Source organism: Nicotiana tabacum, chromosome 4, assembly GCF_000715075.1.
Source record: "Nicotiana tabacum cultivar K326 chromosome 4, ASM71507v2, whole genome shotgun sequence".
Taxonomy (NCBI): domain Eukaryota; kingdom Viridiplantae; phylum Streptophyta; class Magnoliopsida; order Solanales; family Solanaceae; genus Nicotiana; species Nicotiana tabacum.
In genome coordinates, this window is record NC_134083.1 from 1892536 (window position 1) to 1964624 (window position 72089).

Sequence of the window (72089 nt, forward strand, 5' to 3'; positions counted from 1 at the left end):
ATGTTTAGGGTGCACTCTTCAACCCCAACTTAATAGTCATCAATCTATCATTCACCTATCTAACCTCAACCACCGACTCTCTAAGTTCCCTATCCACCAAGATACCCGCTCCATTCTTAACCTTCCGGACTCCGGAGTACCAAATATTATACCCGTCCGCATCCCTCGCCCTAGACCCTATCCACCTAGTCTCCTGGACACACGCTATATTAACCCTCTTCTTCTTGAGGATCTTTGCCAACTCTATAGACTTACCCGTCAATGTACCTACGTTCCATGACCCAATTCTCAACCTATAGGCACCCTTGTTCCCCTTACCTCTCTTACCTACTGTTACAACCCAAATTCACGTACCTTAGATCACGCCGTAAGTTAGTCGACGTAAATCCAAGAAGAAATTATCTTTGAGATGATAAGAAGTTAATCCTATTGGTCTTAAACGATACAAAGGTGTATAGGAGTGGTTAACAAGTATTAGAAGTTAAACAAATCAAGGATGTTTTAACCCGTATTTTCGGGTAAAAACTAGAGGTGCTTAATTGTGCCAGGAGGTCATGTTTTAATGTATTTGAATCATATAGTATCCATATCATATGTCTTGAAGTCAAGCGAGTTATGAAACAAAAGTCGACAAAAGTTGTTGCAACTTACGTTTATAATTTTACTTAAACTTTAGGTCAAATGTTACTACGTTTTTCTCCCAATGTACTTGGAATTACGGGGTGATCTATCCATAAAATTGAATATCTATGAATCTAGTTTCCAACGCATTAAACTGTTTATCGATACGATCTCAGAATAGAGAGATATTCGTATTTTTGCGAGGTTGCGCCAAGCAGCTCTCTATGGGGCCCATATAGGCGGTTTAAGACATATGGATATATATAAGATGCCTTAACCCCGTTTTAAGTCATTATATTTTAGTATATTCAGACCTTATAACCCTAAAATACTCTCTCAAGGTTCTCTCATGATCCAATACCCAAACAAAGGGCAAACAACGTCAGGAATCCCGTGGCGCTAGTAAGTTTCTTGTTCTTCTCGTTGTTGCTGATTTTTGTGTTGTTCCAGCTCGTGTGGGAGGTTGTTTTAAGTGTTTTATGTTCTGTAAATACTCCCTCAAGTTTTTAATATCAACACTAGGTGATTTCAAGTCTTCTAAAGTAATTTTAGTACCGAAAAACCCGAATTGATTGCTAGTTTCGCTTCCTTGTTCTAGTGGCAGAATTGGAGAGATATTTCATGGACAAGTAAGGTCAAATTGGAGTTGTTATTTCCATTTAAAGGTAAGAAACCTCTTACTCTACATGTATTTAAGATTATCCAAATTGCGGCTAAGTCGTTGAAGCTAGAACATGTGAAATATATATCGAAAGGCTTGGTAGTAATGTTGTTGGTTGGTGGACTGTTTTGGGAGGCTCAATATGATTATTGTTGATGTTGTTTGGTCTGTTTGGTGATTGTATTGATTTGTGGGAAGTCATATAAATAGGGGAGGTGTTGTCCGTTTCATCGTAAAATAGGTTGCGGTCGATACATAATAGTTACGACGCTTAAACGATAATGATAGTGTCATTTCTCTTATTGTAGACTAAGGAGTCGTGACATTTTCATAATTTGAGGTTGGGAAGTATATACAAGGTATGTGAGGCTATCCTCTTCATTCTTTTGCACGACTCTGATTGTACATAATGTAATGAACGAGCTTCCAAAGATACTCTACTCTTAGAAGCTAGCAGTACTTACATTGCTGCCCTTCTTATGGAACAATTAATGTTGATGTTACTTCTCTTATTCTTATGTTATCAATGTTGTTGGTACTTCCTGATTCTTATAAGATTCTTGATGAATAGTTAATCCTAATAACGTGTACGAAGGATACCGACCTTACGTCACTCCGAAAGGTTCAAAATGTGATTCCAATGAGTCCAGCATACATCATATATATGTATCTATTTTACTCTACCGAGCCGCGATATAGTTGGCTGGGTACGTCACCTATTGTGCAACCACTGATCAGTTGGGTTTTACCGAGCTCTACGTGGCCGGGTACGATTCTACCGAGCCCTATGATGGCCGGGTACTTTTTACCGAGCCTATTATGGCCGGGTATGATATAATGATGGTGATGCCCACAGAGGCGTATGTTTTAAAAGTTTATGTATATATATGTATGTATCATGTATTTCATGTCAATAGCCCTCAGAGGTACCCAGATGTCACGGGTTGTATCTTTTCTGCCTTACATACTCAGTACTTTATTCGTACTGACGTCCTTTTTATTTATGGACGCTGCATGTCATGCTGCAGGTCCTGATAGATAGGTAGACGCAGCTCCCCCACCACAGTAGGCTGTCCAGTTCAGCGGTTATTGGCGAGATCCCTTCTCCGGACTTGCCGTGGTCTTGGTATGCATTTTTGTTATAGACATTATGGGTATGTCAGGGCCCTGTTCCGGCAATGTTGTAGCACTTATGTTCCTTTAGAGGCTCATAGACAGGTGTCGACTCATGTATGGTTTGGAATGCCTTGTCGGCTGATTTTTGTTGTATAGTCTTTCATGGCAGCATGGTAGCTCGTACCTTATATACAGTTTCTTGACAGTCTTGTCATCCCATGTTATGTATGTTCATGACATTATCTTTCATTGTTGGATGTTCATGATCCATGTCTACCATTTATATTGATCTTGTCGGCCCTTAAAGATAATAAGGAAGGTTAGATAAAATGTACGTTGGTGCTCAGCAAGTATGGCCTGGGTGCTAGTCATGACCCTCCAGTTGGGTCGTGACACCTGCCTTCCCACCCCTAACCCCTGCCCCACCTCCCACCCCACCCCCACCCCTGAGGACATGACCTTACTAGGCCATCCCAGACCACAGTCACTATACCTACGATAGACTAAAGGAAATCACTAACACATACTATAACATACATAATGTGTGTGTATATATATATATATATATATATATATATATATATAATATACAAATTTTATATATTTTTCTGCTATTATTTTTACAGCGGCTATACAGTGTCATTTTTCCTATAAGCTTATTAGATACGAGATCGAGAGACTGTAAAAGAACGCATGTATTTCACATTGTAGCCAAATTGAATGTAAAAAATGCACGAGGTTCCCCCATTTAACATGTACCCACTTTTAAAAAATTTCTTAACTAGTACCTAAAGTCTAAACAACTTTAGGCTTTTTTCTCCTCTTTCTTCTTCTTCTTCTTCTTCTTCTTCTTCCTCTTCTTCTTCTTCTTCTTCGACGACGACGAGTGACAATGATTTTATATGATGTTTGTGAATATATTTTAAGGTAGTTTATAATATTTTACAGTGGTGAGCTGTTGTGGCGCTTTATTTTTTATTATTGCGTAGGGTTTCTTCTTCTTCTTTTTCTTAATTGTAAAATGGGCTCGTTAGATTTATTGTTGTTTTGAAAAATTGATGATTGATGTTTGTTCTTGATGATATTTAGAGGTTATCTTTTAAATTTGAGCTCATTTGGAGTAGGTTTATGTGTTAAATCGTATATTGGATTGTTAAAATTCGAAGAACAAATTTCTATTTCTAGGCAATTTGCACTTCACGCCTATTTGGCCTTAAGTTCATAAAAATGTTGGTTGCACTTCAGACCTATTTGGCCTTAACTGCATCTGAAGTATATTTTTTTCGCTTCAGACTTATTGGCCTTAAGTGCATGAAATCATTAGCTGCACTTCAGACCTATTTGGCCTTAAGTGCATCTGAAGTGTAAATTTTCACTTCTGACTTTTTGGCCTTAAGTGAATGAAACCATTGGTTGCACTTCAAACCTATTTGGCCTTAAGTGCATCTGAAATGCTTCTTCTTCTTTTTTCACTTTAGGCCTCTCTGACCTTAAGTTCATGAAAATATTTATTGCACTTCAGACCTATTTGGCCTTAAGTGCATCTTAAGTTCAATTTTTGCACTTTAGAGTTAATTGGCCTTGAGTGCATTGCACTTCAGACTAATTGTTTTAACTTCAGAACTGATAAGTCTGAAGTTGATCGTAAATTGGGTTGATTTGGGAATTTATTTTTCTAAGTAGGTATAGCTTCAACTGTGACCCCAAAATCGGATATAGATGCAAAATCCCCGAATGTAAAAATTACACGGGGCACCCTATTTGGTCGTCCCCATTTAACATGTACCCATTTTATTTAAAAATAATTAACTAATACCTAAAGTTTAAACAACTTCATGCCTTTTCTTTTTCTCCTTCTCCTCATTCTTCTCCTCCTCCTCCTCCTCCTCCTCCTCCTCCTCCTCCTCCTTCTTCTTCTTCTTCTTCTTCTTCTTCGACTTCTTCGAGTGACAGTGATGGTGTTTGTGAATATATTTTAAGGTAGTTTATAATATTTTACAGTGGTGAGCTGTTGTGGTACTTTGCTTTTTATTATTGCTTAGTGTTTCTTCTTCTTCCTTTTCTTAGTTGCAAAATGGATTCGTTAAATTTATTGTTGTTTTGACAAATTGATGATTGGGGTTTGTTCTTGATGATATTGGAGGTTATGTTTCAAATTTGAGCTCATTTGGAGTAGATTTAGGTGTTAAATCGTATATTGAATTGTTAAAATTCGAAGAACAAATTTCTGTTTCTCGGCAATTTGCACTTCAGGCCTATTTGGCCTTAAGTGTATGAAAACGTTGGTTGCACTTCACACCTATTTGGCCTTAAGTACATCTGAAGTGCAATTTTTTTGCTTCACACGTATTGGCCTTAAGTGCATGAAATCATTAATTGCACTTCAGACCTATTTGGTCTTAAGTGCATCTGAAATGCAATTTTTCACTTCAGACTTTTTGGCCTTAAGTGCACGAAACCATTGGTTGCACTTCAAACCTATCTGGCTTTAAGTGTATCTGAAATGCATTTTTTTCACTTTAGGCTTCTTTGACCTTAAGTGCATGAAAATATTTATTGCACTTCAGACCTATTTGGCCTTAAGTGCATCTTAAGTGCAAGTTTTGCACTTTAAACTTAATTGGCCTTGAGTGCATTGCACTTCAGACTAATTTTTTTTTAACTTCAGAACTGATAAGTCTGAAGTTGATCATAAATTAGGGTGGCTTGGGAAATTTTTTGCTAAGTGGGTATAGCTTCAATTGTGACCCCAAAATCGGGTATAGATGCAAAAGCCCCAAATTGAATGATCCTTAATGCACCTCAGGGGGACTTGGGAAAGCCTAATTAGGATGGGCACATTGGGTGTTGGGAAATAGGAATGACCATTAAATTCAAGGTTAGTAATAAAAAAAACAAGCAGATTTAAGCAACGAAATAGGACAATTAACCTAAATAGTTGTCTTCCCGACCACTTATACAAAAAAAACGCACATGGATATATAGTATGTATAATATGTGTATAATTATGTATAATCAATATATAATCTATATATATCGGCTAGAAAAAATAAAAGTGAATTCGACTGACTATTCGTGTAAAGATCTCATTCATCAATCGGGCATGAGGAGATATTTACAATACTAATACTTTTCATCCACTGATTTACTCGTTAGCTTAGTTCTTTGATTTTCTTGGTCGCTTCTTTAGATGTCTTTACTAGTTTGCTACATTAATATTTAATAGTCTAATCACATCTCACTTAGTGTTAGACTTTAGTACCAAATAGCTAAGTTCTCATTAGTCAATTCAATTATCCTAATAGTAATCGCTTTCCTTGGGATTCCGACCTCCAAATCACGTTCAGAGGAATATATTTGTGTGAAATTTACATACCTTAAATTATAAGGTGGTCGAGTAATATCAATCCCTAACTATTCACGGCATTTCAGCCCATCACAACCTTGTTAATATAGAACAATAAATAAACTGTGATCAGTTAGTTGTCTACTGTAAATAAACTTACAAAATAATTTGTTGTTTCTAATGTGTATTGGAATTAAATTGGTTGGAATAGTAAATTCGACAAGATCTAAATTGGTTGGAGTTATCAGCTAATCATTTTAAGATTACAACACAATACATTAGGCACTGAAAAATTGAGGAAAAAATATGGTATATAAAGAGTTCCTTCACCTATCTCAGGAGCATCTGTGAGGATAGGGTATCAAAATCAGCAACTCTTCCATGTAAATTAGGGGCATGCTTAATTTGAACTCTTTCTCTTCTTTCTTGATTTAGTGGGCTTTTCTGCGCTGTCCTTGTTAAGCAAATGTTCATAGTCTTCAAGGCTAGCAAATGGGGATTTTCCGTCACGCTTGTCTGACTTCCTTTTCTTTTTTCTTTGATGTACAACATCATCTTCATCTGCCTTTTCTGCATCATTTTCGTCATCACTGCCCGAATTAATGTCAGCTCCATCATGTTCCAGAAGAGCATTCATCTCATCATCGCTGTTATCGCCAAGCAACTCGTCATCATCTTCATTAGCAACCTCGTCCAAATCACTGTAATCATATTCACCGTTAGCTTCCAAGGGAGTCCCACCGGACTCTAACATGCTGTCGATTTCCTCATTTTCACTCTCATCAGCAGCCTCTTCATCAATCTCATCTTCGACATCGCTATCATCCGCAGTCAAAAACTCCTCAGCAGCCTCATCCTCTGGTGTCTTCTTCTTTTTCTTCTTAGGTTTCTTCGAAGACTTCATCTTATTCACGTAGAATTTGTGGAAGACAAGATCCTCAGGGGGTACATCTGTTTCAGCCAAGGAGAGAATTTCTGACCCAATCAACTGCCCTTGCATGTCAAGCTGCAAGAAAAATAAGATAAATGTGATGAAACAAGAGATATTAAATAATCACGTCAAACTTACGTGCAAGCAATGATGGAGTAAATCAATTAACGCCTGAATCAAAGTGGTATTGGTAAATATTCTTTGTTATCTATAACAACTAACCTTCTTAGCCGGTTCAATCTGGGAGGCACCGTGCCAAGTGCTTTGTTTTGGTTTCTTTTCCATGAACTTGTCAAGGAAGGCATTCAGCGAAAGATCATTCAGGGGGTTACCATTATACACAATGGTTGCTCCTGAAAGAAGGGTTCTAGCCATGGTAGCAACTGATGGGTGCGCATGCAATGCCAGTACCATCAGCTCCCACCAGCTAACACGATCTGCATTGCTGTTTATTTGTACAAGTCAACAAAGAAAAATTACATTTTCTGTTTACTCAGAGAAGAAATTGATAAAATATTCTATTACTTGCAGTAGAGAGGTTCGCGTGCTGGCAACAAGAGTGCAATAATTAGGATATCCCCATTTACACAAGGTCAGATATACCAACTACCAATGACTTCGCATTTCTAAGGTGTATTCTACACATACTCCCTCCATTATATTTAATATGACACTTTCGTTTTTTATCCATTCCTCCCTTTCTAGATTTCTACATCTAGAAACTCTTTAATTTTAGTATATCTTTTTACCCTAAATGATGTCCTATTTTTTGGAACAACAGTGGTTTCTTGGCCAGCTTGCGAACCTAAATGAGAATCTCTTACAGGAATGACATGGCATGTTGTAGACCAAAAGACACAAAGGGTACTTTTGGTATGTTTCCAAACAAACACTGTCATATAAAAGGAAAAAGAGGAAGTAACAGAACTTATATTTTTATGGACAGTGTCTTTTTCATGTAAAAAAAAATTATCTACCTTTGGGAAGCCAGAAGCCAAAAAGGAATCATAGCCAATTCAAATGAAAGCAGCACGATAAGCAAGATAGAGTCTTTGATCTTTGCTCGTGACATTTCACAGGCTTAATAAATATTTAAGGCCAGAAAGAGGGCAATAACAGTACCTGAATGAAGGTTCTCTGTGTCGTGGATCATATCCTCCGGGCAATAAGTGCTTTTCATTTGAACCTTCAGGTAGAAGTTTGTTAAATCCGGAAAGCAATCTAGAATCCTTTGGTTCATCTAAACCACCTCTAGCAGGCGACACATTAGCTTGGAGTGAATCATCCTCGGACTCGGAAGTAGAACTACCATCTTCCTGCAGGGAATGATTGCGAATTTGCAAGTGGTTAGGTTTTTGAGCAACTTCACTTGCATTATCTGTTCGCTTTGGTGGATTGGGTCGATTTTCATCCTCTTCTGTAATATCTTCAAAATGCTCAAGATCTTCATCGGCAGACTCACTCTGAAGCATCATGTTCCTGCATGAAAAAGGTAAGACATTTCATGTTGCAAGAAAGATCCTTTAGCCATGTCATAAACTTCGTCAATGGCAACATACTATTCCTACAACCCTACCAGAGAGTTGGTCTTGACTTAAGGACCTCAGACAGAAGAAACAGACACCCACATGCGTATTGAGGCTGCTGCTGAATTGCAACCTGTTAATACCAGACACTCGATAGTAAGGTGTAAGAACAAAAACAAATTCTCAAGAGGGCAAAACTAGTATGTGGGTTTTTAAAATCAAATAAAATGGAAATTCAAGCACAGGACCAAAAGAGTACAGCTCCTTGATGGGAAAAAAATAAAAAATAAGAAAGAATATATTATACAGCTTTGAGTAACTTCTTTTTCCCTAAACTATGTTTGAATCAGCATGGTTCTTCAGTGAATTCGGAATAGCTATTTGACAGTCTATCACACAAATTTATATAAAACCAATGGAAGCCTAAACTTGATATACTTGCAGGAGAATACTTGACAAACATCTGCCTCAAATTAAATACACCTAGTGTACTTGCTCTTTCTATATTGCTAACATTGCAAGATTTCACATAATAACAAATTTACACCTTGAACAAACCTGCAACAATCGCTTTGAGAATGCAGCAACTCGCTTCACATTTACATCATTTTTCATAGCCCTTAGTAGCAGGCCAATAAACATTTCCTCCTGCAGATAAAACCAGAACATGCTCAGACATAATCAGGTAAAGATTAAGGTAGCAAGAAAAAAAAACAGCCATTTCACTTAGGTTAGATCCTAACTGAAGCGCAATTGGTCATCAATTGAATGAATACAGGTCATAATCAGCATTGCCAAGAAGTGATGCATTATGACAAAATTTAGTTCAAGACAACAAGAACTCTTCCATATGTTTTCCATTGTCAGCAGGAGGGGGTTGCAGCAGAAGTACAACTAAGGCTGGAAGTAGAAGAAATAATGTCTGAAGTTCCAGGTCTGATAAAACTTCTTTTAAGAAAGCAAATGGGAACTTTATCATGTAACCAGGTAAAAGTAGTAGCAAACTTCAGAAAGGAGGACGACCTAATTCCTCACAACTTAACCTTCTCAAGATCTGTGACAGAAACAGCAGCATGATGCAGCTACTAAATACAGGGAAGGCCAACTTTTACAGCTCACTTACTTTATACATCAATAATATTAGCTTCATAACCATATGGCATATGACATCCATATAAGTTGCTTTGGATATTCATTCCCTATGACTTCGATTTTCTGGTGTTGGGGCTTATTTCCTCTATAAATCGAAGCATGTGTGCTGCAATGACTACCTTTGTTCTTAACTATGAATGTTTATGGCTTTCTTCAGAGAACATTGCAAACAAAATATGGATGCTTCACCAGAACTTTAGTTCCTTTGACTCTTGGAATTTTCAGTTTTTCTAATCTCATTTACCTTCTCTGCTTGATATTGTTTTCAAAATGAAGGTATCTAAACCATGGCATTTTTGCAAAAGTTACCTAGTAATGACCAAGCATGTTACAGTTAGATATTTAAGTCTAAATTGTGGATAAACGTGATACTCGATGTAAGAGCTTCATCAATATGTCACCACTATGGTAGTCCACTATCCTACCATCAAAAGTTAGAGAAAAAATTTGAATAATGGGTCACCGGAACAAGAGCCATGCTATCCGTCAAGTTTTCAACAAAGAAACTAACATAACATAAAAGCAGGAAGTGAGAAAAGGGTTGTATCCAAGACTCTAATACAGATCTCAACAGCCAGCCATCAATTATTTGGTTTTCACTGCCCCCTTCATGCGCAAGAACCCATAATTCATACCAGCCTCAGCCAACAATGAAAAAAGCAAGAGGTTAGCTCAAGCAACTGCCTCCTCACTTTCTTGCAAATTCTGCAGGCCATAACATAGACGACTGTTTCTTAGCTTTCTCCGAAGTTGGGAATGGAAAAATGGATACCACCAAGATAACTATCATTTAATCTTCAAACTTGCTGAATCTAACTATCAACCTTGAAAAACCAATCCATAATCCTAATTATAATCATCAGTCACATCAAATCTCTAAGTACACTATATGCCTTTGATCCCATAAGATTGCAAATCAAGTGTGCATCTAAAGCTTACAACAGACAAGATCAGACACCAAAAATTACAAAAGAAAAGGAACTAGAAGCAAGAGCAGGACCACACAGATCTTGACCTCAGCAATGCCAATACAGAGGTTAATCTACCACTCTTTCTTTCCCTACCCACCCACCCCCACCCCCACCCAAAACCTAAACAACAGATGTTTTAATTGAAGACAGTTCATACTACTATCACCCTGCACTTTTTACAAAGACTTCCTAAAACAGAAAAGTAATTAAACAACGAACCTTCTTTTTTTGGTTCGAGAGGGGGAAGGGAATTCTTGCAGTGTATATGTTTGTCCTATCAAAAAAGCTTAAGCTGAACCAGAAAGCACAAGAATATAATTATGAAGGTTTCCACATACTTTGGAAGAATTCATTGCAGCTGGTAGCAGGAGCTTAGCATACAAGGCACGATAAAATCGATCACTAACAATGTGATTTTTTGCTGAGATCTTATCTAGGAGCATGAGAGCTTGAACTCCAACATTAAAGTTACTTGAATGAACCTGCACATTCCAAGCAAATTATAAAAATGATAAATCTATTCAACAACATCAGATACTTATCCAACAATCGAGCGAGCAGTCATCCACAAGAACTTCATGACCAATATCATAAATCAGAGCTTACCAGCTGAAACAAGATGGGTGTATGTGCCTGAATTAGATCATCAGCTTCATCACTTGAAACAAAAGGGAATGCTCTATTCACACCCTGCAAAGGAGAAAGTTGAGCAAATGGAGCAGATCACTATTTTTTCCAAACCAGCAGAAACGTGAAGCATAACAAGCACTAGTGCAAGAAGCTGCCAAGATTGAGCAAGCTCGAGGAATCATAAAGCGAAGTTGTTGGACATAGAACGTAAAAAAATGTGGTTGTATGTGGAAGAAGAAAAAGAAACGGGGAAAGGAAATTTTTTGAAAATGATATCTTTAAAATATAAAAACTGTCATATTATTTATTTTAAAAAATTATAATAGAACTATGAACTTTGAAAATGTATATATTTTGATTTCAGTTCAATCCATTTACTACTATTTTAATCCAAATAGATTATCTAATCTTAACACAAAATTGTAAATTCTGAAAGATTATATTTAAAGTCAATTTAATTAACCCTTTCAAAGTCTAGTTTAATTCTATTGTGCTGCTCTAAAATATCGAATTTCTAGATGTGTAGTTCCTAAACTGTAATTAAATGAAACTACTGGTAGAAAAAGAGTATTAAAGTAGGGTTGGAGAAAGGAGCAATATAAGGGTATTTGGGTCGTTTACACTACATGCACTCCATTCCAAATACATAAAATGGTATAGCAAGCTAATTATTAGAATGATTTGGTGCATCCCTACGTTCATTCAAGCATGTACCAAGCTCTAGAATGAATCCAGATTTGTGATCCCAACCACCCATTAGACTTCACTTCGGTGTACCAGATGGGTCATCACTAATATAATTGAACTCTTATAACCTTGAATATAAATGTACAAGCTTAGTTCCTTGCAACCATGTACCCTAGGACTCCGCGGAAAAAAAGTTTACTCTAGGGTTTCCCAAAAGGCTTGGCCTAGTGGTCAAAGTTATCAGTTATCTGCATAGGAGAAAGGTGGAAGGTAACCAGTGGATTACTCGTGGTACATACAAACTGGGCCGAGCACCACTGTTACAGTTGCGCTCATCTTTCAACAATAAACCTTGTTTTTTATCTTAAAAGAAAGAATCCAGTAAATTATGTGAATTACCAAACATCTGCATTGCTGACTAGAGACTAAATGAGCTACCTCAATGAAACAGTTCCTAGACAGATTTTTATATTTTAACCACCACAAACCATGCAAATCCAGAAACCAAGTCGACAAATGCAAATGCTCCTTTGAGAAATAGAAGTGTTACTCTTTGTGCAATCCAGAAGAATTAACAAAAAAGAAATAGAACTAGACTAGTCAACACAAACCGTAAGAAGTGCTGATAGTAAGCGTGAATCCATTTCAATATGAGATTCTGATGAATCTTTTTCTTTCTTCTCTTTCGAAGTGCCAGAAACCTCTTTATGTCCCTCGCTCTTTTTATTCATCATCCGTCCATCCCCTGCTTCAGATATTAAGACCTGAAATGTTGATTCAGGATAAAAGGAGGTAAAGAAAGATGTTGCATGAAGTTATGCAAAACACTTGATGAGCTTCAATCATAAAAATATGAAGCTCTCAGCTCTACTAAGACAAAAGAGCAAAGATGCATAGGACTAACTTATTGGACTATGACAGCTCTAGACCATACCTTAAATAGAGCAAAATATACATCTATCAAACGCTTTGCCACCTTTGGGCCATCCCCCCTGTGGCTTAAACGAACTTGGCTTAAAAAGTTAACCTGTTACAATTACAGATAAGTAGGACGTTAGGACTACATATTCTGCATCAGCAATATCTAGAGATGACGACTTTAAAACTACATATCTGCATCAGCATATTTAGAAATGTCGCTAACAGCAAATTGGAGCAATAAATAAATAGAACACGACTTGCCACCTGAGTTTATTGTTGTATAAACAGACTTATAAAGATATTCTGATCAAATGGTCAAGTCAGGAGATTAAAGCAAAAGTAAGTTTCAAAAATAGTGAAGTTCAGAAAAAGGACAAGGATCACATCAATGTGTTTACTGAAAACAAGCAAGCAGAAAAAAAGCTCCTACCTAAGAACAAACCACAATGACATTTAAAATTAGGGCCTATTGGTTTACAACAACAACAACAACAACCCAGTATGATCCCACTAGTGGGGTCTGGGGAGGGTAGCATGTACGCAGACCTTACCCCTACCCTGGGGTAGAGAGGCTGTTTCCGATAGACCCTCGGCTCCCTCCCTCCAAGAACTTCCCACCTTGCTCTTGGGGTGACTCGAACTCACAACCTCTTGATTGGAAGTGGAGGGTGCTCACCACTAGAGCAACCCACTCTTGTCTATTGGTTTGATTTATCTTAAGGAATCAGGTTTTACCGGTTCAATCAATTTCATTAATCACACACCAATTTTTGGAGCTATTACTTCGAGAAAAGGATTGTTTTAATCGGTTATGTTATAGTCACTTATATAGAGTAACAGTTCTCATAATCCAAACCAAACAGAAGAATTTGGATAGACACACTCCGTAGAATAAGATTTATCATATCACAAACAAAAAGAACTTGAAGAGGACAAAAGGTATTCGCAGTTGAAAACACAACCACGAAGTATCTAGTGTGACATGCAAAAAAGATAGCAATAAAGTTTCGACATACAGCATGATACTTGGCTCGCAATCCCAGATGAGGCCGGAAAAGAAAATTATCAACTTCGTCAATCACCACAGCCTGCACAATAAAACAAATAACACGTTAAACAACAAACTTTCATCAGAAAAAGTATCACAACAGAAATCATAACTGCACTTCAGTAATGCTAAAGCATGTGCTTCCTAACAGCTTGTCTATAGTCCAGCAGACTCTCTAAGACATTGATGTAATAGTACCTGCCACCAAACCATCGTGTATGCTTAAGAAATATAATCCTTATTTCAATAGGCAGTTCAAGGCATAATATTCTAAGAATGTAACCATTTTCAAAGAGCACATTATCCTGCTTGGTCTTATTCGAACATCACAACTAAGTTAGATTTCTATTTGCACCAACTTCTAACAATTTGATTTGTAACGGAATAACGACTACACCCATTTTACATGTGATAGATTATGCATGAACAACATCCTTCAGATGGGCTTTCAACAAGCACTCTTGAAATTAGCTTTTTCCTTTTGAGGGACACTCCTTGAAGCCAACTTGCAAATTTAGAGCTAACATCATCCGAAAGCTGTTTGCTTTATTTTTTTCTTTTGAATAATTAAGCTGTTTGCTTTATTTTTTTCTTTTGAATAATTAAGCTGTTTGCTTTTTTTTTTCTTTTGAATAATTAAGACGTTTGCTTTATTATCGTGGACCTCACAACATGAAGGATATACAGGCTAAAGATGTGATCAATATAGTAATGTCAAAGCCAACAAACAAACATTTATCAGTTTTAAAAAAAATATTGCATCACCTTTTTTTATCAGTACTTGCATGTCTAAGCACGTTCAACCAAATACTTCGTTTTACCTTCATATTTGAATGGTCAGCCAAAAGCTTTGATAGGTGATAATCAGCATTAGATGCAACCTTGTTTTTAGGATCTCCTAGCTGCAAGAAAGTGAAGAGGTATCAGCTGGAGCTCCACGGTCCCAGGAACTCTCAAGAACAAAGTAAATGGCACCAGAAGCAATGAGGTAAAACAGCACCTTGTTTACTAGGGCAGCAAGCAATCGACGCTCTTGTTCTGGTTTGCACTTAAGCAAAACATAAACTGTCTAGAAAACATAAATATAAAGATAAGTATTTCCCCACTTTTTTGGATAACATAAACTTAATCGAAGTCTTCCAACATATGGACACTCAGATAATATCAAACTACAGGAAACCCAATTGCAGTGCAGATGCAACACCAAAATCAACACATCAGACTGAAATACCGAGTGCAACTACTATAAAAGGAGCAAAATGAGTAACTTAAAAGCAAAATCTTGACAAGTAATGAAGCTATCCAAATTTTGTAGAAGCTTATTAACTCTATTTGGTTGAAGGTAGCGTCCTAATAAATTGGTATATTCAGAGAAAAAGATCGGTGTGATCCTCCAAATAGTTTGAAAGGTAATAATAAATTATGTGTAGGTTAGCAGTTGCTGAGTTTCACTCAATTGTGGTCTCGATTTGACATTTTGATGTCAAAAGTAAGATTTTCTCAAAAGTAAAGCATAAGCTACATTGTGATAATAAATTTGAACTTCCTAATGAGGTTAAATGAAAGGGGAGTTGCACATGGTCACCAGTGAGTACTGAAAATAAGCAGTTCAATTGGCTAGCGTAAAGAGCAAGAAGGAATAAAAGTTTCTCTCACGAGTCATTCTTTTCTCCTTTTCTAAGAGACAATTAGCTAAAAAACGTTGAAGAAGAATTTGCTTTGAGGAGAAACATAGATAGGCAACTATACAGATGTGCAATAAAACTGTCAATAACAACCTTTAATGCCTTGTCTTTGAGTATATCTAAGACATCTCTTGACGCTTCCTCAAGAGAAGCGATATACCGCTCATACCTGAAACAGAAAACCTTATTCAGCTAAGATCAACATTTTTTTTTTATATGGGAGAAAACCTTATTTAGTTGAAAATCAACACGGTAACAAAATAAACAAGGATATAATAAAGTGAATTATTGAAAAAAGTTTCTAACACGCTCTCTGAAATCATCAAATCAGGAACATTTAGAGTTCTATCAAATATATCCTAGTGCACAATGTCTATTCCCCACATTGATGCTATCATGACATTACAAGCACATGAGACCTATCAACCTAAAACTTATGGAGAATCATGGTCAACCTACCACCCACATCTATAATAACTCGTATACCTACAAACTACCAACCATGAATGCAGCAGATAGGAGTAAGCCTGCTCGATTACCAAAAGGAACAGATGAGTCCCACTTAGGTATCTAACCCTTTCTCTGATGCACTAAGATGAGGAGAGAACACTCAACAGCCATCAACCATGCAGGGCTATGGGTCAACTTGGGACACTCCCCCAAAAGTTGGCTCAAGTTTTAAAACAATGCTTCACATATACTACCATATTTGGAGCTCAAATAATGGAACCATGAAACACTTGCCGAAAAGTTTCGGCTTAAGTGTACCTTTGCTTCAAACATTCCTCCCAATACCAAAAGAGTAGAAGCGAGTAACCATCTTTATTATCCGGAATATGATCTATCGGCCGCTGAAAGAGTGTCTTCAGCTTACGATCAGGCAGCAGACTGGATAGAAGAAATTCTTCAAAGTCAAATAATGAACGAACTAAGCATAATAAGGACGATCAATATGGAAAGAAAAACAAAGTTTAGCGCACCTAGAAACAAACAGTTCTTTCAATGCTTCAACACCTGCCAAAGCATGGCGTTTACCAACTTTAGCTGTCACCATCCCTACATTGTCATTTTATCTTGATTAGAAGCAAGCTCTCGCGACAAACAAACCCAGCAGATAGAATCTTAATACTTCAGCCCCTCCAAGGTAGGAGAAAGGAACAGTTAAAAAGTTAATAATCTTGGATACAAACCAGATGAAAAACTAAGTAGGATAAATAAAGTCACAAGGCACGAGGGTAAAGTCTGCATACACCCTACCCTACCCTCCCTAGACCCCACCTATAGGATCACACTGGGTAAGTTGTTGTTTGTTGTTGTTGTACAAACCAGATGAAAAATTAAGTAGGATACATAAAGTAACAATAACAGAAAGTTATTAAAAAGAATCCCAACTTTTAGTATGTATAGCAGCAGGCGAATGAAAGTAAAGAATGGGTACATATGAATAGAAGGCAAATAAGGGCGATGGAGGAGAGGGGAGAGTTATATGTTTGACTTTGGTTGGTTTGGGGGAAGGGGGAGTTGATAGAAATAAATCTGAACCCCTTCTGCCAAACCAGACTAAGTAAAATAAAAAATAAAAAAAAACTGAACTAGAAAGGAAATTTCAAGTAGCTACAACTATGTAATTCAAAACTTTCGTATTATTTCTTTCCTCTTTCCTTAGGGACCAGTCAAGGAAAAGGAAGAAACTCTAACTAATCCTCCTTCCCTTTCAGTGATTCACCTCACATTATCAGTGAAAAGTCTAGACCTTTTCCTTTCGCATGCCACTACACCTAAAAGTAACCTCCTTGATTGAAATAACCATATCTTTCTAGACTCAAAATCTGACAAAATGAATTATTCTTACATTAAAAATGATTAGCTTCCATGAAATGTATTTTCCTGTTGAACACCCATGTTTAACTGTACATAAATAAAACCTCCACAATGACTCAATGAGTGCTGAAAATGATTATCTCTAACTGCAAAGTTCAGCTCTTTATCAGTCATTTGCCTCATTTTTGTCAAGATCTTACTCCTCTTACATTCTTCTTCTTCTTCGTGAGTTAAAGTTGGCAAATTCTTCATAAAATAAAAAGCAGAGGAAATAAACTGTTTTGACAAATGGACCTGAAAATTTATGTTTTTTACAGTATGTAATAGTAGTTATGATATATAACTATAGCATGAGTAGCCAAAAAAAAAACACAGGATGGATAACAAGCCATTGGTCCATCAATTCCCCAGAAGAATTTAGTTATAACCAGCAGAAAGTTCTAGAAGAATAAATACCTAAAAGAGCATCAAGTGATCTCAAATTGGCAGTTGGATTATCGCCAATCATAACAGAAAAAGCAGACACTTTATCAGCAGCAGTTCCTGACCTTAGCGTGGTAAGTACCATCTTAATATCTCCACTTTGTCCTCGTGACGACTCATAGTCCATTGCATACTGCGCCAATAACCTCTCCCCCAATTCCTTCTTCTTTTCCACTTTCTTTTTCCATTCCTCCAAATTCTTAATCTCAACATTTTTCTTCTCCCCAATAACTTTGTCTTCTAATTCTGCAGCATCAACGTACCATACCCCCGATGCGCTCGCTTTCACAAGTGGAAGCTTCGGCATGTTCTTGTATTTGCTGTGCGTTGTATTCCACAAATTATTGTCGATTTTTTCAGGTTCGGCTTTAGGCTGCGGCTTGGGAGTTTTTCCGAATTTATCGTTGTTGTTGGTTTTCTTTTTGTTGAACTTGTTTTCTTTTTCATGTTGAGAGTCTTTCTTGGTATTGGTATTTTTATCATCCGAAGGTGGCTGTTTGTGGGGTTTGATGCGGCCTTTTTTGCGGAAATCAGAGTCGTCGAAACCGGAAGACGGCGCGGAGGTGGCAAGACCGAGTGAAGAAGCGAAAGAAGCCACATCTGACTGCAGTGCTTCAATGTCTGTGGAACTTTTGGAATTTTTAGCCTTTGCCATTGCAAAGAGAAGAGAGTGGTGAAGTTGCAGGAGGGTTTGGAAAGGGTTTAGTAAAAGAGAAATATGAACCGGGCCAAAGTTATGAAACTCCTGCTTGTACTCTTCGCTTCTAAAGTTGCGCTAAGCAATTGGGTCTTCTATAACCGTTGTAGCCAAACAATTGGGTCTCCTTTAGCGTTTAAAAAGGTTGGTATTGGGCCATCTAAAAGCCCAGGTGGAGATTTAGAGGTAGGGTAAAAATCCGATCTACCTATTGAAAAATAGCTACAAATTCAAAAGTAATTAAAATTTAGTCACTTTTTCATTGAAAGATAAAATTTGAACAAAAAACAACTCTAAAAATCCAAAAGAATTCTAGCATAGTATAATTCTAATTTTTTACTATAATTCTACAATTCTAATTTTTTACATATGAGATTCCAGTATAATGTGTTGAATTTCATAATATGCTCGAACTTTATACGTAGGAACTCCAAAATCCAGCATATTATGCTGGAACTTTCCGTGTTTCAACTAAAATAGTGGCTATTTTTCAATTTCTTTTCAAACGCTAGCTATTTTTCAATTATCAACCTGAATACTAGCTAGCCCATGCTATTTTGCCTAATTTCGTCCGGTAATTGAAAAGTAACCACAATTCCTAATTGATTTAAATTTAGCCACTTTATAATAAGTTGGACAAACATCCCCTCAACTAAACATCAAAACTCTAGTTTCTTTTTCTCGCTTCTTCTTCACTCTAATATCCCCTTTAAAGCTCATATGAACCTTGTGAGAAAGGTAACAATGGATTTAAGATCTGTTCGAATACCTTATTTTGTGTGAATTTTTTTCTAAATGTATAAGAGTTGAAGACTGTATTTTTTGGAACTTAAGGTTCTCTATTCTCTTCTTCTTTTTTTTCAGTTTCATTATAAAAACATATTATGTTGTTAGTTTTTTTTTATGGAGTTTGAACTTGGAAAAATGATGAAGTACATGTAAAAATGCTGGTGTTAATGATGGAGTTCATGAAAAATGCTGGAGTTTATAAAAAAAATAATAGTATTCATTCAAAAGAATATTGGAGCTATGTTGAATTTAATGGAAAAAAAATCGGAGTTCATAAAATATTGCGAGAGTTAATGTTAAAGTTCATGAAAACGGATTGAAATTGATAAAAAGATGTTGGAGTTCACACACAAAAAAAAAAATGGAATCCATGAAAAATACTGGAGTTAATGTTGGAAGTTTATGAAAAATGCTGGAGTTGGAACTTCTAACAAATAAAATCCCAGTATAGCATAATGGATTTTGGAAAAGGCAGAAAAGATGAAAAACTGGAACTCTCCTCATTCCATGTTCCAACTCAACATAATATGCTGAACTTGTAGAAGCTTAAACTCCAGACTCCAGTATAATCTTGGAGTTCGAAATAACCAAAAATATGAAGAAGCGATCTTTGCCGCATTTATAAATTGGGGGTATTTTTTGTTCAAACATTATTTTCGCTTGAAAAGTGGCTATATTTTAGTTAGTTTTGAATTCTCGACTAATTTTCAATTATCGATTCAAAAAATGACTATTTTTTAATTTCTCATGTTTTTGAGAGGCAAACAAATTCTAATTTTGGGCTTGCACTTTGAAATACCATTATCTTAGGGAAACTACACATTTGAATGCTCGGTCAATTTTATATTTGCTAATCAATATACATTTATTATATTTCTATTATATTCTATTCTATTATATAGAAGAGAGAAGAGGAGGTCGACCAAGGGTATTATGGTCATTTCAAAAATATAAATGCATTGTTTGCTTGTACAGTAGGCTCAAAAGCTTCGTTGTGCCTGTGGGTTCCTAATGACAGGAAAAAACCAAAAGTAACGTTGCTTCTTTAAATGCACTACTTGACTACTGCTTACTACTTTTTCATTTGTTTAAAGTATATTACTTCTCAGTTCTCACTTTCACGGTTTAAAAAAATATTTTTTCAATAAGTATTTTTAACTAGAAAAATTATTTGTTAGATAATTTTAATAATTTAAACGTTCATTTGATTAAAAACATATTATGGTAACATACATTTATATATAATAATTCTATTATCTCCTTAAGAAAAATTATTTCATTTGTTTTATGTACTGAATATTTTTGGTAAAGAATATTTTAAAAAACTGGCAATAATTTATGTAGATTTTATTAAGATGTTCTTATATTAATATCAATTGATATCATTTTATACAAATTCTCATTAAATTGCAATTTCAATTGGAACGCTTTATAAAATCAGGAAAAAAATATTTAAGAATAAAATATAGTGTCAAGTCCCTTTTTTATTAAAAGAATATTGAAATTTGTTCAAATTATATAAAAAAAAATCCCTCTATAAAATATGATTTGAGACTATTCTAAACAAAAAATTAAGACAACTAATCTGGGAAATTATTTCTTTATTATATATTAGGCAACATGAGAAGTATCATTATGCACGATTATACTTCTTCCTATATAATCAAAGTTAGTTGGGTACTTCCTCTGTGTCTAATAAAGAATTCAACATTATATAAATTTCAAAATACATAAATATAAAATTAACTATTTTTAAAAAATGCTCAACAAATAATTATAGTAAAGAAAGTGGTACTACACCCCAGATTATCTCAATCATATCAAATGAAACTAGAAAAAAATTGTGATCGAAAAATTTATTTATTTTTAATGAATTATTCAGATATGTCTTTAAACTAGAATAAAATACACGTCTACTTATTATTATTTTTTCAATAATTCAAAATCACAATTATTATTTGAAATAACAAAAAATAAAACATTTTTGCATCAACCATTGGGAAATAAAATGAATATATTTTATTATTCAAATTTTGATTAATATAAAAAGAAAAGCAATTCATTAACACAATTGAAAATACTAAAAGAGTAAAACTATATATTATTTAATTTAAACAGTGAGAAAGTACATCACGACTTATTTTTCAACTGACTTTTTAATTATTTTTTTATAATCAATTTTAAGTTTGGTGGTGCAGAACTATTTTTTAAAACAAAAAAGTGTAGAACCTATGTAGAAATACTCTAACTTGTACTTGAAGTATTTTGTTATAATAAAGTATCAGACTTCGACAAGTATTACAAAGTGATTGGTATAGTTAAGGGTGTTCATAAAAATCCGAAAAAACGAACCAAACCGACCAAAAAAACCGATATTCTTTATGTTTGATTGGGTTTTGGTTTTGAATTTTAAAAACCGGTCAAATTTGGTTTGATTTTGATTTTAATAAAAAAAAAATCGAACCAAACCGAATATAGGAGTTTATTATTATTATTATTATTATTATTATTATTATTATTATTATATATATATATATATATATATATATATATATATATATATATATATATATATATATATATATATATATATATATATGTGTGTGTGTGTGTGTGTGTGTGTGTGTGTGTGTGTGTGTGTGTGTGTGTGTGTGTGTGTGTGTATAAATTTTCTAAAATTTTATGGTACATATTAGTCATTTGTATTTTTAGTCTAGTTCTTTGCTATTATAATAATCTAATTCTTTGCCTTTACATTCTAGTTTGATTGGTAGTTTTCTTTTGCTAAGTACAAGAATTTATTTCATGTTAAAAATAATTAATTTTTAATTGAGTACTTAAATTATTCATCACTATTTGATTCAATTATCATCAATATATCTTAGTAAATAATAGATTTCTCAAAGAACAATTAATTTGATAGTGTTACATTAAAAATGTAGTCGCCGCAATATGCGTTTGGTAATGTGTCTTATATTTAAGAAAAAAACCAATAAAAAACTGAAAAACCGACAAAAACCGAATCGATAAAAACCGACTTAATTGGTTTGGTTTGGTTTGGTTCCAATATTTAAAAAACTGACTTACTTGGTTTTGTTTCTTTTTAGGGAAAAACCGACTCAAACCGAACCATGAACACCCCTAGGTATAGTAATACGATTTCAGAAAAATTACAAATGCACATAACACAAAAGATTAAAAAATAATACAGGTAAACATGATTCTATACGTTATCACACAAAAGCCTATTTTCTTTCTTCTTTCCTTAAAGACGAATAAAGTGTGTAATTAGCAATAGAGTAAGAAATATTAAAAGGAAGAAAACAATAAAAATGAGGGCTTTTTTCAGTTTTAGCTCGCGCCAGAATTACATTCAATAGCCGAAAAAGTGTATAAAATTTATATAATTTTGTATATAACATACAAAATATATGTATATATATATATATATATATATATATATATATATATATATATATAAAAAATATACAAAGAATATATATTTTTTCGATTATTGTTTTGAGAGTAGCTATACAATATTTTTTTTAAAAAAGAACAACAATTGGGCCCCGGGTGCGGGTACGTCATCTAGTACTAATTATACATTTATGGAATATCGGCACTTATTTTTTCGTGTAAAAATTCCTTATTCTTTCCTTTCATAGCCCGCCGGGAAATAAATTGGACTTGGGTCAAGCCTTTCAAATTCCAATGAGCCTAATGGATATTCTTTGTTGGTAAAATATATATGACAAGAATAAATTTATACTTCGAGCCAGGGGCGGAGTTAGAGTGTCAGGAGCGGGTTATGCTGAACCCAATAGTTTTGGTTAGAACTATGTATTTGTCTTAAAAAATCTATTAAATATATATAAATTATTAATTTAGAATTCATTAACTTATAACGATTATAATCATGAATCCATAAGCTTATAATTCTAGCTCCGCCTCAGCTTTGAGTTCTATTAAAAGCAATCTAACGAAAGTAAATTACATATATATGTGACATAAATAACTCTTGAAGTGCACCAATTAACTTTGTTACATTATCTTTAGGTCAAACTAATTACTTAAATACGACTTATTTACCAAAAGGTTTGCTTTATTGTTTAAAGCACAAATAAGCAACAAATATAAATCATACTGTTCATATATAATACATTATTATAATAATCATGGAGTCAAAAAGTTTTCCATCTGAAGATGATAATAAAATTTTCTAAATGTGTACACATTTTTTGTATAAAATTAAGAAACCAATGTCCCAATTGAGACTAGATAGAATATAAATCCTACTGTTCATATATAACATATCCTAATGGAATGATGAGAGTACTCTGTTTCGAATACTTGAAGGAAAATTTAAGGATGTAACTTAAGTTTGGGCTGTAGATTAGGGGTGTTTTTTCGGCCAAAAGCTCTTCTAAATCACTGCAAATCATGTCTCCACGTGCAATATATCTTTTCTCTTTCCTGTTTAAAGATTTGAAAAAAACACCATTTTACATTGTTTGCTTGCTCCACCAATAAGTAATACAACTAATTAAGACATTAAGTACTTCTCCCATCTCATCTCATTTATCATTGTAATATCACCCCCTGTAAACAATTATTAAGATTATCCATGTTTATATTTGTTTACAACAACTAATACATCGAATAATAGTTTGGACAAAGATTAGCTATTTATATTTGTACTCCATATATCACACTGTATTAGATACATGTGTCAGTTTGAAGATGTCACAGTAATATGTCAAGTCTTAAAAGGCAAAGAATGAGCTTTCTCATCCAACAGTGAATCGTGAAATCTTAGTGATTTTCTTTATCTAATGAATTAGGTAGGACTATGCATCAAAGTTTTGTTGTACTCCACTCTCGCAATATATACTACAACATGAATCGGACGAAGGTAGATTAGAAACCTTGGTAAAATGCTATCCTCATATGATAGCTCACGTTTGACTCTAGCCTATCATATAACTCAATATTTCGTCTATTTTTCATTCCCTCGTGAACGTGATATTCAAAGGAATTAATCGCCTTTTCAACTACAAGCAGCGAAAATGAATGTTCTTGCTTACAAAAATACTGTACTATGTAACACTGACACACACACAGAGAAGAAGGGGGAGGGGGAAAGGGAGAAAAGGTCCAAATCAAAGACGTGCGAAGAGACCTGTTAAGGCGGATCGAACAGCACCAGAAAAGATTAATACTAAGAAACTACACCTTCACACTCTGGGAACAAGGATGATAGACCCACTATAGTACTTAATCTCAATCTATTGCTGCCATACTTCATTTCTGAAGAATAGACAAATGCCTATCAATGGCCAACCCTTCTAGCAAATTGCAGGGTAGATAACTAAAGATATTCTTCATAAAAGAACACATGCCGTTAGGCTAGGAGCAGTATAAAGGTGGGATAAACCAAACCACTATAATTTCTGCCATCAAAGGCAATGACTTCAAAGCCTGAAAAGCAACGTCTTTCTGTCAACATAGCTGCAAAATGTTAAAATAACTAATAACAATGGTTAAGAACACGCAGTAATTCCTCTGCCAAATCCATGTATTAGGTGCTGCAATGAGGCAACCACTCAAAGCAGTCCTCTGCTTAAGCCAGAGGCATTATAGGAATATCCCGGAAACCGTAAGCATTTCCAGGTTATGCTTTCCTCAATACTAGTTACATTGATCACTGTTGCGATCGCAACCTCATAGCATATAAGTATCTCTAAATTTCTCCTCAGCTACATGCAAGAATTAAAATTTTAAACCATGTTACATGGTAAAGATCAGCTTTTATACAGAAAAGAATAATAGAGCTCCAACTTATAAAACTGTAGCAGATATTTACAGAACTGAAACCTACAAAAACAGTTAGGTAGAAAATGAAGGAACAAAAAACAACTGAAAGAATCATCTGCTTCTATTTACTTTGTACTATCTATATCATTTTCTAAAGTGCTTCAATTTACAAGCTCAATGGCTTTGTTTAGGCATATTTTCTCTAACAAAATTCATTGTTCCCCTCTTACCTAATCAACATCACCTGTCATTTATTCGGTAAGTAATGCACATCCTTCGGATGGTTTGATTGAATGTAATTGTCTGAAAGAATACAGCTTCAACGAGACCGGAAATGACCTCAAGGAAAAAGCATATCTCCATTGTTAACCCAATGCACAAACATCTCAGAAAATTCAGTAATACTTTTACTACTTCCTTCGGCATCAAAATTGAGATCTCCACTAGTTTGGTCCTGCCGCTAAAATAACAAAATTGAAGAAGAAAAAGGGATTACTCATGTGCATCAGTATTATTATTAGAGATGTAGAGAGAAGCTAATAACAAGAGGCAGAAAATAAGAAGGTATAAGGTATATTTAAGATTCTTCATATTCTAACCAAGGCTTCCGGCTAAAAGCAAGATCCAATTTCGCGCAACCCCCCCTCCCAAACACACGCACACACACACAAAAAAAAGACTACATTAGCGGAGGTTTGTGCGGACTGACCTTCAAGCTTGACTCACTTGCTGAAAAGCTTATTTCAGCTTTAGATTCAACTGTTACACCATCTGACGAGACGACACCAGATGGTGAGCTTATGATAGCAGATCTGCACAAATGGAGCTAAGTGTCAAATTTAAAGACCAAAGTCTGAAAACACAGCCAAGGAAGCATTAGCAATTAGTCTAGTTTTGACTTGGTCGTTCATAAGAGCAATTTATTTGATCAGAATAGCGGAAAGAAGGCTGTAAAAGAATTAAATACTCTTTTCTTTTCTAATCGTCCTGCGAAGACAGACATTCACAGAGTCATTTATTTTCTTTTCTCATAGTGGAATAAAAGAATTAAATACTCTTTCATTTTCTAATTGTCCTGTGAAGACAGGCGTTCACAGAGTCGTTTCTTTTCTTTCCTTCAATAAATAGTTCGTTTAAGATTTTCCCTTTTACTTGTACTAGGTATTAATAAGCCTGAGCAAAAGAGTATTCGAAAAGTAACATTTCACCTAGCGTCAAAGGTCAATTTTTTTGAAGTAGATCCGAACAATTATATTATATATAGAAGTGCAAGAAGTCTCAACACAACCATCAGCCTCCTACTTCCTTTTTGCGTCATTAAGTCACTAACTTAGTGAGATAATCTGAAAGTCAAACCTGAACCTCTAGCTAGTCTTTATAAAGTCTCCTTAAATTTATTTTAGTGTGCGCTATTTCAATGCAATAAGTTGCATAAATCCAAAGTTTTGGTCCTAGCAAAGTGTTGTGGTAATATTGGTGTGAGAACCAATGAAGCAAGCATTAATTAATATGATACGTTTTCCCCCTCCTGACTCTAGTGATCCCACCAGGTCTTCTTTGAAAGCAGTGGTTAAAAACCAAGTATGCGGATTCAATTCTATCAAAGCTTTAATCAAGAGGAAAGAAGATACCTCTCGTATGTTTCTTCTTCACATGAATTTCCAGATGAAGAGAGCCACTCAATATCTAGGAAATTTGAAAAATCAACTGAATCAACACGTTCACGCAATCTAACACTTTCACTGCTGAGACACTGCTCTAATTGCATATCCAGGAAAAGCTGTCTACCAGACATTGAGGGTGTGTACCTATTAAAAGTGAAATAAGCACCAATTTACTATGAGAAAACAAGAAATAAGGCGAGAACGAAATACACAACCCTTTCAAAAAGCATCGCCACTCGATCTCAACAAAGAGAGGAAGCAGCAGAGAAATTGGAAAGAGCCAACAAGAATCTTAAAGAGTGACAACATTCGGTTAGCATCCATGAATAGTGTAGCAACTAACCTGCTATTAACTTTATTTCTTAAAAAACATAAAATGCTTAGACAATAAGAAGCTCCTTAAAAGAGAGGAATTAGTACGTCTATTTTGGCTATAAATATAATAGCCACTAACCTGCTAAATTTATTTCTTAAAAACACAATCATTACAGTCTTCATTGAAAAGATACATATAACATTCAAAAGTTGCAGTGGTTTTGTCGATGGGAGTGGAACCACATTTAGATACAACTGTCACAATGGTTAGCACTTAGCATCCATTCAATCGAAGGACTTTTGAATCAACTGATGTATTCTGCTGCAATAAACAAATCTATGCAGCAAAGAAATTTAAACTAAGCTACCTTGGAAATGAAATATCAGTTCCACAAGTTGAGATTTCTGGGGTAGACTCTGAAAGACCCTTACTACCACCTTTTGCACTCTCAGGCAAAGGTTGGTCAGAGTCATCAGTCTGCTCTGTGTCAGTCTCCTTGACAGGAGAGCTGCTTCCGCAGATCAAGTTTCCTTCTGATAGTGACCTTTTAATAAACGACCTGCACATGAAGAAACGGCTTCAGTAATAGCTTTGGGGGTTTTTCATACACTGGTCTGGCTTAATTAAAGTATTTTTCTCTTTTGGGTTTTGACTTTTGACCAGAAGTTGAAAATCCCTAATCAGTTTTTTGTAAGTGAATTCTCCAGTACATCACCAATTAACTTTAATATTCATCTCAGATAAAAAGGGCAAAAAAAAAAAGCAAGCTTAAGGTAAACCATGAATTTTGCACGGATGAAGTGATTGATAGACGATGGTTGTAGCATAGTACAGAGTTTTAGCCTTTAGCTAGTAAAAGGCTGGTCACTTGGGAAAGCTCACTTTCCTAGAATGTATCACATATATATATAAGCCACAGGGTCACTTGGGACTAACTTTTGCAACTTCACAACTCAACTGTCTTAAGACTTAAAGGCTCTCAACTTGATATAGTAATTCACTTGATGAATTTTAACACTTCAATAACAAAACACTTAATATTCAACAAATTTGTACTAATAGAAGTATTGACGCTGAGGAAGAGACAAGGGAATGCATTATTAAAGATAAGCTAGGAAAAATATGCATTAATTAAAGATCAGGTTACCTAGAATTCTCCATGGCTAAACTTGATCCATGCCCACTAACATTATAGTGCTGGTCTGAATCCAATTCCCATAGAGCTGGCTTACCTTCTTGCGGTCGGAAATGTCCCAAGAACCTGGAATTGGGACCACATGTATTTATTTTAATTTGCCTTCATCTGTCGAGAACAGATACAAGAAACATATTATGAAGAAACTAATTCACGTACACATTAATGGCATCTTGTTTCTCAGCGTCCATGTAGGCATTACTGTAATAGCGCTGAAGTGTCCTAAAGAGCTCCTGAGACTGAGTTGCTGCTTTCCATTGGCCTCGTCTCTCTGAAAATATCTGTTTGATCAAATCCATCAGTATAGCATACGGAACCACTAGACTCGTTAGAACTTATCGGCATGTGCGTTTGCTGGTCGAATGTAATTCGCCAATTTGAACAAGACATTCGTAGATAAAATTTCATCATATTGAATTTCCAACTTTAGATATCCAGAAAAGGAAAGAATTTATTTCACTGGCAAACTAATCATAGATTTCAATTTAAACATGATCAGCAGTTAACAGATGAATATCACTTGGATCTTGTAATTGAAAGATATGGTATCTGCAGATCATCTCAGACTTGAAGTTACTTAAAGATCCTTGCACACTACCAATTTATTACTAGAATATCCTGTATCCATCAGCAGACTAGAGAAATAAATTGCGGAATTTTGAGTGAACAAACAAGGCAGAATTACCTTGTTATGTGCAGCAGACCCTCCGTATTGTAGTGCAAGTGTGTCGCCCATTGCTTCATAGAGTTTCATTAGATTATCTGCTAAAGCTGAATCTAAATCAATGTTCTCCACATCTATAAAGCCCAAGGCATGCAGCTGATGGCCCAGGGCAACCAGCCCATAGGCATATTGGGCAACATTTGTGCGATCCAAACAGTCTATGCAATTAGTTCGTAACACCCCTCTTTGTAGTGTTGAAAGCTTGACATAGTAATCTCCACATAGATCACCACTAGAGGAGTTCGGTTCAGCTCCCACTTCACATAGGTCTTTTCCAGCTTGATCACCAGTATTGCTAGAGCAATAAACAAAATCAATGTGAAAAAAAGGGTTCAGATGCCGTCATGGCTGAGAAAAAACCCATATAGGACATAGAATTGCTAGGCAGAAATCTTGGACAGCACTTTCTAGAATATTGAAGCCTACACAAAGAAATCCATCTCACAGTGGTTATCTCACATAGGTTATTTCAATTGTTTAGGCAAATGAAAGTTCAACCAGACACAAAAGGTTATTATGTGGACCTGCATGAGGTTCAAATTGCCCAAGCCTCAACTTACAACAACACAGCCCACAAGAACAACTGAGCTTTTTAGCCCAAGCTAAGTGTTGGAGGCACTCTCCTACTTAATAAAGCTAATTTGAGAACTATCAACTCCCGTGAACTGAGAAAATCAAATCTCTCTGGGAGGATTTGGATTACCAAACTTACCCAGTGGATGAGAATTTAAGCAATTTCCCAGACTTTGAGGCAGGGATAAGTCGACAGTGCAGAAAGCCTGTCAAATCCAATGCGGTAGCTGCCACCTTGCCCAGGAGTGTCAAGACATTTGTAGCTTTGCTGGAAAAGAGGTGTCAAGTTGTCAGCAACCCATCAGACCAACATACAAGAAAAAGAAAAAAAATAACAACAACAACAATTTCGGAAGCAGCAAGCAGACCTCCTAGAGTGTTTATTCAGGTCCCAGTGAAGAAATCTCAAATGGTTCTCCTCAGAAAGATCTTTATTTATAAACTCAATAGCATTGGCAAATGCTGCACGAAGAATTGTTTCTCTAGGCCTCTTCTCACGAGTCTGTTTAGCGTCAAAATTAACAACAAATACAGGGGAAGATGAGCAAGAGAAGGTTAGACTACTGAAAATGAAAAGGCAGCATAAATTGGATTCAAATTCCCTGATAAAGTTTACCTTAATCAAATTCAATATTATAATTGGATTTCCGTATCTCTTTACAAGATTCTCAAAGTGACGTTTGGTGGCTTCAAACTTCAAATCCTTCCTGGAGACTATAAAAAGAAACAATCATGAAAATTGAGTATATTGCATACTTCATAATAAAATATGCATCTTTTCTCATACGTATGATATCAGGCTTAATATTCAAACGTGAAGTTTCTTGCGACCAGAAAAGAGGTATTGAACCCCGGTTCTGCACAACAGCACTTATTTGTACAGGGCAACCATCACGCATATCTTCAAGCACAATCTGTTCCGTTTCCACATCATTTGCTACGCGACCCTTCTCATTTACACCTCTTTTTAAATATCTGCATAACATAAAAGGAAAAATAACTCAACAACTAGGAGATGAACCATGATCACTAACTGAAATACTGAATTTAGATCTAATTATACTTCACATGTATCTGATCATACAAAGACCATTCAAATGAAAGTAACTGAGAACACTCTTTTGAATTTTCTTCATCTTTCGATGCAACTTAGTTATAGATAACTGCCAAGATTACTCAAATGGCACACTATTGCTGGAGTAATAGATCTACCAGAATCCGATGAGATAAGTCAGCATCAGATAAAAAGGATATAGTATTAAAGTCAATTAGACGAACCTGGTACCGGCATAATGACGAGAACGTCTAGCAATTAGGGTCAACACGAAATCCCGATCAGAAATAGAAAGCGTCACCTACAAAAAACATCAGCTACATGATAACATGTTTAAAGTATTATCCTAGCAATGGCTAAATATCCAAGTCATTTAATGGGTAAAGCAATCATGAAACATCACAATACTAAAGTCTGAGAATAAATCACAGGTTCCTTTGAATCTGAATATATCATCACCTAGTACAACAAATAAGTTGGTATCATATCTAAAAGGAGCATCTTCTCCACTACATCGAGGTCAAATTCAGATTTCCCTTTGGTTTCATATATACCTCTGAAACAATTTCAAATAAAAAGATACCTGTTTAAAGAATCCATATACTAAAGCGACAGTCCAAAGAGTATTTTTGAGCTGATAGCGAATTCCTCGGGTTAAGAACTCATTCCATACGAACATTGTATCATAAAGGGTGAGTCCAGTCTCACAATTGCTCAGATTCTTTTGAAGACTAAGCATAATATGATAGGAGTAGCTGAAAAAGAAGTCCTTTGTGAGATCCACCGTGCGCAGGAGCTTCTTGTATCTATTCCCAGAATAAAGGGAGAAACAGAAAGAACCAAAAAGCAAAAGTGAGTTAATAAAGCAGATGTAGTGCCTAAAAAGGAAAAATATAAAGAATGAGGAAATGCTGACGAAAGAAACTATGAAAAAAAAGGCAAGCATGTGTGCCACTGAAATCCTGATGGTACCTTGTCTCACTCAACATGTAAATTAACATCAGAACACCACTGTAGTTTGCCCTGTAAATTTGCAGGAAATAAACTGGCAATGGGCTCTACAACAGTATAGCTACAAAATGTTCATCTGTAATGTTCTCACTATAGTTTATACTGTCCACGCAGCTAAAACACTGCAGGGGCTATTGACAAGATAGTATAGAGATTACCTCAAACGTGAGACAAGTTTAAAGATTACAAATCTCAGAGCAGTCCAAATAAAAGAAAACAAAATAAAAAAGAAACAACCACAACTAGGATAATATCTCATAAAGATACAAAGAAACTAGAAGTATTGTTATTTCCATTATAATGCCTTCTCAAAAGTACTATGGACATTTTACATTTACATGCAGAATTGACAAAAGACCTGTTCTCATTCTTAGAATCCATATTGGATAGCACAGTTGAATTGGGGATTGGAAACATCTCGCTCTTCGTAATGGCATAAACCGCATGACCGCATATCATTCCGACTTTCCTTCTTTTTGTAATAAGCACCATGTAATAAGGTCCCAAAAACTTTACAAAACCTAAAATCCACCAAAAACAAAGAGTTGCATTACAAATAAAAAAATCTATTCAGAAAGAGAATGAAACTTTAGTGGTATAACATACCAACAATTCCGTAGCAGGTCGAAACAAATTTAAGCCCTCCAGTTGACTTGTTCCCTTCATGTATTCTTTTAAGGAGGTCAATGCATTCAAGTTCTGAGTATGTGGCAGAATCTTCATACATGATTAGCTCCGAAGGCTCTAATCTGTCAATCTTCAAAACTTTCCAAAAAGTTCTAGTTTTATCCCTTCCAACCATATAGAAGTTCTGCGACATGTAAAAGTAAGTTAACCGTTGTGACAATTATATAAAAGCAAATAAACTCTCTATTAAATTTTCTATAATAACTTCATAATCTTCATCCATATCCAGTATCCAGTGAAATCAGTAGAAGGAAAAAAAGGAATAACTAAGGATATGTGACTATACACATATATATGCTCCCATCCCACATAGTTAATAAGGTCAGCATGAAAGAAAGAGAACCAACTTATTGACACACAAACCTCTCTCTCTCTCTCTATATATATATATATATATATATATATATAGATAGATAGATAGATAGATAGGAGAGAGAGAGAGAGAGAGAGAGATATTCTATGCAACTGGGGGAATAGTTAAAGTAAAAGATTTTTTTGACATTTAGTCCTGAAATGTACAAAATAAAAATGGAATAAGGTTACAACACTGTGTGACGTGAAGTGAGGACAGAGAAAATATTTACTTGGAAGAGAGATAGCTGACTAAATTGGTGATTGGCAAAATCTACAAAATCACAAAGTACACACCACATAGGAAAGACAAAAAATTCCTTATTTGGCTTTACTTTTTTGAATAAACAAAATCAAGGTATAATTTTGCATGATGGAATAAGAAGTGTAACAAGCATCTCTTTAGTTATCAAAGTCGACCTAAGATGAGTTTAGATAAGTATTCTATCTCTGTTTTACACATTCCACTTATTACCAACAAAATGGTGGTCAAATCTTGTTTGACACTATAGAAAAACGATAGGCCAAACATTTTGGGATGAAATGAAATATTTAACATTTTAAGCAGATTCTATTCAAGTAACTTAACAAGTTCTGATCCAACATGGTCTAACACCAACAACAAGTAGAAACATGTTTACACGTTAAGATAGAAAATGGTCACCATGAATCAGGCCTAGCAGTGCTTATAGTCTAATGCAACAATCAATTAACAAATTTGCTAAAGGATTCGCAAATTCTTTAAGCACTCTTGTTCTTTGAGGAAACTAGGACAATAGGGGAGGATCGATTAGGGAGCTTATTGGACGTCTTGCCAAGGAATTTGGACTGTGATCATTTCTAAAAGATTTTGAGGAAATGCAACTTCAATGTAACCAACAACAGTTTGCACAAGCTGAAGGTAGTGGATAGTTAAGTGCATTTCTAGGAATTTGTTTTAGAAAAGGAAAGGAAGAGCAACGACAAACCATCCACCAATAAAAGAACGCAAGAAAGCAACAGGAATGTTAATAACCCTGTACTATCAAGAAAGAATCAACCCGAGACAACATATGCTTATCCTTTAGCTAAAAGGGAAGAGCTTGATGTACATCACATCATCTGTAGCTTGATAGAAATACAATATGGCCTTGCCGTCTGACTTCCCCTCTTTGATTGTTTCATAAACAGATTGACATGTTGAGATTGTTAAGTTATCAAGTTCTCTGCTGTTTGAACTTGAGAGAAATAAAGAAAGACGCCACATTGTACTAGTTACTTTCTTTACTAAAATGAGGAGTCTTATTCATTTAGCACTATGGGAAACAACCTCACGCGAGTCACTTCCCTTAACAATGTGATAAAGCATATCATTTCCCCTTCTTCATGAAAAATGAATTTCCCTTCGGAAAATAGACAAGCAATTTGGATTTAAATACAAACGTGAAAATTTCCATTTTGAGACCAAGAACCTGCAATATTGGCCATGTAAGATCCAAAAGACCATCCACAAGCAACAAAATTGTAACCTTTTTTTTCATATGGTCTAAAGGTTGTATCTTTATAGAGATGCATCACACAAAATATGTTCCTATGCTTTGCTTTTGAATGTAAACATTTGCTTTGGAGATATTGTTTTAAACTGACACAAAAAAAAAAATTGAATCGAAATCTTAATTAAACAAATCTCAAACCAAGTCGATAAGCATGTAGGTAAAAATTAGGAGAACTAAAAAAAGCAGAAAACTTGCTCGGCCAACAAGCTAAATGACCAAATAACGAAGTTAAATGACATCTTTGAAATACTAAAAGTTACTAATACATGATCTAGTCTGCAACTGGAAAATAAACATATAGCGGAATTTTCCAGTTTAATAACATAAAGAAAAAAAAATTGAGGAAGTAACTCAAATCGTCAAGCATATACCGAGCTAGTCTCGTAGAGCCGAAACTTCTGGAGATATAAGGGTCTCGAGTCGTGTTGCTCATTGTTTTCAGGTTGTTGACTGCTCTCTGAACCCATATTCTCCGATCCCGAGCCTCAGGACCGGCAGTTTTATCTCAGTTGAGCACAAAATAGCAAAGAGATCGCTGGTCAACTCACTAGCAGAAACCTTAACTGGTAACCTTCTTCTCCAAATATAAATAACCTGATATTGTCAATCACAAGCGGAAAAAAAAAACTTGGAAACTAAACTGTTGAGTGAAAACAAATCAGATACTATAGAAAAATAAATATGGAAGCGAGTAAAGCTGAAAAAAGGAAAAGTTGAGCAAAAAGAGAAGTCAACACAGAGAGAAACTCTTAGAAGAGAGAAATAAGGAAGATGGAGAATGATTTGGAAGATTTCAGATCGGAAGAGGTAAGCAAGGGGACTAGAGCTCCGGCGTCTACATCCACATAAAACACGCAAATATTATTTAGATTTATTATTTATTTGATTTGTACATATACAGCTAAGATATGCCGAAATTTTCAAATTGCCTTGTGTAAGGCCTCCATGATCTTGTCTTTAATTCCTTTTTCTACTTTTATTTCCTTTCTTGAATTTACGGTGGTCTTGTTTTTTTTCGTTCTTTCCATTCACTCGGTTGTCAATTCGAGTAATATATTTCCTTCTTTTTATAGGTGATGTTTAATAGATAGGAAATTAAATTACTCTTGACACTTGCTAAAATTACCCTTGAAATTCTAGTCTTAAATATTATACTAGTATTTTTCGCCTGAGGCATAATTTGAAAGTGGGGGAGCATCATTATCGAATAAAAGTTTGAGCAAATACTAAAGTTGGAGCTGATCCTAAGCAGTGCACTAAAAGTCAAATTATGCTCCCTCAAATCAACCAATGCAGCTTCATAAGATTAAAATCTTAGGGTGCCGGTTAAAATATGTATACATATTATTTAAAATATATACACATATATATATACATATATTTATTCCGAAATTACCTGCGGCCGATGACCCCTACCCTAATGGTAGGTCCGCCTCTGTTTGTGGTCACAAGAGCATACTCAGCCTTTCTTACAATCAATATTTTAAGAATTATCTCATAATAAAGAAAAAATAGAGCTTTTGGTAGAATCTAAAAAATGCACCTGGCTGTGGCAACAATTAGATTGCAGTGTCAAATTCATATCAAGCACATATATTTATTCAAAATCGTGACTTTCAAGTTTCAATATTGTATGTAGCAATAATTTTTATAATTTGCAAAGAAATTACTAGGTGTATAACTATACTAATCAGAGCCGAGGAGACAACTAACGTAGGCATGCTAACAAAATGATTGTGGACAACATGATCGTAAGACATTGAAAATGGGATTGTTTCTTAGTGGTGAAATAAAAATTGACCTATGATTACTTTAATTAGCATTTCTTCTAAAGTCTTTGGAGTATATATAACAACTTGGAGGAATGGTATCAGGTATGTATACATACAGCTATGGTCCCTCCACTCGAAAATAATAATTGATATACCTATATATATGCCAAATTTTCAATGGGAATATACCTATATATATGCCGTCCAATAATTGATATTTGATCCCATTCACTATTCAGCAGCCAAACTACAGGATTTAGGCTTTTTCTTTTTCCCTAGTCAACTATACAAAACTTGTGAGGCAAGAAGATAAATGGATAAAAAATGGGTGGATTAAAAAAAACGGAGGATTTAAACTGTTTGGGATCAACTTTAAAAGTTCTTAGCTTTAAATGGGTGGATTTAAACTTTTAAAGTTACTAGTTTTAGAATACGCGCGTTGCGCGTGAATCTTATCGATGTGAATAAAATTTAAAAAATCACATGAATAATATTATTTGACTTCCTATATTATTTAAATAAGCATAGATTTAAAAAAATAATATGTAAAACATTATAATTTAAATGATCTTATAAATTAGAGTACAATTTACTGCTAATTTCAATATATAAATTTAAATATATTATCTATGTTTCACTTGTCAAATATTGTAATTGGGTTTGTGATTTAATATGGCCATATATTACAATATGTAAATAAAAAATTAAAGTATGTCATATATTATTACTATGAATTATTATTATTTTTATACGTAAGCATGTCGTTTATTTAAAGATATTTTCTTACTCGTCCTAATGTGCTTATGGTAGTTTACAATAGTAAACTCTAATGTTTAGAAATCTAAGAAATAAATTCATATAACTTAAATATTAGGAGTTTCTACGTAGTTCAAATAAGAAAAAATTTAATACCAAAATTTTAATATGTTTCACTTAAATATTAGAAAAGTTATTAATTTACATTTTATCCAATGTGAAATTATTTTTTAAAGTGTAAAAAAGATGAATGACACTCCGCTAAGGGGTTTCGTGCTTTTAATATAGTATAATATATAGATAGATATAGATATAGATATAGATAATTTATATAAGACAAATGTTTAATTGATTTTGATTCAATTTTAATTGATATCAAAATCCTAAATATAAGGACTTAATTCAAATAAAGAGATAAATTTAATAAATAAAATTTTAGTTGGTCTCAAGATACAAAATATTAGGAAAAAAACATAAGCAAATTATACTTAATTTTCAAAAACTTTATGTCCAAGAACTCCTTCTACGTGTCTTCTTGACAAGTAGTGGTAGTTAATATTTAGCCTTAAAAATTTTCTAATTTTGGTACTACTAACTATAAATATATTACATACTTTAATTAGGAAAAGAATTTATGTAAGGTAAATCTTAATCGATTTTAAAGTCCTAAATATTAAGACTCTATAAATATTTCAAAAAAGAAAAAATTAATAATTAAAATTTTAATTGATTTTAATGTCTTAAATATTAGAAAAATAATTTAAATTACAATGTTGTCCAATATGAAATCTATTTTTAATGGGTAAAAAAAGCGAATAATATTTCGCTAAGGGCTTCGTGCTTTTAATATAGCATACATAAGTTCATATCTCTTATATTTTGCAATTTTAGTAAATTTTTACACCTAAATTTATGCTCTGCACAGAAAGGGATGGATCGCCCTTTGAATTCTAGTAACAATTGATTTTACCTTTATATATATATGGTGGTTCAATTTCCTTCTATGGTAACAAATAGTGTATAATATTTAAATCAGTTTACAAAGTTGTATTGATGAGCGCAAAACACACACTTAAATTATGATCGCTAGTCAAAGATAGTATAGTATAATTATCATATTCACAAGGATTTGATTTAAATAGTATTATTGTAGTTCGTAGCTCGATTGCTATCCAGAAGTATCAACAGTTGAGATTTATACAATTAAGAATTGAAATTAACTAAGAATCTAAACTATTGACTAGTGACAATCGCAACAAATGTAAGTAAGGAAGTTATCAATATGAGAAAATAGGGTTTGACGGAATAAGTGCAAGATAATTGTTTGGTATTTAACTCTAGATATGTCACTTCTAATGTTCAAGTGAGTCTCTCGAATTCACTTAATTATCAGTACAAATGTTTAGCAGAAACTCCTCTCTCGATTAAGCTTCAACCTCACAATATGAACCAATTTAAGCTCGGTGAAGATATGCAAGAATTCGTAATGGATTGGTTTTTAGGAGAACCTCTTTCAATTATCCTCCCAAATAGGTTTAATCAATGATTCAACTAGCCTCTTTCGATTACTTAGAAGAATCTATGAACTCAACCAACAATATTATGCAAAGATATCACAAGTTATGCCTCTTTCGATTACAAGAACAAGTAGATATAGATGCAATAATTAAATCTTCCAAAGACTATTCAAATACATAAAATAGAGTTATAATCCACAAACAATCATCAATACATTGAATCCATCAAAACACAAAAGGATCCACTCCATAGACATGGAGAAGTTCTTCACAAATGAAATAAAAGTATAGAAAAATATAAATACAATCCAAAATCGGATCTTGAGTGAGGAAGAAAGGACGAAATCCTTGTGCTCTTGCTTCTCCCTCTTCTCCTTAGCTTCCTTAGGTCTAAGGTATGTCAAAAGTCTAGAAATGATATTTTTTCCATGTATTTAAGCTATCCCCCAATAAACCCTAGACAAAAATACCCCATTTTAACGGAAATGGGAAGATACTTTAAGATTTTTGTACTACCACACCGCGGCATGCAACGCGCTTGTGGGAAATTCCAGTACGAGTTGCAAATCAGTTTCTTGGCATATTTTACACAGCCGCGTCGCCCCATGCAGCGCGACAGTGTAATTTTCATAGAGTAATTCATTTCTTTCCAGTTTTAACATCCAAACTTGGTAACCCTCCCCCCCCCCCCCGAACGCGATCCTGGTTTAATCTTTTGGGCTTTCACTCAAACTTCAAAGTTCCAAATAGCTCGAATTTGCTCTGTAACATCTAAGTAACTCAGAATCACTCCTACACGGCATAAAATACACAATAAGTGTAAAACACTACTAATTAAAGCTCAACACAATTAAAGTACAATAAATTAGAGTGCAATAAGCGACTAAAATACGGGATTATAGCCTACCATCAACACCCCACGCTTAAACCATTGCTCATCCTCGAGCAATCAAACTACACTTCACATAGAAACAACCTTTTTTAAACAACTCTCCTAACTCATCACACCAAGAATAAATAAAACAGATTAAGCACAATACCGTAACATTCTAGTCTCAAGATTTAACTCAAAAGCACCACGCATTTTTCACAACCTGCTCACTTACTCTAACACAGAGGTTAATGACATTACCTTTGCTTCGTGAATAAATTGCCCTCACACAACAATAGAGAGTAGTTCCAAAAATAATAAGGTTTAAGAACAATTAGGAACTCAAGATAGAAAGAATTCAATCACTCTCAGAAGTAATACTCATGTGCTACAAAAGACGTACCATAAGCTTGCTCATAACTCTACTAATTGAGCTCATTGAGTCAAGGATCAAGTAAGGTTTTTAATTGGTTGTAATGTAGGTTGCGGGACGGGTAGGATACATTTGGATATATTGACTACACCTCCCTAAGCACTTTAATACATACAATTGACAGTTCAAAATCTCACACTTTTGTCAAACCATAACTCCACCCTTATAACAATATATGTCAACTCCCCACTTCTTTAAGAACACATACATCAAAAGTTACTACTATCAATGAATATTTGCACAACAATGTAATTATATTTTTTTCAATTCACGCAGCTCTTATTTTTTTTCAAAACAGTGCACCTTTATCCTTATTTTATTAGTTCCACTCAAAAGCCAACTAACACCCCACACTTTAACTTTTACAAAGTTTATAACAATTTCAAGTGCTCGCGAAAGGTAAAATGAGTAAGGCTTGTAATATTGTTGCCAAAGAAACAGTATTATAGACTCAAAGGGGTTAAGTAAGATACATAATAATTAGGTGGGTACAACATATAACTGGATCAACAAAGATACGCCTATATCACTTCCAAGACTTAATAAAATTACTATTTCGCTTTGCAAATACACGGGGCAAGTTCTAGACATCAAATGCAATGCACGGAATACACGAAACCTCACACACACATGGCACATAACTCACTCAGGATCTGACTCATCGAGACACTCTAGTCAAAACAGTTAAACAAAGTTAAGATCATATAATTTAAGGTACTTATACAAGAGTCAAAAACTGAGCCTAAGCGTCATAACTAAAGCACTTTCTATTCTCAAGGCATAATATAGTGAAGAGATATTGCTTTCATTTAAAATCACAACACAATATCTCCTACTCCTAAAAAAAACTAACTATACCCGATTCAAACAAAACCCTTGAAAAAGAACCGCGACACAAAGAAAAATCAAGAGGGAATTATTATACTACATAAAGAAAATAATATATATTTTTTTTCTTCGAACTTAAAAATTTCAATCAAAAGAAACGAAAACACCCACAAGAAATGAAAATAAATATTTATTTACATATTTACGTCCCCACCCCCACACTTTAAATTGTGGCATGTCCCCATGACACACAAATAAAAAGTAAGAGGTAAAGAAAACTCCCCTGAACTTTTTCCATTTCTGAGAACTTGTGAACTCCACCCCTAATCCCGAATGCATTTTCCGCTTTTGCTCCTCGAAATTCTTTATGGAGCTCATCAGGCCAAAGTCCTTTAGGGATTTTTGCAAGACTCGCTCTTTTCTTTCTTTCTTGGCCTCATTTTGAGCGGTGGGTTGTTCTTGTAGGATTATCCTCAACTTATTTTTGCATTCATTCACAAGATTAATCCCTGCATATTCCTGTAAATCCCCAAAAATAAAATTCACATGATCAAGGTTAGAATAAGAAAATGAAGAAGAAAGGTCATGCAAATATTCATGTGGTATGTCCAAGACCAATGCTTCTTCATTCTCTTATACTAAAAATTGTAATTGTAGATTGGTGGATAGGGGTTTTAACTCTTCTTGTATTGCTTCATAATCAACCAAAGCCTCATTTTCAATCATTTCAGTTGAAACAAAGTCCTCTTGCAGAGTGAAAAACTCTCTATGTAGATGTTCATCATCTCGGGTAGACTCATTTTCACACGGTATCTCTTCCATATATTTACCATCACAATGCAACGAGCTAAGTCTATTTACTAATTGATTCACTTGCATTTTTAGGTTGTTACTGGCTTCATCATCTTGTATAAATTCCTCTTTCACCTTATTTATGAACTTATACATAAGCTCTTCTAAACTACCATTCTTCTTTTGAGGTGGTTGTCTCACTTCGCTTTCATTCCAGTCAAAATAAGGGTATTCATCCCAACCAGAGTTAGAATTGTACTCATATGAATCCTCATACCTGTACGGACTAGAGCCAAAGTGAGAGTGTTCAAAAGATGAAGCATAGGAAGAATACCTATCTGCTTGACAATCAACCCATAGATGATTTCTACCACATTTAAAACACGTAGCACACCGCTGATAATATTCAACTGCTAACTCTTCAACCGTTTTCTTAGGCGAGTTGTACTTTATTTTCACATCATTTAGAGTTCAATAACAAGAATATGCTCTTCGAGATTTCTTCAACAAAAGAAATCTTGAAGAGAAGTTAACATAAAAAAACTAAAAATAAAAAAAATTTAAAAAAATTTAAAAGCTAATTCCTGAATTAGCACTACAAACTATTTCAAACATTATTGAATGTCAATTCCCGGTAATGGCGTCAAAATTTGACGAGCGCTAAACACACACTTAAATTGTGCTCGCTAGTCAAATATAGTATAGTATAATTATCGTATCCACAGGGATTAGATTTAAACAGTATTATCGTAGTTCGTAGCTCGATTGAGTGAGGAAGGAAGGATGGAATCCTTGTGCTCTTGTTTCTCCCTCTTCTCCTTAGCTTCCTTAGGTCTACGGTATGTCAAAAGTTCAGAAATGATGTTTTCCCCGTGTATTTAAGCTATCCACCAATAAACCCCGGACGAAAATACCCTTTTTAGCAAAAAATGGGAAGATACTCTAAGAGTTTTGTACTATCGCGCCGCATGCCGCGCCGCGGCATGCGACGCGCTTGTGGGAAATTCCGGTACGAGTTGCAAATCAGTTTCTGGGCATATTTTACACAGCCACACCTCCCCATGCGGCGCGACAATGTATGTTTCTTAGAGTAATTTGTTTCTTTCCAGTTTTGACATCCGGACTTCGTACTTGACCCCCGAACGCGATCTAGGTTTAATCCCTTGGGCTTCTACTCAGACTTCAAAGCTCCAAATAGCTTGAATTTGCTCTGTAACATCTAAATAACTCGGAATCACTCCTACATGGCATAAAACACGCAATAAGTGTAAAGCACTACTAATTAAAGCTCAACATAAGTAAAGTGCAATAAATTAGAGTGCAATAAGCGATTAAAATACGGGATTATAGCCTACCATCATGTATACGGGTAAAGACCGAGCTTATGATACACTGCGACCTCCAATAAGGTAAAACGAGCTCGAGATATGATTGCGAAGGATCGAAATCGAAGCAAAGGTCTCATCGTTGTCTACCTTCGAGAATATTGAGGTTATGATTCGAGATCGATCCAAATCCTGAAAGATTTCGGAAGACATTGTCGGGAAATCAAGCACGACCAATGAAGGCCGTAATATCCGCGACCGGCCGAATATCACAACGTGGATCTCGGCACGTATCGATGAAAAACATACAATCAGTTAAATAAAAGATTTTTTTACCTTTTATAGAGTTGTACTTAAAGTAGGATTCCCCTACTACATAAAGGGGGTCTGATAATTTATTAGGCACATTGTAACACGTATTCCAAAGTAATATACTACTATTTTCACTGCTATTGCAAGCTCTTTCTCTCATTCATCAATATTATTCACTATGAACCCGGATCGAGGGTGAAAAAGTCACTAAGGCTAGAATCATCCTCCTCGCATGGTTTGAATTTTATGTATCTTTACTTGTCCATTCTAACTCAATTTATCATTTTGTATCGAATTAGTCCACATATCCTTAAAATCACTCACAAATTTAATTGTTATCCAATTTTGAGGGTAAACAGGTTGGCGTCCACCGTGGGGGTTAAGGATAATGGAGGCAATTTGATACAAATTTCCATAACACACCCTACTTCACACTTGTTCTTTGAAGTGTCTTTGATTTCAGGTCAAAGTTTAAAATGTCAAACTCCCAATCTGCCCCTCTAAATACGGATATTGAGTCTGGCTACCATGGCGAGAATAATAATACGGTGCCCGGTAAAGAGGTGCCCCTGCCGATCCCAACGGAATTCCGATCGCGGACCCGATCGACGCCAACTCACATTTGGCCATTAACACGAATTTGCCTATCGATCCTAAGAACAGCGTCCGCGGGGTTAGTCCGATCGGTAGCCCAAAATACTCGTGTGGTGAAGGAGATGGGATCAATTTATAGGTGATCTTCGAAATGCTGCAGGCTCATCAGGCAGCGATAGCCCAACTACAAATCCAAATTCGCGCTCCCAGTGAAGTTGATCTTGAACCGTCCCGGGAAAACACTCGCAGAAATGAACCAGCCATAGATAGGCCAAATGAAGCTGAACCCGGGACCAACCCTGAGATAATAAAGATGCTCAAGGAATTAACAAAACGGGTAGAAATGGGAGAAAAGAAGATCGAAGCCAACAACAAGAAGATGGAGACCTACAAATTAAGGGTTGACCAAATCCTCGGAGTACTACCGATATTGAAAGGCTAGACTCCAAAAAGTTTGTTCAAAAACCTTTTTCTCCAGGCGCAGCTCCGAAGCCAATCTCGAAGAAGTTCCGCATGCCTGAAATTCCTAAGTACAACGGAATAACTGATCTAAATAAATATGTGACCTCGTACACGTGTGCCATCAAGGGGAATGACTTGGAAGATGATGAGATCGAATCTGTCATGCTGAAAACGTTCGAAGATACCTTGTCAAAAGGAGCTATGATATGGTATCACAACTTGCCCCCCAAATCTATTGACTTATTTGCTATGCTTTGCAGATGCTTTTTTAAAAGTACACACCGGAGCCATCAAGGTCGAGACCAGGAAGTCAGAACTTTTCAAGGTAAAGCAAAGAGATAACGAGATGCTGAGGGAGTTCGTGTCAAGGTTTCTAATGGAACGGATGGACCTACCGCCGGTGGCAGACGATTGGGCCATTCAGACCTTCACCCAAGGACTCAATACTTGAAGCTTATTGGCTTCGCAACAGTTGAAGACAAATTTGGTAGAATATCCAGTTGTAACTTGGGCCGATGTGCATTACGAGTACCAATAAAAAATTAGGGTCGAAGATGATCAGCTTGGGTCCCCTTCTGGATCTGTTTATCCCATCCGAGCTAGTGACTGATCCAAAAGAGACATTGATCATAAACCAAGGTCAAGTAGAGATCGGTATCAACCGTACAATGGTGATCGTAAGGGTAACAGGTATGGATGAAATACTGTGAGAAGTGAAAGGAGAAGCGATCGAGGTCAAGGCCCATCGAGCCTAAGGAAGTGCTGAGGTTATCAGAGTACAACTTTAACATCGATATTGCTGCTATCGTGTCTGCCATCGGACGCATCAAAGATACCAAGTGGCCTCGACTTATACAGTCCGATCAAGCCCAAAGGGATCCCAACTTAATATGTAAATATCATGGCACTCACGGCTACATAACAGAGGATTGCCGACAATTGAGAAAGGTAGTAGACCGGTTATTCAACAAGGGATATCTCCGGGAGTTCTTGAGCGATCGAGCCAAAAATCATTTTAGGAATAGAGATTCTAGTAAGCAGATCGAGCAGGAGGAGCCTCAACACGTCATTAACATGATCATCGGTGGGGTCGACGTTCCCCAAGGGCTGATGTTAAAGCGCACCAAAGTGTTCATCACGAGGGAAAAACGGGCTCGAGATTACGTACCATAAGGAACCTTGTCTTTCAACGATGAGGGAACTGAAGGCATCGTACAGTCCCACAACGATGCACTGGTAATATCTGTACTCGTAAATAAATCTCAAGTTAAGAATGTGTTAATTGATCCTGGTGTGATGACCTAAAAAGACATCTTATGTTTTAGCACTCGAATATGCACTCTTAAGCCTTAAAAATCTCATTTTTACTTTCTTCGATTTGCGTGCGCAGTCCGGACAGGTTTCCGGAAAGCTTTTATGTTGAAAATTGATGAAAATAAGAATTTATGCCTTAAAAAGTTGATTTTAGTTGACTTCAGTCAACATTTTTGGTAAATGGGTCCGTATCCATATTTTGATGGTCCTAGTAGGTCCATATCGAATTATGGGACATGGGCATATGCCCGGAATTGAATTCGGAGGTCCCTAGCTTGAGTTATGAATTTTTGATGAAAATTAAAAGTCTGAAAATTAATTATTTTTAAGAATTGATTGATGTTTGGCATTGTTAGTACCGGATCCGTACTTTGGTTCCGGAGCCCGGTACAAGTTCATTATGATATTTAAGACTTGTTTGTGAAATTTGGTGAGAAACGGAGTTGATTTGACGTGATTCAAATGTCCAGTTGAGAAAATAGAAATTTTAAAGTGTTCTTGAGAATTTCATTTGATTTGGTGCTAAATTCGGAGTTCTAGGTGTTATTTTGGTGATTTAATCATGCGAGTAGGTCCGTATGATATTTTTAGACTTATGTGCATGTTTGGTTTGGAGCCCCGAGGGCTCGGGTGAGTTTCGGATAGGCCACGAGATGTTTTGGACTTGGAAAAAATGTGGTTTTCTGCAGATTCTGGTGTCTAGCATATCCTTCTTCGCGTTCGCGAAGGTCCTCTCGCAAACGTGAAGAGTAAACTGGTGAGGTTGAGACTTCTTCTTCGCGAACGCGAAGTCCTTGTCGTGAATGCGAAGTGACGGGGGATTTACCCTTCGCGAACACGACCGGCTCATCGCGAACGCGAAGCACTTGGGGACCTGGGGGAGGGTTGGTCGTTCCTTCATCGCGAACGCGAGCAATGTCTCGCGAACGCGAAGGCCAGGGGGAGTAACCATTGCGAACGTGAGCAGGGTCTAGGGAACGCAAAGTCTTGGCAGCCAGTACCCTTCGTGAACGCGACAGTGGCCTTGCGAACGCGACGCACACTGTCGCCCAATGCATAAAACATAACCTAACACGGGTTTAAGCCATTTCTTCAACATTTTTTCAAGAACAAAACGGGTAGAGGCGATTTTCAAGAGTCATTTTCTTACCCAAAGTGTTGGTAATTGATTCTAAACCATTTTCTTTCAATTACCCATTACATTGCTTGAATTATCAACCTAAAATTTAGAGTTTTCATGGAAGAATTAGGGGTTAGGGTAGAAACTAGGAATTTTGAAAATTTGGGGATTTAGATCTCAATTGAGGTCGGATTCCAAAACCAATTATATATTCGGGCTCGGGGGCGAATGGGTAAATGAATTTTGGTTCGAACCTCGGGTTTTGACTAAGCGGGACCGGGGTCAAGTTTTTAACTTTTTGGAGAAAAATTTGGAAAATTTAATTTATGCAATATAATTGATTTCTTTAGCAATATTTGATATTATTGAGTAATATTAAATAGATACGAGTGGTTTGGAGGTGAATTCCAAAGGAAAAGATGTGATTGAGAATTAAGTAGCCTTCGGAGCGAGGTAAGTGTTGTGTCTAACCCTGACTTGAGGGAATTAGTAACCTTAGATTATTTGCTAAGTAAAATTTATGTGAGCAGCGTATATATGAGGTGACGAGTACTTATGCGCCTCGAATTTACCTGTATTCCATGTTTCTTCCGTTTTCTTATATTGTCTCTTTCATATGCCTAATTGTTGTTTATACTCGTGTTGTTAAATTGATAATCATTATCATGGTTACGGATTTTCTGTTGGTAATCGAGTATTCATTTAAAAGTTGAGATTTATATTGTGGAACCAAATGTTGAAGTAAGGTTTGTACTTGTTATTCTATCTCCCTGTTGTTATTTATGCATTGCATTATGGTAAGGGAGAGTGTTAATGCACGAAGGGTCATGTTGTGCCATATTGTGAGTGTTAATACACGAAGGGTGACGCCGTTCCATATTGTGAGTGTTAATGCACGAAGGGTGATGCCGTGCCATATTGTGAGTGTAAAAGCATGAAGGGCGATGTCGTGCCATGATATGAGAGTTAATGCACGAAGTGTGATGCCGTGTCGTTTCTATTAAATTTATGGTGAGATTGAGAGTAAAAGCGTGAAAGGTGATGCCGTGCATTTTTCCTTTACTGTATTCAATATTCTTGTTGATTCATGGTATATTGACTGCTTCGGTGATCATTTTGTTGTAGTTCTTTATCTTGTATTCCCCTCAGTATGTTCCCCTCCCAACATTTCCTGTTTTGTTCTTCATTTATGTTATTTGTATATACACTGTTAAATTGTACCGGCTGATTTGTAGGTGCCTTGCTTTAGCCTCGTCACTACTTCATCGAGGTTAGGCTCGATACTTACCAGTACATGGGCTATGAAGTTTAGGAACAAGTTTCACTTCTATTCTTCTCTGTCGTGCGATTTTGCTTTTTCAATTCCGATTGAACTCTTCTACTCTTATTCTCTCGCAGATGGCGAGAACACGTATCGCTTCCTCAGCTGAGCAGAAGCCAGAGCCTCAAGTGGCAGCTTCTACGCGGGGCAGAGGTCGAGGACGATGCCGTGCCAAAGGCCGAGGCAGGGACAGGGGAAGGGCTTAGCCTAGAGCCCGAGCAGCAGCCCCAGCAATGGATCCTCAGATAGAGCTTGGCGAGGAGGTTCCAGCCCAGACTATTCCTACAGGACCAACTCAGCTTCCGGAGGGGTTCATTGCTACCCCAGTACTTCAGGACGCTTTGGTCCGTTTTGTGGGCCTTATGAAGAGTGTGACCTAGACTGGCGCATTTCCCATGGCACCAGCAATCTCTCAGGCTGGAGGAGGAGCCTAGACTTCCACCACTCCCGCTCCAGAGTAGATAGCTCCCCCAGTATCAGGCTACAACAACTCAGCCAGTCGGATTAGTTCAGCCGGTTATTGCGGCACAGGTCGGAGATGGGCTAGCTATGTCTTCTGAGGCTTTATGAAGATTGGACAGGTTTACCAAGCTCTTTACTATTCACTTCAGTGGTGCTCCTTCAGAGGACCCCTAGGAATATCTTGACAGTTGTCACGAGGTCCTACAAAACATGGGTATAGTGGAGACCAATGGGGTTGATTTTGCTGCATTTCAGATGATTGGTTTCGCCAAGAAATGGTGGAGAGATTACTTGTTGACCAGACCAGCTGGGTCGCCTGCTCTTACTTGGGACCAGTTCTCTCAGCTCTTCATAGAGAAGGTTCTGTCTATCACATTGAGAGATGAGCGTCGCCGTCAGTTTGAGCGTCTCCAGTAGGGCAGTATGACTGTTACTCAGTATGAGACCCATTTTGTGGATTTGGCCCGTCATGCTATTTTTTTGTTTCCCACCAAGATAGAGAGGGTTAGGAGGTTTATTGATGGACTTGCTCAACCTATCAGATTGCAGATGGCTAAGGAGACTGGGAGTGAGATTTCTTTTCAGGTGGCTGCTAATGTCGCCAGACGAGTCAAAATGGTTCTTACTTAGGGAGGTCAGGGGTCTGACAAGAGACCTCGTCATTCCGGTGAGTTCAACGGTGTCTCATCTAGAGGCAGGAGTACTTTTGGTAGAGGCCATCCTCCCAGGCCGTTTCATTCAGCGCTCCAGGCATCCCATGATGCCTCAAGTGGTCGTGGCCCTCAGATGCTTTATTCCGACCAGCTAGCCTACAGTGCACCACCAGCTCCTATTAGTGCACCTCCACTCCAGAGTTATTAGGGTGGTTATTCAGGTCAACAGGATCAGTTTCAGGGTCAACAGTCACAACAGCCGAGGTTATATTATACTAGTGGTGATCCGAGGCACATTGCTAGATTTTGCCCTCGGGCAACGGGAAACTCACAGCATCAGAGTCCTCGTGCCATGGTTCCGGCACCAGTTGCTGCACCACCTGCTCAGCCATCCAGAGGCAGGGGTCAGGCAGCCAGAGGTAGAGGCCAGACTGTTAGAGGTGGAGGTCAGGCCGTTAGAGGTGGAGACCAGTCAGTTATAGGCCATCCCAGGGACGTAGTTTAGGGTGGTGGGGCCCAGCCCCAGTGTTATGCTTTCCCAACCATGCCTGAGACTGAGTCATCTGATGCTGTTATCACATGTACTGTTTCAGTTTGCAGTAGAGATGCTTCAAGTTCTATTTGATCTAGGATCTACTTACTCCTATGTGTCATCCTATTTTGCTTCCTATTTGGTTGTGCCCCGTGATTCTTTGAGTGCTCCTATGTATGTGTCCACACCAAGTGGGAGATGCTATTATTATAGATCGTGTTTATCGTTTGTGTGTGGTCACCATTGGAAGTCTTGAGACTCGTGTAGACCTTCTACTTCTCAATATGGTTGATTTTGATGTCATACTGGGTATGGATTGGCTGTTACCTTATCATTCTATATTCGATTATCACGCCAAGACGGTGACCTTAGCCTTGTAGGGGTTGCCTCGATTTGAGTGGAAAGGGACTCTTGGCCATTCTACCAGCAGGGTTATCTCTTATGTGAAGGCTCTACATATGGTCGAGAAGGGGTGTCTAGCTTATTTGGCTTATGTCCGCGATTCTAGTGCGGATGTTCCTTCCATGGATTCAGTGCTGGTTGTTCGTGAGTTTCCAGAGGTGTTTTTTGCAAACTTGCCGGGGATGTTACCCGACATAGATATTGATTTCTGCATTGATTTGGCTCCGGACACTCAGCCCATTTCCATTCTGCCATACCGCCTGGCCCTGCCAGAGTTGAAAAAGTTGAAGGAACAGTTACAAGATTTGCTTGATAAGGGCTTCATTAGACCTAGTGTCTCGCCCTGGGGTGCACCCGTGTTGTTTGTGAAGAAAAAAGATGGATCGATGAGGATGTGTATAGATTATTGGCAGTTGAATAAAGTCACCATCAAGAACAAGTATCCATTGCCGAGGATTGATGATTTATTTGATCAGTTTTAGGGTGCCAAGGTATTTTCAAAGATTTATTTGAGATCTGGCTACCATTCAGTTGAGGATTAGGGCATCCGATGTTCCTAAGAATTAAAGGAGCAGTTGCAAGATTTACTGGATAAGGGCTTCATTAGACCTAGTGTCTCACCCTGGGGTGCACCTGTGTTGTTTGTGAAGAAGAAAGATGGATCGATGAGGATGTGTATAGATTATCGGCAGTTGAACAAAGTCACCGTCAAGAACAAGTATCCATTTGCCGAGGATTGATGACTTATTTGATCAGCTTCAGGGTGCTAAGGTGTTTTCAAAGATTGATTTGAGATCTGGCTACCATCAGTTGAGGATTAGGGCATCCGATGTTCCTAAGACAGCTTTTCGGACTCGGTATGGACATTATGAATTTCTAGTGGTGTCATTTGGGCTGACAAATGCCCCAGCAGCATTCATGGATTTGATGAACCGGGTATTCAAACCCTACCTAGATTCCTTTGTGGTTGTGTTTATTGATGATATCTTGATCTACTCCCACAGTCGAGAGGAGCATGAGCAGCACCTTCGGATCGTTCTTCAGACTCTGAAAGACAGCCAGTTATATGCTAAGTTCTCAAAATACGAGTTTTGGTTCAGTTCAGTTGCTTTCTTGGGTCATGTTGTATCGACAGAGGGTATTCAGGTGGATCCTAAGAAGATTGAGGTAGTTCAGAACTGACCTAGACCCACATCAGTTACAGAGATCCGTAATTTCCTGAGTTTGGCGGGCTATTACCATCGATTTGTGGAGGGGTTTTCATCCATAGCAGCCCCATTGACCAGATTGACCCAGAAGGATGCCCCGTTCAGGTGGTCAGACGAGTGTGAAGCAAGCTTTCAGAAACGCAAGATAGTTTTGACTACGACACTGGTATTGGTGTTACCCACAGGTTCAGGATCTTATATAGTATATTGTGACGTATCTCATATTGGTCTGGGTGCAGTATTGATGTAGGGTGACAAGGTTATTGTATATGTTTCGCGGCAGCTGAAGGTTGACGAGAAGAATTACCATGTTCATGATCTAGAGCTGGCAACCATTGTTCACACGCTGAAGATTTGGAGGCACTATCTTTACGGCGTGCCATGTGAGGTATTCACTGATCATCGGCACTTGCAGTATTTGTTCAAGCAGAAGGAACTCAATTTGAGGCAGAGGAGGTGACTGGAGCTATTGAAAGACTATGATATCACCATATTGTATCATCCCAGGAAGGCCAATGTGGTGGCCGATACTTTGAGTAGAAAGTCAGTCAGTATGGGTAGCCTTGCATATATTCCAGTTAGTGAGAGACCGCTAGCATTGGATGTTCAGGCCCTGGCCAACCAGTTCGTGAGGTTAGATGTTTCTGAGCCCAGCCATGTTCTAGCTTGTACAGTTGCTCGGTCTTCTTTGTTTGAGCGTATCAGAGATCGACAGGATGACGATCCTCATTTACTTGTCCTTAGAGACACAGTGCGGCACGGTGGTTCCAAGCAGGTTACTGTTGGAGATGACAGAGTTTTGAGGATGCAGGGTCGTATTTGTGTGCCTAATGTGGATGGACTTCGTGAGTTGATTCTTGAAGAGTCCCACAGTTCCCGATATTCTATTCATCCGGGCGCCGACAAGATGTATCAGGACTTGAGGCAGCATTATTGGTAGAGGCGAATGAAGAAAGACATAGTTGCCTATGTAGCTCGGTGCCTAAATTGCCAGCAAGTAAAGTGTGAGCATCAGAGACCTGATGGTTTACTTCAGAGGTTAGAGATTCCTGATTGGAAGTGGGAGCGTATCATTATGGATTTTGTTGTTGGACTCCCACAGACTTAGAGGAAGTTCGATGTAGTTTGGGTCATTGTGGACAGGCTGACTAAGTCAACGCATTTCATTCATGTGGCAGTTACCTATTCCTCAGAGCGATTGGTAGAGATTTACATTCGGGAGATCGTCCGTCTTCACGGTGTGCTCGTGTCTATTATATCTGACTGAGGTACACAGTTCACCTCGCACTTCTGGAGGGCAGTACAGTGTGAGTTGGGTACGCGGGTTGAGTTGAGCATAACATTCCATCCTCAGACGGACGGGCAGTCCGAGCGCACTATCCAGATCTTGGAGGATATGCTCCGTGCATGTATTATAGACTTCAGAGGATCGTGGGATCAATTCTTTCCCCTTGCAGAGTTCTCCTACATCAACAACTACCAGTCGAGAATTCAGATGGCTCCCTATGAGGCATTATATGGTAGGCGGTGCCGGTCGCCAGTTGGGTGGTTCGAGCCGGGATATGCTCGGTTGTTGGGCACAGACTTAGTACAGGATGCCTTAGATAAGGTAAAGATTATTCAGGATTGACTTCGCACAGCTCAGTCCAGGCAGAAGAGTTATGTCGACCATAGAGTTTGTGATGTTGCATTCATGGTCGGGGAGAGAGAGTGTTACTTCGGGTATCACCCATGAAGGGTGTAATAAGGTTCAAAAAGAAGGGCATGTTGAGCCCTAGGTATATCGGACTTTTTGAGATTCTGGAGAGAGTGGGAGAGGTGGCTTATAGGCTTGCATTGTCACCTAGTTCAGCAGTTGTTCATCCGGTATTCCATGTGTCCATGCTTCGAAAGTATCACGGCGATTCGTCCCATGTGTTAGATGTCAGCTCTGTCCAGTTGGACAAGGATTTGACTTACGAGGAGGAGCCAATGGCTATTTTAGCCCGATAAGTTCGCCAGTTGAGATCAAAGAGTTACCCTTCAGTTCGAGTGCAGTGGAGAAGTCAGCCTATTGAGGCAGCTACTTGGGAGTCCGAGTCCGATATGCGGAGTAGATATCCCCACCTTTTCACCAACCCAGGTACTTTTCTTTGTCCGTTCGAGGACAAACGGTTGTTTTAGAGATGGAGAATGTGATGACCCAAAAGGTCATCTTATATTTTAGCACTCGAATCTGCGCTCTTAAGCCTTAAAAATATCATTTTTACTCTACTCGATTTGCGTGCTTAGTCCGGGCAGGTTTCTGGAAAGCTATTATGTTAAAAATTGATGAAAATAAGAATTTATGCCTTAAAAATTTGATTTTAGTTGACTTCGGTCAACATGTTTGGTAAACGGGTCCGTATCCGTGTTTTGACGGTCCCGGTGGGTCCGTATCGAATTGTAGGACCTGGGCGTATGCCCGGAATCGCATTCGGAGGTCCCTAGCTTGAGTTATGAATTTTTGATGAAAATTAAAAGTCTAAAAATTAATTGTTTTTATGAATTAAGTAACCAGTCCATGACTTGACATCGGTAGAATGCTACCTCCAATTCCCTGTATGTTCGATAGAGCCAAAGATTCCCCCCCACTGATCGGAGTACGCCGATTACCCCCTGAACCGTACAAGATTGATTGATGTTTGGCATTGTTAGTATCGGGTTCGTATTTCGGTTCCGGATCCCGGTACAGGTTCATTATGATATTTAAGACTTGTATGTGAAATTTGGTGAGAAACGGAGTTGATTTGACATGATTCGGACTTCCAGTTGAGAAAATAGAAATTTTAAAGTGTTCTTGAGAATTTCATTTGATTTGGTGCTAAATTCTGAGTTTTAGGTATTATTTTGGCGATTTGATCACGCGAGCAGGTCCGATATTTTCAGACTTGTGTGCATGTTTGGTTTGGAGCTCCGAGGGCTCAGGTGAGTTTCGGATAGGACACAAAATGTTTTGGACTTGGAAAAAATCTGGTTTTCTGCAGATTCTAGTGTCTGGCATATCCTTCTTCGCGTTCGCGAAGATCCTCTCGCGAACGCGAAGATTAAACTGGTGAGGCTGAGACTTCTTCTTCACAAACGTGAAGTCCTGGTCGCGAACGTGAAGTGATGGGGGATTTACCCTTCACGAACGCGAAGCACTATGGGACCTGGGGGAGGGTTGTTCGTTCCTTCATCGCGAACGCGAGCAATGTCTCGCGAATGCGAAGGCCAGGGGGGAGTAACCATCGCAAATGCGAGCAGGGTCTTGCGAATGCGAAGGCTTGGCAGCCAGTACCCTTCCCGAACGCGACAGTGGCCTCGCGAACGCGATGCACACTTTCGCCCAGTGCATAAAACAGAGCCAAACACGGGTTTAAGCCATTTCTTCAATATTTTTCAAGAACCAAACGGGTAGAGGCAATTTTCAAGGGTCATTTTCTTCCTCAAAGTGTTGGTAAGTGATTCTAAACCATTTTCTTTCAATTACCCATTACATTTCTTGAATTATCAACCTAAAATCTAGAGTTTTCATGGTTTAATTAGGGGTTAGGTTAGAAACTAGGAATTTCAGAAATTTGGGGATTTAGACCTCAATTGAGGTCGGATTCCAAAACCAATTATATATTTGGGCTTGGGGGTAAATGGGTAAATGTATTTTGGTCCGAACCTCGGGTTTTGACCAAGCAGGCCCAGGGTAGATTTTTTGACTTTTTGGAGGAAAAATTGGGAAATTTAATTTATGCAATATAATTGATTTCTTTAGCAATATTTGATATTATTGAGTCATTTTTGAATAGATACGAGTGGTTTGGAGGTGAATTCCAAAGGAAAAGCTGTGATTGAGAATTAAGTGGCCTTCGGAGCGAGGTAAGTCTTGTGTCTAACGCTGACTTGAGGTAATTAGGAACCTTAGATTATTTGCTAAGTGAAATTCATGTGAGCGCCGTATATGTGAGGTGGCGAGTACTTATGCGCCGCCAATTTACCTGTATTCCATGTTTCTTCCGTTTTCTTATATTATCTCTTTCCTATGTCTAATTGCTACATGTTTATACTAGTGTTGTTAAATTGATCGTCATTTTCATGGTTACGTATTTTCTATTGGTAATCGAGTATTCATTTAAAAGTTGAGATTTATATTGTGGAACCAAATGTTGAAGTAAGGTTTGTACTTGCTATTCTATCTCCCTGTTGTTATTTATACATTCCATTATGGTAAGGGAGAGTGTTAATGCACGAAGGGTGATGCCGTGCCATATTGTAAGTGTTAATGCACGAAGGGTGATGCCGTGCCATATTGTGAGTGTTAATGCACGAAGGGTGATGCCGTGCCATATTGTGAGTGTTAATGCACGAAGGGTGATGCCGTACCATATTGTGAGTGTAAAAGCACGAAGGGTGATGCCGTGCCGTTTTCTATTAATTTTATGGTGAGATTGAGAGTAAAAGCACGAAGGGTGATTCCGTGCATTTTTCCATTACTGTATTCACTATTCCTGTTGATTCATGGTATATTGACTGGTCCGGTGATCATTCTGTTGTAGTTCTTTATCTTGTATTCCCCTCAGTATGTTCTCCTCCCGACATTTCCTGTTTTGTTCTTCATTTCTGTTATTTGTATATATATTGTTAAATTGTATAGGTTGATTTGTAGGTGCCTTACCTTAGCCTCGTCACTACTTCGTCGAGGTTAGGATCGACACTTACCAGTACATGGGGTCGGTTGTACTGATACTTCACTCTGCACTTTCTGTGCAGATTTTGATACCGGCTCGGGTTGATCAAAATTTTGCTATTGGTCCGCTGTCCGGAGACTCAAGGTAGATCTGTCGGCGTTCACAGACCTGGAAGTCCCCGTTTATCTTTTTTGTTCTACTGTTTCTTTCACTCAGACAATTGTATTTCTTTGAGACTATTACTTGTAGTAAATTCTAGAATGCTTGTGAATTGTGACTCCATATCCGGGTGGTAGTAATTAATACAGTTTTATGATATTCTGCACTTATTATATTTCATCTTAGTTGATTATTGTTAATTACTGAATGGAAATAAGGAATTGGTTTAATGATTTTCTAACGTTGGCTTGCCTAGCAAGTGAAGTGTTAGGCGTCATCACGGTCCCGTCGGTGGGAAATTCCGAGTCGTGACACCAGGTAGCTCGGCTAATATCATTAGATCGAGGGTCGTGGACCAACTAGGTCTACATGACCAAATCGTGCCTACAATCAAGGTTCTAAATGGATTCAACATGGCATGTAAGACCACTAAAGTGGAGATAACATTAAAGGTGAACACCGCCGGAACCATTTAGGAAACAAAGTTTTGCGTGATCGAAGGAGACATGAGGTGAAATGCTATTTTCTGGAGACCATGGATTCATAACATGAGGGCAGTACCCTCGATGCTGCACCAGATACTGAAATTCCCGATGCCAAGAGGGATTGAAACAGTTTATGGAGAACAACCGACCGTAAAGGAGATGTTCGCGGTCGACGAGGTCATCCTGGTATCCGCACTTTTGACATCGAAGGGTCTAGGTCCAGTGGCCAGAGACGAAACCAAATAGCAATTACCGTTACCTGCCTCGATCAAACCGGAGAAGCAGGGGACGGATGAGGGCGACGACTACGGAGTTCCCAAATTTTTCATAGTCCCCGATGATTTCGACGCCACCAAATCAATAGTCGAAGAACTGGAGCAAGTCATATTGATCGAACACCTGCCTGATCGTAAGGTACACCTGGGCACGGGGCTAAGTCCCGAGCTCAGGAAAACTCATTCAATTCCTTATAGCTAACATAAATTATTTTGCTTGGTCCCACCTCGATATGACAGGGATTTCGCTGGAGATAACTAATCACAAGTTAAGCCTGGATCCTAAGTTCCATTCGGTCAAGCAGAAAAGGAGTCCTCAGTCTGAAGTCAAGCATGCATTCATCAAGGACGAGGTATCTAAGCTCCTTAAAATAGGGTCCATCCGGGAGGTTAAGTACCCGGATTGGTTAGCAAACATTGTAGTAGTCCATAAAAGGGGAATAAATTAAGAATGTGTGTAGACTATAAAGACTTAAACAAGGCATGCCCCAAGGAATCTTTCCCTCTGCCAAACATCGATCACATGATCGAAGCCATGACCAGCCGCGAGATCCTCAGTTTTCTCAACGCCTACTCCGGGTACAACCAAATTCAGATGGACCTGGACGAAAAGGAAAGTACGTCCTTCATCACTAAATACGGTACCTACTGCTATAATGTAATGCCATTCGGACTAAAAACGTCGGCGCCACTTACCAACGCCTAGTGAATCGGATGTTCGAAAAGTAAATAGGAAAATCAATAGAGGTTTACATTGACGATATGTTGGTTAAGTCCCTGCGAGCAGAGGAACATTTGAAAAATTTGTAAAAACCTTCAATTTATTGAAGAAATACAATATGAAGCTAAACCCGGAGAAATGCGCATTCGAAGTCGGGTCCGGGAAATTCCTCGGATTCATGGTGTCCAATTGGGGAATCGAGATTAATCCCGATAAAATCAAGGCCATCAAGGACATCACCGTTGTGGATAATGTCAAGGCCGTTCCAAGGTTAACCGGGCGCATAGCCACTTTGTGTCGATTCATCTCGAGGACATCCGACGAGAGCCATCGGCTCTTCTCACTGTTGAAGAAGAAGAATAACTTCTCATGGACCCCGGCATGCTAACAAGCCTTGGAGGAACTCAAGCGGTACCTTTCGAGCCCACCTTTGCTTAATACTTCGAAGGCAGATGAACAGTTGCACCTGTACTTGGGGTATCCGAGGTAGCGGTAAGTTGAGTCCTGGTCCGGGAAGAGGAAGGTATGCAATTTCCTATCTATTATGTTAGCAGAACCCTAGGCTGTAACGACCCGACTTGTTATTTTGAGAATTTATGTTCCGTTCAGTGACTTATGGTCTCGAGTAACTTTATAATGTGTATCATGACTTGCGTGTGTGACCGAGTTTGAATTCCGGAAGATCCTGAACTAAATTGAAAGAACAATTCTTATTTTTGAAGCTTAAATGAAAAGAGTTGATCGGAGATTGACTTTTGAGTAAACGACTCCGAAATAGAATTTTTGATGATGTAAATAGCTTCGTATAGTAATTTTGTACTTAGGCGTATGTCCGCATTTAAATTTGGAAGCCCGTAGGACAATTTGACGCATTTTGGCGAAAGTTGAAAATGGAAGATTTTTAGAAAGTTTAATCGAGAGTTGACTTTATTGATATCAGGGGGGTCAAAATACAATTATGGAAATTGTAACAACTCCATTATATCATTTAGGACTCGTGTGCAAAATTTGACATCATTCCGAATTGATTTGATAGGTTTCAGCATCGAATGTAGAATTTGGAATTCGTTAATTTTCATTAAGCTTGAATTGGGGTGCGATTCGTGTTTTAGTGTTGTTTGATGTGATTTGAGGCCTCGACTAAGTCCGTAATATGTTTTGAGACTTGTTGGTATGTTCAGATAGGGTCCCGAGGGGCTCGGGTGAGTTTCGGAGTGGTTTCGGACCATTTCTAGGCCATTGTTAACTGCTGGTTTTTGGCTACAACAGTGTGCATAGTAGAAATTTCGGTTGCACATGGCTAACTTTGGAAGCTTATATCTCGTAATCGGCAAGGAATTTGGAGATGATCCAAAAATAAAAGTTGTAGCCCTTTGAGTCTCATTTCCATAAATATAAACCATTTATCATTTGAAAATTTGTACAAAAAGTTATGATCTATTAACCGAAGCCTGGTACTGCAGTTGTTTTGCCTGGGGTTGTGCATCGCAGAAATTTCTAATGCACATGGCTGAGTTTGGAAGCTTATATCTCGTAATCTATATGGAATTTGGCGATGATACAAAAATAAAAGTTGTATTTCTTTGTGTCTAGTTTTTAGAAATTTAAATCATTTGGCAGTTGAAGTTGGATACAAAAAGTTATGATTGATACACTATAGACTGTCTGGAAAGAGTTTTGAAATAACGAACAAGAAATTTCTGTTGCACGGGACTGACTTTGGCCGCTTATATCTCGCCATCTATAAGGAATAAGAAGATGAGTAAAACATGAAAGTTGTATCCCTTGGTATCTACTTTTCAAAAAGTTAAACCATTCATCATCCAGATATCGTATGAGAGAGTTATGCCAATATCCGTTTCGGGAAAAAACTGTTATTTTTCTGGGGCTGAGGCAAATCGCAGGTGTCAAATGCTATTTATAAGTCTCAAATGTCAAATGCGGCTTGCCTGGACAGATTCTAAAAACGGGGGTTTCGGCCATTTTAATATATTTGGAGCAATGCAGCTCGGATTGAAGCGATTTTTAGGCGATTTTCACTATATGGATTGGGGTAAGTGTTCTATATCCAAAAGTGATTATATTTCATGATTCCATGATTATTTTCATCTTTCATTAGTGAATCAATTGGAAGAAAATGAGATTTTTGCAAAATCTTTCAAAAACAAAAATTTAAGATTTGGAGGTCGATTCGTTATCGGAATTTGATAAAATTGGTATGGTTGAACTCGTATAGGAATGGGTTTTCGGATTTCATAAATTTTTGTCGGGTTCCGAGATGCAAGCCCCAGGGTTGACTTTCGAGTTGAACTTTTAGAATAAAATTGAAAATCGACGTATTGTTATCCAGAAATATTTTCTAGGAATTGTAACTATTTTATGTAATTAATTGACTATAAGTGAGCCGTCCGGAGGTCATTTCATGAGAGAAGGCCATTTTGGAATATCGACCTAACTCCGTTAAGGTAAGTGTCTTGTTTAACTTTGTGTGGGGAAAAGCACCCTTTAGGATTTGGATGATTGTGTCATTCGTGTTATGTGAAGGTCGTGTACGCGAGGTGACGAGTTGGTACACGACCTATATGTGGTATTTGACCGGTTTGGACCGTTAGGCTCCTTTTATACAATTGATTGCAAATATCGTTTCATGATTATATCTTTTGTTGTTAGAATTGTTTGTACGTGCTTTACTTGAAATTGTTAACACAAGTTCCATCCTTGTTGTCAAGTTCACCCTTATATGCTAATTGTTGATTGTAATCACTCGTTGAATTCATGTGTTACTTGCTACATGCCTTAATTGTCAATTGATGCTCATAAATTGTACCTTGGCTTATGGATTGTCACTTCCTTGCTATTTGATTTCGTTAGCTATCGTGTAGCCTTTTTCATTATTTGTGACTTCTATGTGTAGCCTCGTTATCCATTTTGATTTTGTGGTATACCGTAGTTGGTTGTAAATTGGTTGCTTAATTGGTGTTGCTTGAGGATCGGGCTACACGCCGCAACAAATATGATTTGTATTGTTGGATCTGGTTGCACGCCACAACAAAATTTTTCTGAAAGATTATGTTGTTGGAACGGGTTGTACGCCGCAACGGAATTTATTTGAAAGATTATATGTTGGAACGGGTTGCACGCCGCAACGGAATTTATTTGAAAGATTATATTATTGGAATGGGTTGCACGCCGCAACGGATTTTATCTTAAATTTATATTAATGGATCGGGTTGCACCCCGCAACAGAATTTAATTGAAGGATTATATTGTGGGAATGGGTTGCACGCCACAACAAATGAACAAATCTGAAATTATTGTGATATTGAATGTTAATTCTGATTGTGATTCTCATGATGCATTCCATGCTGGGACGGTTATTGTGGTTTCTTAAATCACTTCATTATATTTTGAGCATAATTAATTAACCATCAATATAGTAAAGATGGAATAATATGGACTTCTTGTGTGATTCATGCATTCTATGTGATATGTTAATTTTCTGAAAATTTAGCAGATATAAACGAAAGAATTTTCAAGTTGTTCCACTTGTGTGTCTTTCAAAAGTAAAACTCATATCTTATTCGAAGATCTATTAATTTAAATGGTGAATATATTTTTAGTCTAATTGATACTCGACTTCCTCATTATCTTATTGTCATGTAATTTATGTTAAAAATTATTATTACATTTTACTTTAATAAATCCCATATTTATCGCGTTAAATATTTGGTTGAATGTCTTAAATTATATAAATACAATATTATATTGGATCTCAAATATTTCTAAACTAAACTCAATTGATATTCTATTTGCACAATCTCTCCACTATTTTACCTTACTTAAACCCTAAATTGGCTTAATAACTCATTTGACGCTTTACTATGTTCAAGTTGGAATTATTTGGAATCGTGTTTAAATTATTCATCATTTCATGATAAGGACTAGAGTAAAAGCACGAAGGGTGATGCCGTGCCATTTTTATATTATTTGTACTCTGACTGTGTGGTTGCTCAATTGCTTGATTGTTTGCTCGATGTCATCCGTGTTCTCATTATTTTCATTGTTGATTTGTATTGGAAATTCTTCTATTATTGGCCTTACATTGATACTCTTTCCTTGTGAGCTTCATGTAACATATTGTACAACTTACTATGTCTGGTAGGTGTCTTGACCTGGCCTCGTCACTACTCTACTGAGGTTAGACTTGATACTTACTGGGTACCGCTGTGGTGTACTCATACTATGCTTATGCACATCCTTTTGTGCAGAACCAGGTACCCCAGAGTTATTGATATTCTTGTTAGTTGATTGAGCATTATTGTGGAGACTCAAGGTATACCTGCTGTCGCGTTCGCAGGCTTCAGAGTCACCTTCTGATATTTTCTTTGCACTGTTTGATTCTATTCCAGAACAGTTGTAATTAGAGATTTTCTAGTAAACTCTGTAGAGCTTGTAACTTGTACTACCGATTTTCGGAATGCAGGGAATTTCTATTTCATATTTATTTCAGATGTTTGGCTGATTTATTATCATTTCGTCCGAACTGTTAAAAATGGCTAAAATTTATTCTAATGTTGGCTTGTCCAGCAAGTGAAATGTTAGGTGTCATCACGGTCCCGAAGGTGAGAATTTCGAGTCGTGACATAGGCGAGGCCGAAATTAGATATCCTCACCTAGAAAAATTGGCGCTCGCTTTGCTAAGCGCCTCTAGGAAGCTAAAACCGTATTTTCTAATGCCACCCTGTGTGTGGTGTGACTACTTACCCATTAAGAAACATAATGCATAAGCTCGAGCTCTCGGGACAATTAGTCAAATGGGCCGTGTAGATCAGCAGGTATGATATCGAATATCGACCCCGAACCGCCATCAAATCTCAAATTTTGGCGGACTTCGTGGTCGATTTCACACCGACCCTAATTCCTGAGGTCGAGAAGGAGTTGTTGTTGAACTCGGGGACCTCTTCTGGAATATGTACCCTCTTTACGGATGGTGTCCTCGAACAACAAAGGGTCCAAACTTGGCATCGTGTTGAAACCACCGACGGGTAATCTAGTTAGGCAATCAATTAGAATTGTAAAATTGACTAACAACGAGGCCGAGTATGAGGCCATGATTGCAGGTCTTGAACTGGCTAAAAGCCTGGGGGTCGAGGTGGTCAAAGTTAAGTGTGATTCCATCCTCGTGGTGAACCAAGTCAATAGAACGTTCGAAGTTAAAGAGGAACGAATGCGAAGATTCATGGATTAGCTACAGGTAACATTACATCGGTTCACGGAATGGACTTTACCACGTGTACCTCGGGATCAAAACAGTGAGGCCGATGCTCTTGCTAACTTGGGATCATTGGTCGACGACGATGAATTCAACTCGGGAATGGTCGTACAACTCATGAAATCTGTAGTGGAGGAAGGCCATGCCGAGATAAACTTGACAAGCTTAACCTGGGACTGGAGAAACAAATACATAGATTACCTGAAGGTTGAAAAACTCCCCTCGGATCCTTAAGAATCGAGAGCTCTGCGTACGAAGGTGACCAGTTCAGCTTGTCCGAAGACGGTACCCTTTTAGAAGAGCATTCGATGGCACACTTGCCATATGTCAGGGACCGGGAAACACTGAGTATGTTTTGAGGGAAGTCCACGAGGGCACCTACGGGAACCATTCGAGCGTTGAGTCATTGGTTCGGAAGATAATCAGAGTCGGATACTACTGGATCAACATGGAAAAATACGCAAAAGAGTTCATGCGAAAATGCGACGAATGTCAGAGGCATGCTCCGATGATCCATCAGCCCGGGGAACCGCTGCATTCGGTCTTGTCACCCTTGTCGTTCATGAAATGGGGAATGGACATCGTTGGTCCCCTGCCTTGGGCACTCGGTAAGGCTCAATTTATCTTATTTATGACTGATTATTTTTCTAAGTGGGTAGAAGCCCAGGCATTTGAGAAAGTCAGGGAGAAAGAGGTTACTGATTTCATATGGGACCATATAATATGCCGATTCAGAATGCCAGCCGAGATCGTGTGCGACAATGGGAAGCAGTTCATCGGCAGCAAAGTGAACAAGTTTTTCGAGTTCCATAAGATCAAAAGGATCCTATCAACACCCTATCACCCTAGTGGGAATGGGCAAGTAGAGTCCACGAACAAAATCATACTCCAAAACCTCAAAAAGTGGTTGACTGATGCCAAAGGGAAATGGAAGGAAATCTTGCCCGAAGTCCTATGGGCATATCGTACGGCCTCAAAATCTAGTACTGGGGCCACCCTGTCCTCGTTGGTCTACGGTGCTGAAGCTTTTATACCGATCGAAGTAGTAAAACCGAGTCCTAGGTTTTGATATGCGATCGAAGAATCAAACGACGAGGCCATGAGTACAAACCTGAAACTGTTAGATGAAAGGCGCGAGGCCTCCCTCGTCTGGTCGGCCGCCCAAAAGTAACATATCGAAAGATATTACAATCGGAGTGCCAACCCTCGACATTTCAATGTTCGGGACCTGGTGTTAAGAAAGGTGACACTGAGCATCCGGAACCCGAACGAAGGGAAGCTGGGACCAAATTAGGAAGGTCCATATCGAATTATTGAGATCACTGGCAAAGGATGGTACAAACTCGAAATGGTGAACGGTGAGCGGCTACCGAACAACTGGAACATAACCCATTTAAAACAATACTACTGCTAAGGTACGACCTAATTTATTACTTTTCTTTAAATATATTACGGATTGGACTAACACTTGTAGGTAACGACCAAGGAATGATGCAACTATTAGGCCTGAAAGCACGTGTTGCACTCTTTTTTCCTTAAACCGGTTTTGTCCCAAATGGGTTTTCCGGCAAGGTTTTTAACGAGGTAACAGTGGATCGTGCTAACTTAGAATTGAAGACTGACTATGAACCAGATCCTCTTCGGTGATTGAGCAAATGTATCTCGAGGCATCCTCACACCAACCTTGAATTGAAGAAGGCTTCCCGACCTTGAAGTCGTCAGCGATCGAACAACCCCCGGGAATGAACATTTTCAAGGGAGGTTTAGGAGCCGGTTCATCGGTAACCACGTTAGTAGTGGGTCTCCCAAGGTCGACCACATCGGAAGTAGTTTCGTTAGTTCTGATAGTCGTTTGGGAGGTAGAAACAACCTTTTGGGGAACAAATTTTGAGTTTTTGCCATTGTTATAGGGGAAAGCTTGAAAGAGATAGAGAAAGGTTGAAAGCTGGAAGCTCAGATGTGTTGGCTTGAGCGGACGATGAGTAAAAGTTTCAAAAGAATCTTGAATACTCGAGGTAAAAATGCTAGAATGTGAAAAAGATGAGTGAAATCGTGAGGGTACGAGGGTTGACGATTTGATGTAAAGTAAAAAATGAACAAAAAAGGGATTATTTAGAGTGGCTCCGCTGCGTTTCGCCTCCAAGAATAGCCAATCGACGACTGACGTACATTTAATGTCATTATGACATGACTGACGAGACATTTCGGCCTTTTTGTCGTTTATGTCACAGCGTATTGAAGAAGGAATCGGGGTGCTCATGTCATTTCTCGTCAGCTTGCTCTCCGAAAAACGAGGGGACTATCTGTATACGGGTAAAAATCGAGCTCCTGATACACCCCGACCTCTAATAGGGTGAAACGAGCTCGAGATATGATTGCAAAGGATCACAATCGAAGCAAATGTCTCATCGAGTCAGAATCCGTGGGGCACGTTGTCTGCCTTCGAGAATATCGGGGTCATGATTCGAGATCGATCCAAATCTTGAAAGACTTCAGAGGACATTGTCGGGCAATCAAGCACGACCAACAGAAGGCCGGAATATCGGCGACCGGCCGAATATCACGGCGTGGATCTCTGCACGTATCGATGAAAAAATGACAATTAGTTAAATAGAAGATTTTTTTACCTTTTATAGAGTTGTACTTAGAGTATGATTCCCCTACTATACTAAGGGGGTCTGATAATTCATTATGCATATTGTAACACGCATTTCAAAGCAATATACTACTATTTTCACTGCTATTGCAAGCTCTTTCTCTCGTTTATCAATATTGTTCACTGTGAGCCCGGATCGAGGGTGAAAAAGTCACTAGGGCTGGAATCATCCTCCTCGCATGGTTTGAATTTACTGTATCTTTACTTGTCCATTCTAACTCAATTTATCGTTTTGTATCGAAGTAATCCGCATATCCTTAAAATTACTAACAAATTTTATTGTTATCCGATTTTGAGGCTAAACAAAAGTCTTCAAATATATATTTTTGATAGAAGAATAAGAATACTGATAGCTAAAAATTGATATAAATATTGGATTTCCTCAAGTAAATAGTTCCCAATTATCCATTTCAAAACATACTAGTACAAATGATGGGGTTTTGTCATATAGCTTCAAGCTTTTCAAAAAGATCATATTTTATTTCCTTTGCGGTATATATATGCTTGCTCTAGTGGTGGGTATCCTCCACTTCCAACCAAGAGGTTGTGAGTTCGAGTCACCTCAAGAGTAAGGTGGGGAGTTCTTGGAGGGAAGAAGCCGGGGGTCTATCGGAAATAGCCTCTCTACCTCAGGGTAGGGGTAAGATCTGCATATACACTACCCTCTCAAAACTCCACTAGTGAGATTATACTGAGTTGTTGTTGTTGTTGTATATATGCTTCATATATTTGGGTAGCCTATTTCAGTTCACAATAACATGCATTCATGTGAGAGCAATGGTTTCGTTCTTTTCGTATGGCCGTTCATAGTGCGATTTGACTCGATTTTTACTTATAATTTAAATAAAACCAAGTAAGGCATGTTTTTAATATTCAAACTGCTTTTTGTATCATGCTTAGGACCCTCTTAATTCAATTTCTATTTCTATTTCATAAGGCATTATATTAGCTCGTGTTGTATATTGTAATGTGATTCCATGCTTGTGTTTAGTGCATAAGTTTCAGCAAATATATTACTATAAGAAATGTTCTTACTGAATCTGTTTTTAGTGCATAAATCTCAAAGAAGATTTTTGTTATATTAGATACATTGAATTTGTTCCCTTCCGGAGAATAATCCTATGACTAAATTCAAACACACACGTTGTTTCCAAAAGAAAAAACAATGCATGAGAGTATTCCTTTATCCTTCCCGATTTTAATACCGTAAGCGAGTATAAGGTATAGATTCCGAACTTTTACTTAGATCCTATATTTCTATTAAAAAAATTATTAAATATGTATAAATATTTAATTACGAATCCATTAACTAAGATGAATTATGAGTACAGTAACAAATTCAGAACTCATAAATTACAAATTCTGATTATATTTTTTTATTACATGCGTATATATGTTGTTTCGTAAAGTTTTTATTTTTATTTTCGTTCTCGTACGTTCTCATTCTCATTTTACTTTTAAAGACGTCATGTGCAGACTATCTCAAATATTAAATTCTTTTAGTTTTATGACGAATTATATTGGTTTTAAGATCTATAAGAATCAAATGTTTCAAAAGCAACAAATATAACATAATAATATAATTCCAACTTATCACTTGCTTCGAAAATTAATCAAACTTTTGATTACATCTTAAAATCTATAATGGTTATCTCACAATAGCGAATACTCGCACTACATAAAATAAAACTAGTTATATTCATCAAATTCAGAGTTTCTTCCGGCACTATACTATATGATGAGTTAATCCATCAAGATCACAGTACGATTAAATAATTTTTTATATATAATTAAGTGCTTACATTTTACTCACTCCGCCTCTAATAAAGTGATATGTGCATTACAACCTCTTCGTGTAGATGTTACCCTTTATTCACGGTTTTGTAATATTATTATGCAACTTCCTATATGGATTTAGATTCTTTTGCCATTTTCATCCTATAATGAATTTAGATTCTTAAAAGATACTAAACGAAGTTATATAGCGTATGGACTTATTATTACAACAAAAATGCGACCCGCTAATTTGTATGCATACAAAAAAAAAAATGATAATAATTCTCCTTTAACAAAACTTATGTAAGGTGAACCCAAATCAATCCTGACCTCAAAGTGGGTCGAATATCAAGCAAGACCCAAAAAAAAGAAAGAAAATAGAGCAGTGAAAAGTACATAACTCTTTTAAAAAAATTGAAATTTTTACCTCTTGTAACAAAGGTATACACTCTATTTATTATAAATTAAAATAATTTTAAAATATTATTTTCTATAGCTATCTTTTATATTTTATAACAAAATAAGTATTTATGGTATATATTACCATTCAGACATGAAATACGCTATTTATGTTTTTCATCTTTCTTTCTTTCAATTAACACACGATTCTCTCTCGGAATTTTTCTCCTTTCTCTCTCTCTCTCTCTCTCTCTCTCTCTCTCTCTCTCTCTCTCTCTCTCTCTCTCTCTCTCTGTCTTCGAGCAAAATAGGCTGAATCATAGATAAACGAAAAAGAAACAAATCATGAAAGAAAGCCTCAAAACAAATCATGTTGTTTGTGATTTGAAATGATTCTGCTTGTATCTGAGGGAATGCAATTGCGGTTGTCAAATTTTCGGCGGTGGGTTGTGCCCAATCATACAAGGCTGCTTCTGGCACAAGAGGTGCCACACCCTGGTTGTTTGGGTCATTCGCATTATTTCTGTTGTTTGGATTTTCTATTACATCTTCCATGTCTGGTTCGATTCGTTCTGTTGTTGTTGTTTGTCTTTCTTGTTTGCACGATTCAATGCCTTGAAAACTTTCTCAGGATCTGATAATGCTTCGAACAATTCACCAGTTCTTGAGGAGTTTCTAGGCATGCACTTGTAGCACCCAAGACTACAAACGTTAGAATTTCAATGTATTTAGTTTAAAATGAAGAAAATTGACTACAATAAGAATTCTAGCATTTCTTTTTGCTGTAATTAATAACACCATTAAATTCTCCGGCAACGGCGCTAAAATTTGATCACGCCCAACTATGCCCTATAAAAAGGACTAAGCGGTCGTTGCAAATATAATCCGGTTTACAAGTCCGGAGTCGAATCCCACAGGGAATTAACGTACTAATCACAACTTTTAGTTTAGAAAGAATCCACGTAATCAACTTCCAAAAATATTGAATAATGAATTGAGTGTTACTGACTAACTAACAACAAGGTAATTGAAAAGCTGTAAAAAGCGAATATTGTAGACAAGATTGGAAAGGTCTAGGGTTGCGATTTCCCCTCTTATCAGAATCCTCTCTGTTGCTTCTCCTATAAATTCGCCTAGATACTCTCTACCGATCGTGAGCACTTTAGGTGTCGTAATTCTCTTCAAAGCAAATACAACAATTTACTAAACGTATTCTTCCGAACTACGCTAGCTAGCACTCGTTTACCGTTCACTGCGATCGCACCAAGGTTTCGTTATTCCTAATCCCACCTTTAAACCCTCCGTATTGATCCCTCATATATGTTAGGAGTGATGTTGTTCAATAACTACCTAAATATGTACCATTTTTCAAGTAATACACACTAAATAGGTATAGCCGATTGAGGGCCCTTCAATCAACCACAATAATCACGTAGTTGAACACGTAGGAAAAATTCAATGGCAAATTTATATTAAACGCAATAAAGATTTATCCTCCAAGAGGTTCCATCAAACCTTAGAATGAAGAGTTTAGCTACTCATAATTGTTTTAACAATCACAACATAAGAATTCATCATCAATGATAAAAAAGGGAGAAAGAAAGATAAAAACTCGTTTCCGAATTTTTCATCTTGTTCCTTGTCTGTTCTTGCCTTCAAATATTCTTCTAAAAACCAAGATACCCTTTTTTTTGGGCGAGTTGGGCTTCATATAGGTCAAGGACAGTCGCCTCTAAAATTATAATTTTAGCCCTGGAATAATTTTTCTCGGAAGGACGTGCGCGGCCGCGCACCTGGGCAGGTGACCGCGCGCTTTGGCCAGTTTCTGCCTGACTTGCGCGGCCCAGTACGCGGTCAGTGTGTGGCCGCGCACCTGGGCGACTTTTTGCACTCTTCTTTGTTCTTCTTTTTAAATGCGCTAATCTCCTTCGATCCTCGAACAAACTCCCAATTTACTCCATAAGCCTTTACTTGGCCTTCAACGCTCCATATTATCTCAAACGCTCCTTAACCTCATTGTAGCCCGGAATTGCTCCTGCAAAGCATAAAATACTCAACCAGAACAATTTACTATCATTTAACACTCAAACGTCAATGAAGTACAACCAATTTAGAGTGCAAATAGTGGCCAAACTACATAATTATAGCCTACTATCAATACCCCACACTTAAACCATTGCTCGTCCCCGAGCAAACAAACCACACTTTACATAGGCACAACCTCACTAAGCGACTTTCCTAACTCATCATACCAAGAATATTTCAAATAGACCCAGCACAGTAGTGTAACATCTTCACCTCAAGAATTGACTCACAAGCATCACGCATTATTCACAACTTACTCACTTACTCTAACACAGAGGTCAAGAATTACCTTTCCTTCATGAATTAAGTGCCCTCCCACAACAAAAGAGAATCGTTCCATAATTAATAAAATTCACGAACAATTAGGAACTTCAAGATAGACAGAATTCACTCAGTCTCACAAACGACATTCACGTGCCACAAAAAATGCACCATAGGCTTCCCCGTAGTGTACTAATCTACTAATTGAGTTCATTCAGTCAAGGATAAAGTAGGACTTTTAACTGGTTGTAATGTAGGTTGCGGGATGGGTAGGATACATTTAGATATAAGAGTGACTACACCTCCGTAAGCACTTTAATACATACACTTTAGCAGTCGGAACCCCACACTTATGTCAAACCATACTCCGCCTTCAAATCAATATACATTAACTCCCAATTATTTACGCACACTTACATCAAGAGTCACCACTTATCAAGGAATATATTTTTTCATAGCAATACAACTATTTTGTTTTTTTTCTTTCTTTTTCAATTCAAGTGGCTCTTACTATTTCAAAACAGTGCACCTTTCTCCTTCTTTCATTAGTTCCACTCAAAAGCCAAACCAACCACCCCACACTTTAACTTTTATAAAGTTCATAATAATTCAAGTGCTCATGAGAGGTTAAAAGGTTCAAATAGATAGTTAATTCAAACAAAGGGGTAAGGCTTATAATGTGGTTGCCAAAGAAACAGGATTATATGCTCAAAGGGTTTAACTACGATACATAATAATTAGGCGGGTAAAATATATATATCTGGCTCAACAAAGAAACGCCTATATCACTTCCAAGACTGAAAAAACTACTATTTCATTTTGCAAACACACGGGGCAAGTTTTAGACATCAAATGCAATGCATATAATACAACAAACCTCACACACACATGGCACATGACTCACTCAAGATTGGATCATCAAAACACTCTAGTCAAAGCACTTAAGCCAAGTTAAGAACATACAATTTAAGGCACATATACAAGTTTTAACAACTGAGCCTAAGCGTCACACTACAACACTCACTATTCTCAAGGCATAATGAAGTTGAAAGACCCTGTTTTCATTTCAGCCCATCGACCACGGGTTCCTACTTCTAAAAAACAATAAAACTAACTACATCCGGTTCAAATGAAACCCTTAGAAAAGAACCGCGGCCCAAAACAAACCAAGGGGGAATTGATACACTACCAACAAAAGAAAATCTTTTTATCTTTTAAAAAAAAAAATTCAACTAACCAAAGAAACTAACACTAATCTACATCACTATATATATATAACATAAATACAAGATATCCCCCACCCCACAACTTAAATGGCGGCATGTCCCCATGTCACACAAAGAAGAAAAAAAAATTATAAGGTAAAGGAAACTTCCTTGATAGAGTCAGTCCTGGTCGGAGACAGTGCCGGGGTCGAGATAGCAAGCCCTGCCAATTGCACACAGCCATGCTTTGACCCTCCTCTCAGATTTTGCATTTTGGGTAGCAAGGGCATCCACTATAGCTCCCAAGTCCGTGACAGAAGTACGCAACCCTGCCATTTTCTGCTCTAAGGCCGTCATTCTCATGTCCCATATGACAACTGATGTTCCCTCAACAACCTGCTCGTGCATGGGCATAGCAGCCACAACCTCAGCTTGCCCTTTATTACCCTCATTTGGGGCATCGGACTCATCGCTATTTGCCTCAACGAGTGCAATATGATCCTTCCTAATTACCACTTTATCAGCCCGGAACTTCTGTTCTTTTTTTACTTTCCCATCCAAGTTCTTGCTTTCCGGTACACGTGCCGCACGGCATAATCTAGTGATTAAGGAAGGAAAGAAGAACCCATACCTTTGCACCGGACAATGAATGAACATTTCGTCGTGAATAACCTTAGCCACATCAAAATTATGGCCATTGATAAAACACCAGATCAGTGCAGCTCGGGGACCATTCTCCTCAGTGGTATTAGAAGAAGGTAGCAGGCGGCTATTGATGACATAGAGCCAACACTTCCCTTCAAAGGTAAGCGATGCCAAATAAAACTTCCGCCCCTGCTTAATCCACACTACTTCCTTGTTGGGCACACATATTGTTCTAAAGAACAAATTCCACGAGGTTGGTTCTCTGCTATAGGTGTCATAATAGTCCTCCGCTTCATGATTTATCCCAAACACTGGCAACCGGTAAGCCCTCCTAATGGCCTCGATGGATGCATCCACATTCTTCTGCCGTACCGTGCAGACATGGTTCACATGTTCCGGGCAGTTCTCGTAAAACCCCGCACAATCATTAAATTGGCTTCATCAGGTTCTTCAAAGAATATACCATGCCTTCGCCGAACCAATTCACGATACATATCGGGACATTTTGGAGGGACCCCATATCAATTTCCCTCTCTAGTATGGGTTTCTTGGGAGCCTTATGACCAAAACGTACCTTGGCCATGCTTGATACAAACCTGGTACTATCATACTGGGGCGCATTGGCCGAGGCTCGCGACCGGGAGGAGCTTGTGTGACCATTGGAGGATGCACTTGTGGTTCTTCGTTTCTTGGATGGCGGCATACTACCTGAAACAAGAGTGGTTACTCAGACTTCACCAGCACACCTGGTCGCAAAATTCTATTCTCGAACTCATTGTGGCATTTAT

General features: G+C 37.4%; 2 protein-coding genes across 3 annotated transcripts; both read right to left on the reverse strand.

Annotated features, from left to right (window-relative positions):
• Window positions 1–5863: 5863 nt before the first annotated feature.
• On the reverse strand, window positions 5864–18408 carry LOC107765459 (protein SLOW WALKER 2). The gene is made up of 16 exons (XM_075251218.1): window positions 17573–18408; window positions 16276–16351; window positions 16064–16183; window positions 15389–15464; window positions 14611–14679; window positions 14432–14512; window positions 13579–13650; window positions 12576–12668; window positions 12253–12405; window positions 10931–11014; window positions 10663–10806; window positions 8760–8849; window positions 8252–8334; window positions 7798–8154; window positions 6898–7120; window positions 5864–6750 (listed from the first exon to the last, which is right to left on the reverse strand). Exons 1-16 carry the CDS (start codon window positions 18252–18254, stop codon window positions 6145–6147), a joined length of 3009 nt encoding a protein of 1002 aa, XP_075107319.1. The 5' UTR covers window positions 18255–18408; the 3' UTR covers window positions 5864–6144.
• Window positions 18409–24875: 6467 nt separating this feature from the next.
• Window positions 24876–35051, reverse strand: LOC107765460 (phosphoinositide phosphatase SAC2-like). Of its 2 annotated transcripts, none has more exons than XM_016584113.2 (16): window positions 34381–35051; window positions 32043–32247; window positions 31795–31957; window positions 31009–31231; window positions 30650–30726; window positions 30159–30346; window positions 29988–30085; window positions 29740–29873; window positions 29511–29639; window positions 28760–29093; window positions 28234–28355; window positions 28027–28140; window positions 27247–27438; window positions 26531–26707; window positions 25609–25711; window positions 24876–25359 (listed from the first exon to the last, which is right to left on the reverse strand). In XM_016584113.2, the coding sequence occupies exons 1-16, from the start codon at window positions 34474–34476 to the stop codon at window positions 25240–25242; spliced, it is 2475 nt and encodes an 824-aa protein (XP_016439599.1). In that variant the 5' UTR covers window positions 34477–35051; the 3' UTR covers window positions 24876–25239. The 2 variants fall into 2 exon arrangements, with proteins under 2 accessions (XP_016439599.1, XP_075107320.1); XM_075251219.1 differs by having other exon boundaries at window positions 31398–31957; window positions 34381–34846.
• Window positions 35052–72089: the final 37038 nt, after the last annotated feature.

Excerpts from the sequence above, each read along its gene's own strand:
- LOC107765459 (XM_075251218.1), bottom strand. The coding sequence starts at position 18,254 with ATGGCAAAGGCTAAAAATTCCAAAAGTTCCACAGACATTGAAGCACTG. Across the intron at positions 16,184-16,275 it reads AAAGAACTGTTTGTTTCTAG|TCTGCTGCCTGATCGTAAGC; the intron begins GTGCGCTAAACT and ends TCTTCTATCCAG. Across the intron at positions 7,121-7,797 it reads CACAGAGAACCTTCATTCAG|CAATGCAGATCGTGTTAGCT; the intron begins GTACTGTTATTG and ends ACAAATAAACAG.
- LOC107765460 (XM_016584113.2), bottom strand. The coding sequence starts at position 34,476 with ATGGGTTCAGAGAGCAGTCAACAACCTGAAAACAATGAGCAACACGAC. Across the intron at positions 30,347-30,649 it reads CGTCATTATGCCGGTACCAG|ATATTTAAAAAGAGGTGTAA; the intron begins GTTCGTCTAATT and ends TATGTTATGCAG. Across the intron at positions 29,094-29,510 it reads CTTAAATTCTCATCCACTGG|CAATACTGGTGATCAAGCTG; the intron begins GTAAGTTTGGTA and ends TTATTGCTCTAG.